The sequence below is a fragment of the Camelus bactrianus genome, chromosome 24 (genome assembly GCF_048773025.1).
Source record: "Camelus bactrianus isolate YW-2024 breed Bactrian camel chromosome 24, ASM4877302v1, whole genome shotgun sequence".
NCBI lineage: Eukaryota > Metazoa > Chordata > Mammalia > Artiodactyla > Camelidae > Camelus > Camelus bactrianus.
Window position 1 is genome coordinate 13980984 of NC_133562.1, and position 61055 is coordinate 14042038.

The 61055-nt window shown below is 39.4% G+C and overlaps 1 protein-coding gene across 2 annotated transcripts; it reads right to left on the reverse strand.

Moving 5' to 3' along the window:
* Positions 1 to 23343: 23343 nt before the first annotated feature.
* Positions 23344 to 59500, reverse strand: DSC3 (desmocollin 3). Of its 2 annotated transcripts, XM_074352196.1 has the most exons (17): positions 59019 to 59500; positions 52664 to 52748; positions 50927 to 51126; positions 49350 to 49469; positions 46533 to 46688; positions 45142 to 45286; positions 42722 to 42888; positions 41408 to 41542; positions 40851 to 41036; positions 36798 to 37057; positions 36543 to 36685; positions 35465 to 35689; positions 32947 to 33171; positions 30745 to 30866; positions 27366 to 27623; positions 25508 to 25550; positions 25389 to 25418 (listed from the first exon to the last, which is right to left on the reverse strand). In XM_074352196.1, exons 1-16 carry the CDS (start codon positions 59085 to 59087, stop codon positions 25524 to 25526), a joined length of 2523 nt encoding a protein of 840 aa, XP_074208297.1. In that variant the 5' UTR covers positions 59088 to 59500; the 3' UTR covers positions 25389 to 25418; positions 25508 to 25523. The 2 variants fall into 2 exon arrangements, with proteins under 2 accessions (XP_074208296.1, XP_074208297.1); XM_074352195.1 differs by lacking the exon at positions 25508 to 25550 and having other exon boundaries at positions 23344 to 25418.
* Between the last annotated feature and the right edge of the window lie 1555 nt (positions 59501 to 61055).

Genomic DNA, 61055 nt, shown 5'->3' on the forward strand with positions numbered 1-61055 from the left:
TCCCCTCACTGCTGTGAAAGAAATGAAACTTCAAAAGTTGAATTGAACCAAGTTATCCAGAGCCATTCTCACAATTTTATGGCTAAATATGAAGCAGAAGTTAGAAGTGCTGATTCTGAGGAATGTGATATGTGATCCATCTATAACATCGCAAAACAGAGGGAAGAACCGAAGATTAAATTGTAACTTAGATCACATTTTTTCAAAATATTCTTTTTTCAGAAACAAAAGCATAATCAGGCAATTTGTAGTCAGCTTTCTATTATAGGTACCAAATCATACTCTTGGAAAACTTGAAGGTAATCGACTTTTTATTCATTTTTAAATACCTGGAGCCATAACTTTAACCTACCTTATAAAACAAATGCGGCTTTTTATTTTCACATCAGGATATTTTTAAAAGGTTAGCGTGAAGTGCCTATAAATATGCAAAGATTTCAACAGCTAAGACAAACATCTCAGTAAATAACTTAATTGAGCTGTGAATATTTAGTGATTGAAATCCGATTACTTTCTGGCTTAATTTGTGTACTGCTTGACTGCTCTGCAGTTTCAGGCAATTTAACAATGTAGACAGTATATGGAGATGGAATGTTAAGTAGTGAGTGAGGCATTCAAAGTGAAAACATCGGCGTGGTGTTCATTTTTTTTAAGCATCTCACTGAGTGGGATGCAGCCTCGATTTAAAGGCTCCAAGTCGGCAGAATATATAAAAGTCATGGATGACACAGATTCCCTCCCCCCACATCTTTGGGTAATTAGTTTTACACTCTTGTTGAATTTTGGTGATCATTAGGCTCATGAGGATTAATAGCATAGCACACAAAATCACCTTCACCCCTGTAAAACCCAGCTCTCTGATGGTAGACAAGTAGGGTTAGTGAGCTTCTGCGATGACCTCATGCTTTCAGCAGACATTCAGCGCACAGGCTCTTCTGAGAGATTCCTTGTTATCCTAAAACCCAGCTAAATGGGTTCTGATATCTTACAGAGCTGTACACCCAGAGACAGTGAAATTTAAGAGGGATAAGTTAGGTCAGTAAAGAGCAAATTTGGACATTGTGTGCCAAACAAACTGGAGTTTTTCTTCCATGTCTTTTTAAAAGGACATTCCAGAATATTGCTTCTGTCATCAGTTTATTTTATTCTACATTCGAAATGAAGCCATCAGTCAGTCTCTCCCTCTCCACCCTCAGCTCTCTAGGCTCAACTGCTTGAATTAATGCAAGAATCCCAGTTTTTCTACATCAATCTCACTCCCCTATCCCGATTCCATTCTTCTCATGGAAGCCAAATGATCTCTTCAAAAACCAGTCGTGTTACTGTCATCTCAAAACCTGACTATGTCTCCTTGGGCCCAAAATCCTTACTATGAGCCGCAGGACTCTCCTGTTTGCACGGCTGCCCACCTCTTTATTTATACCAGCGTATCCATGTGTAACCAACATAACAGTATCAGTAAGATAACTCATCTCTCTTTTGTCATACTAAATAGTCAAAATCTGAATTGACAGGTCTCCATTCAGACCAGCCGCACATCTAGACCTCGACAGCCACACGCAGTGCTTGTGCTGGACGGCATAGTCCTAGAAAACCGAATCATTAGTGCCAATGAGAATATCAGATGAGGAGAAACAAAGGTCGTTAAATGAACTGTTTCCTCCACAGGCTAGAAAATAATTTTCTGGAGTCAAAAAAGTGCCTAAGAAGTAGAATCCTCCAAACTAATAAGTATGCATTTCTACGCTAAATTGCTTTATGTCAATATAAATTGCAATGAGCAATCTAGTAAATTCTAGTAACTCAGATTTAATAGTTGTTCCTTTCATGAGTGTTACCTTTTTGTTTCATAATTATGACATATTAGTGTTGTAACAAATTATGAAGTTTCAGTATAAGTACTACATATTAAATGTGTCTTTACCAACAAAGAAGTGTTTCATGAAAACCGTTTTTGGTATTTATAACTAAATTAAAGCAACAGTAAACACAATAGCAATTTCATAATTATTGTGATAAGCGTGGGATAATTGTAGGAGCTAATAACATCTATCCTTCAAATATTGTAACTTCACTATTAGAGGAACTTAAAATGGATTTAAACATGTTCTAATTTTTATTTTCAACCATTTAAAAAGACGGGAAACTGCTAAAATTGATGGCAGTGTGAGCAAAACTACATTCAATTAGTTCTGTCCTAAATTAGCTTATTGTCTGGTTGATTATACTTTTTCCGCTTTTATGTTACTGAGAACTATGCAATTGTTCAGTCATGAAAGACCATTTACATTCGGTGCTTTTAAATGGTCCTTTGGACTTACTAAATAAAATTCTGAACGCCGAGGTCTAAATTGCAGTGATCATTTAGCAAGTGACTGATGGTCATCTATGCCCAGAGTAGAAACATCTCTTTAAAGTAATCAGTGGTCACAGGCACAGCCAGAAATAGGAATTTAAGTAGAATATCACTTAAACTATCTACATCTCAAATGCAGAATTAACACGAGTCATTATTCCCTGAAATGAGGAGCTGCTGTTGGCAAATTACTAGGAAAGAGCCGTGTTAGGAGAGTTTGCCAAACCTTGCTTTCTCAGTACTAACATGTTTTAGCTGCAGCCTGGAGAGGCGATTTCTTGAGTTCTCGATCAATGCAAGGTTATCCCTGTCTGTGACTGAGATATAACTTCACATATCAAGTGGACGCCGTTTTCCCGAAAGCCACGTGACACTCCAAGCTGTGAGTGCTCTTCCCCCTCGTTATAAACACAGAATCCCATGAAACCATCTGTCCCGTGTGGTCCTGTCCTGAGTACAATTTCATTGTCACTCTTCCAACTGCTTCTGGTTTGATTTTAACATCTTTCCAAGCTTCCATTCAGTCTCTTAGATCTTCAGAGGCTGTTTCTAGATCCTTCCTGGAGGATCCCATCTCCCATCTTAATTCACACGTCCTTCCCAGGAATTATCTGAGCCTGAAACTTTCTGCTGCTGATCGTTCTTTCTTCTTTCAATAAGATTTTGTGACATTATGAAAAATCACACGCCCAAGGTCAGTATGTTCATCTACACATGTGTGAATAAACCTGCTAACTTGATAAACCAGGTATGCTGGTTTTCTTCAAATGTGCAGAAGAAATAAAAGGCCCAGCGTCTACAAAGCAATACTTCTCAACCCCAGCTGCACAGGAGGGTCACATGCAAGGACCTGGGTCCTCCCTCAGGGATTCTGATTTAAACGGCCTGGGGTGAGGTCCAAGCCTCTGTATTCCTAAAAGTAACTCTAATGTACATTCAAGAATAAAAACCCACCCTAAAGGGTCAGAGGAGCCTTAAGCAAGGAAGTCACTACCAGCTTAGACACCGTGGACAGAAAGTCCAGAGAACAGACGTTGCAAAGAGGACCTGCCCAGGAGGGAGGGCCGAGAGTAGCTGGTGAAGTGAAAACCAGGATGGGGAAGGCTGTCTCTGTTAAAGCTTAAAGGCCCTTTGTGAGTAATTTAGAATCAGAATTAAAAACAGAATTAGAAACAGAAAGATATTAAGGAGGTACTTAGTGGCTTAAACCGCCCGCAAAGTGTAAATTAAAATAATGAATCAAGCCAAAATCAATTAAAATGTTTTTTTTCATATGTTAAAGAGAGATAATAAACTGACTCTTAGAAAGATAGACGGTCAAAATTAATGTGTGAATGAGTTGAGTTGAAAAAAATCCCTTCTCTGGACCGTGTGGCTACCTCTACCTACTCGCCCCCTCCTCTTCCCTCCACAGTCCACCAGCATCGCTGAGAAATTGCTTCTTTGCCTCCAATTCACTCGTCCACTCACTGGGACTCTAAGGCCACATTCACCCAGGTCACCAGTGAGCTCTTGATTGGTAATTTCCATGGGTCTCTTTTAGTCATCTTGCAGGGACTCAAGCAGGTTTTGACGGAGTTAACCACTCTCTTAAAGTCCTCTCTCTTCCCCTGGCTTTTGTGACACTACCTTATTGAGTTTCCTCCTGAATCTTGGAAAATCTTACTATGTTTGCCTTTAGTGGTTGATCTGTCCCTTACCATCCCATTCTTACTGCTCTCGGGACTCTGTCTTTGGCCACATCCCATAAATCACACTTCACCCAGGCATTTTTATCAACTCTTATGGTTTCAGCTACTCTTAAGAGGATGGTGACATAAATATCTTTGTCTCCTGCCCAGACGTCCAGCCCAAGCTCTGGAACCTGCATGTTCTGTCCTGGCTTTCACAGGTCATTGCACTCAATATGCTCCAAACCGAATTCACGCCCTTTCTCCCAACTTTTATTACCACGTTCCCTCCGTCATTCTAGTCAGAATTAAGAAAGGATTCTTGACTTATTTTCGCTTCCCCCCCTTATGAAATATGTCGTCTTGCTCCACAAAATATGATCTAAAGACTGAAAGCTTTGGCACCGTCTGAGAGCTTATTAGAAGTGCGGAATCTCAGCCCTCACCCTAGACCTACTGAATCAGAATCTGAACGTTTTGCACGATCCTCTGTTTATTCTTCCCTACGGTGAAGTTCAAGAAGCACCGCTCTGCAATTGTTCACGCCTTAAAAACTCTCTAATTCAACTCCCGCTCTCCACCTCTGCTGCTACTGTCATGATCCAGGCCACGAGTTCTCAAAATCAGCTGCATATTTCAGCACTCAGGAAAGGTTTTCAAATACCCATGCCAGCTTCTACCCCTGGAGATTCTGCTGTAATTCATCTCGAGTGGAGTCCAGGAATCAGTCATTTTGAAAAATTCCCAGGTTGTTTTATTGGGGAGCCAACACCCGACAGCTGCTCATATAAGCCACTGTCACCCTTCAGTTAGATTATTCTAGTGTCTCCTAACCGGTCTCTCAGTCTTCAGTCTTCCTAATTGTCCTTATTCATAATAGAGTGGTCGTTCTCAAAATCCGTGTCTCAGTGGCTGATGTTGACTCCAGCATTAAGCACACACTCGGAGCTAGACAGTCCACACCATCTGTTCCCTATTGTTTATCCAGAGTCGTTTCTCACTAAACCCCCTCCTCCCCTCGTGCCCTTCTGCATCCCGATCATACTGACTTGTTCGCAGTTCACCAACTGGACCATGGTGTTTTGTGACTGTTCCTGCTCTTTTAACAGCTTTATTGAGGTATAGATGAGATACAAAGAGACGTACATATTTAATCTGTATAATTGGGTGAATGTGGACATCTTCCATCACCACAATGAAGAGACATATCCAGCACCTCCCAGAATTTCCTGTGCCCCTTTGTTTTTGTCTTGTGTGCATGTGTAGGGTGTGTGTGTGTGTGTGGTGAGAATGCTTAACATGAGAGCTCTCCTAACAAATTTTGAAGTGCACGATATTCTGTTGTTAACTATAGACACTAGATACTGTGTTGTACCGCAGATTTCTAGACCTGATTGACCTTGCATGACTGCATCTCTATACCCACTGAAAACCTCCTCATTTCCCCCAACCCCCAGCTCCCAGCAACCACTTTTGTATTCTCTGCTTCTATGAATTCACTGTTTTAGGTATGTCATATATGTGGAATCATGAGTATTTCTTTCTCTGTGACTGGCGTATGTCACTTAGCATAATGTCCTCAAGGTTCATCCATGTTGTCACTGATGGGGATTTCCTTCATTTATTAGGATTGACTAATATTCCATTGTGTGTATATGTATGGGTATATATATATACACACATACCACATTTTCTTTATTCATTCATCCACCAATGGACACTTGGATTGCTTCCATATCTTAGTTATTGTGAATAATGCTGCAGTAAAAATGCCTCTGTTCTTAATGCCTCCTCTACCTGTAATGGCTTTCCTGGCCCCCATACAGAGGATCTAGGCTTCGAATACTCAGTTTAAGTATCACATTCTCTGTTCCACCTGTCCTGACCCTCCCCTTTTTCCTAAGAAATGTGTCTGCTGTGCCCTCTTTACCCAAAGGAGACACCACTCATCAGTGGATGGACGCTATCAGGGATAGAATTTGGAGGACTTCAAAACCTAATCTGTACTAAAAGGAGGAACTGATGTGACATGAGAAAATTTTGGTATAATTTATTTATTAAATATTTACTGAGTAGCTCCTGTATGTTAGGCATACAGGACTTGAAGCCAATTCCTGATATTAAAGACGTTAACATGTGAAAAAAAATAAAACAAGCAAGCAGCAATGATACCTAATATTTACTTAATACTTGCTTCATGTTAGACAGTGTCTTTAACCCTCATATAAACTCTAGAAGGTAGACATGATTAAAATCTTTGCACCATAAATGAGAGCAGCAAGGTTTCATGATTTGCTCAAGGGTAGCCAGCTAACAGGTGGGGAAGGTGGGATTCAAACCAGGTATGGTCTAGCTCTCAAGACCCCGCTCTTAAGAACTGCCCTCTACTAATTCTTTACCCTCAAGGGATGATGGCCAAATGGCATCTGAGAGATGCCAACTGTTAGTGGTGTTAATAATCTTCCAGTGTTACAGTCAACCAAGAAAGCTAATTATTTGAAGATTTTTAAAATTCGCTCAGTCTTTTGATGCTGAAAATTTGGCACTTGGACACATCTGGTTAATTCACAGAACTTTTACTCTTCATCCAGATGGCTTGTCATTATAAGTGTCATAACATAACCATGGCAAAACTTGAGCTACTCAAGCTTTTGTAAATGGACCTCGGCACACTCTTTGCTCTTACAGAAGTATGATGCTGACTCGGATACACTGTCAGCTTTTGTGTGATGCCCTATAATTAAGTGAAAATGTATCACAAAGATACAAACCTAGAAAAGAGAAAGTTGGATTGATAAGAGATCTTAAAGCGCATTTCTCCCTGAAGAATCAAGAAAATGGAGAAATATCACTGGCGTTGCAATCACCTCTGTGGACTGAGGAACTGGTGGACAAATGCAAGCACCTTAATGCATGTGTTTCTGTTCAGACGTTCTCCAGATTAGACAAGGGTGTGGCCAGACCTTCTCCCAGCAGTAAGACCGTACATCACAGTATCATCTATCAGGGAACTCAGTCACCAGTATTTTTTGTTTTCATAGGCAGCCATGATCTGTAAACAAGATGAACTTTCTTGCTCTTTAGGCCATTTTAATAATCATAACGTCACATCTCATGTGAAAATGGAGTGGGAACACCTGCCTGTACTCAAACTCTATGGAGCTTACGTTAGCATCAATTTACCTGTTCTCTTACTTCTTTGGGGAAGGAACTGGCATTTCAGCTACTAGCCATTTATTTTACACTGACTAATTTTAAGCTTTGATTCGCATTCATCATAATTAGAATCAGATAATAGCGCTCTATGTGAGGCACCAGTAGCTTCCTTTAGAAAATCAAACGGGTTGTAATTAGGGCCTGATGTGATGTTTGGCAGAACCATGGAGCCTCTGGATCACTTTCTGCCTGTTCTTTGTGAAGAACCATCCACATGAAGCAGCTGGAGCTCCAAAAGGACATCTGACTGGTAAATTGACCTGAGTGATTCAAATTTGATTACATACTGGAAACACATTTAGTTCAAGTTCAGCACATAAATATATATCAGTTAGAATAAAGATCAGTTGCTCTTTTGTTATTCATTAATGAAACTTAATGACTTCAACAAAACATTAATGAAGAAAAAATATTGGCTTGCATAATTCATTTGGAAAAATTAATTAATTGTTATATTAAGGGCAGCCTGTTCCACAAAGTAATTACTGAGGCTTTGATGGAGAATTGCTTTATGTTATTTATTTAGCAAGCGGTTGTTTACCTTTTTCATTTTATATTGATTTGTTATGCACTTAGTTTTTTCTCCTACAGAAGAAAATTGAGTATGATTTAAAATGATGATTCTAACCATGTACTTATAATTGAGAAGGTGACTACATTATAACATGATGTTTACTAAATGCTACATGAAGTACAGAGATAAAAGGATTATCTAGTAGTAATCGCTACCCAGCCACCAGATTCCAACACAATATCTGACAAATAATATCCTTATTTAGTGAGTAACTAGAAGGCAGAAATAGGATAAAACAAACTTCAAGTTGGCATCAAAGCTTTGCTTTTGATTAGGCAAAGTCATGGTTTGTTAAGTATTTTAACACAGAGGTGCCAGAGATAAATATTTTAAAAGAAAATACAATATTTAATGTTTTCTAAAATGCAGTATCAAGGGCTATACGAATGAGTACTTAAACACAAAGCTGAGTCAACACTTCAGAATTCTCATTCTCTTTCAACTTTTGTTTTCTTCTATGACTTTGATCTACATACTAAACCTCATCATATCTATTTAAGTAAAATAGAAAGATTAACAGAAAAATTCTTGATTAGTATATATTGACTAATGACTTTAATTGGTTTGGCATGAGTACAGTTTTATTATTATTATTATTATTATTATTATTATTATTATTATTATTATTATTATTATTACTACTACTACTATTATTATTATTAAGATTAATCCTTAATGTGTTTATTAAATATCTTTTCACTAGCTACAACTCCGAAAGAGCAAGTAATTTTTTTTAAATGATAAACAAGCAATTAAAAGCTTCCCTTCTTTTAGAAGAAAATTATCTGCTGTGAATAAATGAAAGTGTTACTACATTGAATCGCTTCAAAGAGACTTTCATTCCATTACAGGGCAGATTATTTTGCAGGTAATGGCGAGACCACTTGCATAATAGCACTGTGTTTCATTAAGATAAAAAAAGATAAAACCCGAAGTATTTACATCCCAGAATAAATCAGCCCAGCTCTCTGCTGATCGGCTGTGCCTTTTTCATTACTATATGGATGTGATGAATATTTTTCAAAACCTAGTTTAGACAAACTGTTCAGAAAGAAATGAGTTCTCCTGATCAAACGAAAATTAAGGTGAAAATTGATGTCCTTCCTTCCTCCCCCGCCATGGAAATATTTAAGAATAAGAGACAATTATTTCTCAGAACTGTTAAGTCCTCTCAGGATTTGTCTCCTTCATACATTATGCAGCAACTATTTTAAACCCGGCCTCTCTCCGAGGGGCGAAAGATGGAGAAAATAAATGAAGGAATGCCACCGAATATCATTCGTCCTGGAGACAGAAGGCGCATGCATGCTGAGTCCCTTATTTCTCTTAGTCCGGAAAAGCAGATAGCTCAAACCATTTATTTCAACATTAGATTTCTCTCCGCTCTATTCATTTCTCAAGCAACCACCGGATGGCAGCATAGGACGATAAGTCAAAATTGATTCCTTAATTCAAAATCATCCACCAGAGGTTATTAATCAGATGTGAATCCTTTCATGCCTAATGCGTGGAACTGGTAGCAAATTCATTCATGGCAAGAATGTGTGTGATACTTGGTCCCACCGTGTGTGGTTGCAGTGACACCTCTCCGAGTAATTTCTCAGTTGAGCCCGGAAGAAACCAGAACAGAATCTGTCTTTCATGCTGCAGTATCTTGGTGGGTGTGAGCAATGCAAACATGAATTTGTAGTGGGAAACATGAGAGCTTCGAGAAAAATGTAGAAGAGCTGACCACGACAGCCTTAGAGTTTGCTTTTTAAAAATCAGTCCCAGATTTCCTGTCTCTGGTCCCATTTCCCTCTCTCATAAAGAAGAAAGTAAAATGTGCAGAAATCCATTAGGATTATATCAAGTTATTTGGGCTCATTAATACAAGATTTTTAATATCCCCTACTATCTTCTGCAGAACAGGATATAATTTATCTTCAGACTGGACAGACTAGCCAATGAGTTTTTGGTACTTTTTCCCCCCTGTGCCTGCTTCAGGATGCCTCAGAGGTCACATTGCTCCCTCCTACATTATTTCTGTTTCTCCTCCATCTGAGTGCCTCCACCCTCTATTTGGAAGCCTTTGTTTATCAAAGAAGCTCCATTCAGCTTTCTCGCATTTGCCCTCTGGGTACCACCCACCCAGGTGTCCCACCTGAGGCCTTCTCTTCTCAGCCTGGCCAGTCTTTTCTCCTGCTACCAAATTGCTCTCTGAGAGTGTAAACCTTAATTCTTTTATTAACTGAGACATAATTGACATATGACATGGTAATATCATGGGCAAAGTTTCAGTTGTACAACAAAATGATTCAATATTTGTATACATTGCAAAGATACTGGCTAATATCCATCACCACACAGAGGGACAATTTTTTTTCTCGTGATGATAACTTTTAAAAGGTACTTCTTAAAAGTTTAAAAACTGCAATATTTTTTAAAAAATCATTTAGATTTAGACCCCCCACATTCTATAATTTGTTACTTTACACGTATTTCCTATTTTCTCACACGCATACAATTACTTCAAATGCTGTTACTTGTCATGCTTAGAAATCCTCATTTAGAACAGCGTTTTCACTGGGATATTGTGCAATATCATTTACTAGGAAACATGTCGCAAAGAAACATCCATTTGAGGAATGACACATGTGCTTCCTTTTGAAAAGAAGAAATACACATTAACATATGAAGTGTCTGAGAAGTCCCACAGAAAAGAACTATTTCACCTTTTGTAAGTCCAGCTTTTAAAACCCTGCTATTACCTTGCGTTAAGAAATGCTGACTTCGAACATATAAATCAAAACATGAAGATTACACTTTGAAGTGCATAATATCTCTCACATACAAAACTGAAATTTTGACACCGCAAATACCGAAATTCCAGTGCACTTAGTTGTCAACCCAGAGTATCTGTTAACATTGAAAATACCATCAAATTCCAAAATTCCTGAGACAAAAGTTTTAAGCCTATTTTAAAAGTTTCTCATACAAATGTTGTAAATCATTCAGTTAATCTAAAATAAATCTTTTGTGTGAAAATTTTACGCTGTGAGACTCAACTTAGACCCATGAAAACGATCTAATTTATCGATAGATGTTGCCATCTAGTGGCCATTTCGTAAATCACAGTTTGAACTCAAACATTTGGCTGAAAGCTGTCATAGTAATTGTATTCAGAGACAGAATTTTAGAGTAGTTTATCACTAAACTCAGACTAATTTATAAGTTTAGAAATTTAATTTTTGTTGAGTATCTTCTTCAGGAAATCTTATATTTGATTTTCAATTCATTTATACAAATATCTAAATTTACTGGGTTCCCCTGACTATACACAGTAATTTACTATTTTAGGGGGTTGGATGTCAGGCTGATTTTGGCTTGACGCACTCATACATGTTTCCACCTAGAAGTTCACATGCATTTAATTTACAGATTTTCCGATCATGTCAAGTTAGTGATACTCACATTGCCTTTTGGAAGAAATAATACTTATTGTTCATAATGTATCAGTTTAAAGGCAAGAAACTAAAATTAAGCTTGTGGTCAGTTACCCAAGTGATGCACTGTGCCTCCTTTAAGGCCTAAAAATAATCACCATTTCATTTAGTTAACACATACGTTGTAAAGGTTTAGATATCTTCCTTCATTGCAGCTGAGTAGGAGGGAATGGAGAAAGAGAGTAGTTTTTACAGCTTACTTACTTGGAGGGAAATTCAAAAGTACTTGGGGGAATGTAAGCACCAAATATCAAGTAAGAGGGGGGAAAGTTAGATGTGTAACAAATTTAGGGCAATAAACAATGTTAACATGAACACAGACTGAAGTCTGAGATGGTTGCCCTAAGAGAGCAGTGAAGTAAGAGAGAACACAAGACAGGGTAGGGGCTGGCATTTTCAAAGTGGGTATTCTGCATCAGTGCCTCGCCAGTAGAATTTCAAATGTTCAAAGCTGGGCTAAAATGGTAGAGCTGTCACCATCTTATTTCAAATATTTTTAATCTTTGGAATTAAAAAAAAATTTATTCTTTGTAGTAAGAACATTTTAAATGAGCTCTGTCGTCTTAACAGATGTTTAAGTGTATAATACAGTATTGCTGACTGTCGGTATAATGTCACACAGCAGATTTCCAGAACCTTTTCATTTTTCACAACTGAAACTCTGTAGCCAGTGGGGACAGCAGCTCCCCCATTTCCCCTTCCCCTGGCTCCTGGCAACCACCATTCTCCTCTTTGCCTCTACAAATTTGACTATTTTACATACCTCATTTTAGTGGAATCAGGCAATACTTGTCTCTCTAACTGGATTAGGTCACCTAAAGTCCTCTAGTTTCATCCATGTTGTTGCATATTGAATATCTTCTTTTTTTTTAAAGACTGAATAATATTCCATTGAATGTATATAGTACATTTTCTTTATCCATCTGTCAGTGGAAACTTGGGTTGTTTCCCATCTTGACTACAGTGAATAGCAATGCAGTGAACATGAGAGTGTGACTAACTCTGTAATACCCTGATTTCAGTTGTTTTGGATAAATACCCAGAAGTAGGATTGCTAGATCATATCATAGTTCTGTTTTCAATTTTTTGAAGAACCTCCCCATAATGTTTTCCATAGCAGCTGCACCATTTTGCATTCTTACTAGCAATGGACAAGGATTCCAATTTTTCCACATCCTAGCTTGTTGCCCTTTGTTTTCTTGATAATACTCATGCTGACAAGTGTGGGGTGATATTTCATTGTGGTTTTGATTTGCATTTCCCTGATGATTAATGGTCTTGAGCATTTTTTTATGTACCTATTTCTTCTTTGGATAAATTGCTATTTAAGTCCTCAGTCTATATGTTAATCAAGTTATTAGTTTTTTTGTTACTGAGCTGTAGGAGATCCAAAGCTTTTTGGAGATTTTTACCCCTTAACAGATATGTCGTCTGTAAATGTTTTCTCCTCCTCCATAGGCTGTCTTTTCACTCTGTTGATATTATCCTTTGCTGTGAATCTTTGGAATTTTAAACTAAGATGTTTGAAAGCTATCAGACTCCCAGCTTGCCAACGGAAAAGTCACATGTTTTTTAATGAACATTCTAAAAATTCAGTACGACTAAATAAAGCAGGGAGAGGTGTTTTGAGTGGTTCTGGGTCAGTCTGAGTGACAGTTTTCAGGCCTTTGAATTCGACTCAAAGGCATTCTTGGCCCCATCAGACGAGAGACTGTAGCCACATATCCCTTCACCATCATTGCACCAGCTTCTGACCCCTCATTCCAATTACATTCCAGGAGTAGATGCAGGATCGTCAATGTCTGTATAGCAAATAGTAAGAAAGAGGAGTAGAAAACAGGACTGTGGTCGTTTACCAACTGAGACCCATCTCTGCTTAACGTGTACACAGTGTCCCTGCTGTAACGAGTATGCTTTAGGTTAAGTTTTTTTTTAATATCACAATTTGTTTAAGTTAAACGTGGTTGCAATTGTTATTTTTGCTTTCAACAAATTTATAGAGCTCAGTGGTAGAGTGAGTGCCTAACGTGCTTAAGGTCCTGAGTTGGATACCCGCTACCTCCACTAAAGATAAAAAAAAAAAAAACAAAAAAAACTAATTACCTCCCCACTAAAAATTTTTTTTAAATAAAAATAAATAATTTTTTTTTGAAATTTACAAGAGGAAAAGAAAACCCCTACGACCTAACGGAGAGTGCACTAGTAACATACAAAGATACAGATCTCGTCTTCAAGCAGCTAAGACACAAATTGAAGAAGCGTTCAAGGTCAGTCAATCAGTGTCACATGATAAGGTGCCGAATGTGTATGCTGATCTGATGTGTTGACTGTATTAATTTCAGTAGCCTTTTCTTAACCAGCGCTACCTAATGTCTTGCCACTGTAGTCTACATTTTTCCGTACTTTGATTTTATGACACCCACCTCTGCTTCCTCCCACTGTGCTCACTGTGGTTCTCCGCACACCGCGCTGTGTCAAGTACGTACCATGTCGGCACGTGAGCACACACTCACAGTTTCAAGTTATCTGGCTGGTCCCCCCTATTTTATACTCATATCTGGGAATTTTCCTCTCCTCCTATTTTTTTTTTCTTTTTGGCTCTCTTGAACATTTCTTTCCCACTGGGCCTCAGTAAAGCCTTTTTTCAATTTTAGTAGAGTCAACTGTAACATAAAATAACCTAAACCCTCAGTTTGAATGCTGTCCTTTGGCTTCCAGAGTTCTAGGTTTTTCCTGTTTTTTTTTTCTTTCTTTCTTTTTTACTTTCTCTAAATGCTATTATGGAATATATTTAATAAATGTCTGACCCTAGTTTTGGGTTTCAGGGTCACAATTTAGGATGTTTATCTATCATTTTTCTTGGCATGTTCTTACAGGCTGTCAAAGCCACAAAGCAGCTCATCTCTCTAATGTTTACCTTTGCTTCATTATGAAAATAATCCTTTAAAGTGCTGGCTGGTCAGTCATTCTCTCAAAATGACCCTTTTATTCTCAAAGGTTTTATTTGGACAAATTCTAAGCCCTGAAGCACTTCTTAGTTAATTGAAAGGTAATTGAAAGTAAAAACCAACTTTGAAACCTACCTGTGAGGATATCTCATAATTACAATGTTAACTGAGTTGATTGAATCAACACAATTTTGCAAATTGCCTTTGTAAAGACAATTCCTGTGTCCACATATGACATGTTCTCAGAAGGAAAAGAATCATTCCTTGAAAATGAAAAACATAAGAATCTCGAAAAAAAATTTTAACATGAAATCAATGCTACTAGATATTTTAAACTGTATTTTAAAAGAAACAAGTAATCCTTCTTTTAAATTGATAGCAATAATTTTATAACTTGAAATAAAATGTGATACTTGTAGTATATATTAAAGCATTTGAAATATAAAAATATTTACCAGCTCTGCAAGGAAACCAAACATAGCACCATAAAATATTTTGCATAAATATTACCCAAATCAGAAAAATTTTATAAATAATTACATGTGCAAACGCTATCACTGAGCCTGAATCATTAGGATTTAGTATCTTCCTCATAACACAATGGGGAATACAGCTCAATTTTGGGCCAGTAAACAATGTATCCTTGGATTTTTTTTTTCATTCCCTAGCCCATATGGCAAATGACATGCCAGGAAGTAGGGAGAAACATGGGAAAAAAATAGAATCATTTGGGTAGTTAAAAACTATAGAATTCAACATCAGCAAAATGGCAGACTAGGAAGGTCCAAACTCTCCTTCTTACATAAAAGCATCAACCAAACAACCACAAGCTATCGAAGCCAACTTTGTAAGAGCTCTGGAAGCAAAGGTTTGTGACACAGCAAACCCTTAAGCAAGAAAAAGCCATCTCCAAACTGGCAGGAGAGTTTTCAGTATTTTTATTTGCCATCACCCCAGCTCCTCCCTGGTGCAGTGGTGGTGTCTTGGTCTTAAGCAGCAGCAACCCGGTTCTCCTCACCTTTGGACCAGAGGGAGCAGAACAGACCCTATTTGCACGTTATGGTGTAGATCTGTTCTCATCTGGCTGGAGGATCCGAACGGCTGACTCGCTAGTCTCTGTCTCATGTAACCTGGAACGCAGGCAGGATACAGCGGCGAGCACTCTTCAAAAAAGCCACAAGGGGGATGCAAACTCGCAGACACCTGGAGTAAACGATTATAGGTAGAGACGTGCAATAGACTCTTTAAGGCCTGGAGGAGAATGTGGAGTAAGACACTGGGAAATCGGGACATTGAACAGCAGCTGCGTATGTGGGGATTTTAGGGCATCACGCGCATGCGCAGGCAAGACGCATGCTCAGAAGAGTCACGGGAAGACCTTAAGCTTTTGCCTTAGGCTGATCCGTGAAGGGCTGTCTCAACAAAAGCTAGTCTGTAAAGACTGGGAGAAATAGTTGTTCATTCTTTTCACCTTTTGTGCGTGTGTATGTGTATTTTTGTTTGTCAATGAGAGAAGACTTTACATCTGCTAAAATGGCTACAATCAAAAAGGCAGATAGTAAGCGTTGGCAGAGATGTGGTGAAATCAGAAACTTCATACACCATTTGTGGTCATGGAAAAGGGTACCACTGCTTTGGGAAATATTTTAACCATTCTGCAAAAATTTAAACAGAGAATCACCATGTGATCCAGCAATTTCAGTCCTAGCTACATACCCAGGAGAAATGAAAACATATGTCCACACAAAAATGTGTACCTGAATGTTCATAGCAGCATTATTCACAACAGCTAAAAAGTGGGAAAAAATCCAAATGCTCATCAGTGACGAATAAATAAATAAAAGGTGTGTATCCATACAATGAAATAGTTTTTCACCATAAAATAAATGAAATATTGATACATGCTACAGTGTATATAATCCTTGAAAATATTGTGCTAAGTGAAAGAAGCCAGTCACAAAAAACCCCACATATTATATGATTCTCCTGAAATAAAATGTCCAGAATAGACAAATCTGTAGAAACATAAACTAGTGTTTGCACAGGGGCTGGTGCTCAAAGGGGTTATAGCTAATGAGTATAGGGTTTCTTTTCGGGGTGAAAAAAATGTCTTTTAAATTGATTGTGGTGATGGTTGCACAACTTTGACTATAATGAAAATGATTCAATTAATTACACATTACAAATAAATGAAACGTATGGTATGTGAGTTAACGTCTCAATTAAGCTGTGAAAGTAAATAAATAAATTGATTGATTGGCAGATCGATAAATAAATAAGCAAATGCAGAAAACTCTGGTAGTAGAGATATAATGAAGTTTTTTAACCAGATTGATGCAAATACAGTAAGGAAAGAGGAATAAAATAACAAAAAAACAGATGGTACCAAAAAAAAAATCTGATAGCAAAATGGTAGACTGAAAACCAACTATATCAATATTTAATCAGTAAATCAAACATTAAAAGACTTTTCATTTATTATAAGAGAAGAGCAAGCTATGTGCTGTATGCAGGAAACACACTTCAAATAAAGGCACACATGCGATGAAAATAAAGGAAAGGGAAAGAGATACACTCTTAGAAAAATACTTAACAAAAGAAAACCGATATAGCTATATTACTATCAAACAAATTAGAATTTAAAGTGAAAAATATTACAAGTGATAAAAAGAAACATTTCATAATAATAAAAGCAGCAATTAAACAAAGATGAAAATTACAAATTGTATAAAATTGTCAAAAATTTTAAAAGACAGGTAAATCCATAATCATAATAGGAAGTATAGATAAGTAGAAAGTAACATACTTGGTTTCACTAATAATTGCCCATCATTTCTGACTAGAAGGTCATAGTAAAATTAGCAAAATACACAACTCAGCTTGGAAAAAAAAATCCCCAATGACTGTTCAAAATGCAGGGATTCTGGAACTGCTTAGATTTGGGGGGGAAGGAACAAGTCATCTCATCAACAGAGATATGAAAATGAATGCGGTCAATCTCTGCATGTTTTGCTAATATTATTTTAGGTAGAAAATGGAGAAGCAGGGGAAAAAGCCACTTACATTGGTCTCTATCCTGAAATCTTAACCTCATTAATTTTAAATTAGAATTTTAGGAAAATAGACCATAGCCCAAAACTGAGATTGTGACCTAGTGGTGGCCAGGTATGAAAAATAAATCAATTTTCTCATAGAAACCATCTCGAGTACATTTATCTGATTCATATTTGCTATAAGCAGCAACAGCAGCAGGAAGAAAGCACATAGAAACAGCTACCCACCACACGTGAAGTGCACTGAGCTTTTATGGTGTGTGAAATAAAGCATTTGGTTTTGAAAGAGAAGGGGGAAAGGGAAAAAGAAAACAATGGAAGTTAACTGCAAGCTCAGGTAGAGCTGACGTAATTAAGAACAGGTAAAATGGATTAATGATCACGGTGTCATATACTAGTCATCTCTGATGCCTTCCTAAAATTATCTAAACATTATCTGGGCATGTGGATGAGAAGTGTTGCCTGCCATTTCAGTAAACAAAGGATATTGCAACCATCAAGCCACTATAGCCGCCCCGACAGTGAGCTTTCGGAATTCGGGGTGGAAACAAAAGGGCTGCCCGCTGCCAAGCCCTCAGCCACCGCAGCCGCCCGTCACCCCCAAAGGTGCACTCAAAGGGGACTCAGGATGGGAAAGAACAGAATACTGGCCCTAAATGACTAAGGTGCATCTCAAAGGAATGATTTCAGTGAGCCCAGACTCTTGCATCTTCCCATACATAGAGAAGGGCTCAATTCCTTAACTTAGACGTCCGGTTCTCTTTCATTAACAGCAATCTTTCGATGTTTTGACTACCTGATCTTTGTTGCAAAAACTCCTATACATCCGGGCTCCTCCCTTACCTCTTCGGAGCAGTCCCTCAGAGCTATTTTGGGAGGCTGCCTCCCAGGCTTGAAGTCTTCAGAAAGACTGCTGAATAAAACATAATTCTCAGCTTTTAGGTTGTGCCTTTTTTGTTTTTCCCAGTTGACAGGCACATAAAATAAACTCAAAGATAAAACGAGCTCTGTAGTAAAACGGCTTGACAAGGGCCCTCATCTGTTTTTGTCATGCATGTCAGTAAAAGTAATCAAGGTCATTTTTAATTTATAATAAAAGTTAGGTAAGTTGCCAAATTTAATCTCCTTGAGATCTTCGCTCTAATCTGCTTAATTGTCATAAAGATGGTTCTGTATGTTTATTTGATAGGATCCTTGGAACATAAATATTTATGTCCTTTACCTTTCTTACTGGCTTGAAAGATGATAGGACTATTGGTGCAGAGATGAATAGAAAATCTAGACCATGCAATACAGAGAACACAGATCATGACATAATATGAGTGAGAACATGCAGGCTCTGTTTAAGAGGGATGTTTTTCAAGCACTGGAGCAAAAATGGATGGACTTAGGGTGGAGACAGAATATTCAAAGGTGATATAAGCTGGCTGGCGGGCAGACATCAGATATGAAATCAGACCAGACTTGTGGCTGTAAAGACATGTTAGGAGACAAATCGGTTTCCCATCGTTAGAAGAGGAACAAGCTGCCAGATGCTGACATGGGCAACTTAGGTTCCCCAAGACACATGCTGGTTCATGCCTTTTTCTATATTCTTTGTGATATTCCAAAGTCACTCACAAGAGCGCCTCCCCTGTGACATGTGAAGGACAGGATCTGGCAAGTGGTTAATGCAACTCTAAGACGGGGAGGCAGTAAATATAAGATAAAAAGAATAAAGAGAGAGAGAAAATGGGGGGGGGGGCAGGAAGGAGAAGAAGAAATGAGGAAGAGGAAGAAACTGAGAAGAGAACTTAAAAAAAAAAGGCAAAGAGAAAAGAAGAAGAGAAGAAGGAAGAAAACCCTTTATCAGCACTGACTCATCTCACCAGGGGAGCAGGAACTGTTGTCACAACTCAGGTCTCTCCCGAGCTCAAAGCCCTCCAGCGGGCTCCTACCTTATTCAAAGTAAGATCCCAAACCATTATTATAGCCACGGAGCCCACAGGATCTTCCCGAGGTGACACCCCCTCCCCGGCTCCTCCCACTCTGCCACTCAAGGTCAGCGGCACTCGCATCATGAAACAGACCCAGCGAAATCCTACAGCACGGCCTCTGTGTCAGCTGTTTCCTTTCCCCAGAGCGTTCTCTCCCCTCCCACGCCCCACATCCACCCGGGTTCCTCATTCACTTCTTTCAGGTTTTTGCTCAAATGTGACCTGAGTATTAGAACCTTCTGTTACCACTGTTAGTAAAATAAAAATCTTCCATATTTCTCTAGTCCCTTATTCTGCATAATTTTTTTCTTTACATCATTTAATGCTGCATGACATATTATACATGTTATCTGTACGTTTTGCTAATTATCTGTCTCCCTTCCCTTTTTGGGGTTTAATTGTCATGAGAACACAGACTTTGGCTATTTTATTCAATGCTGTATCTTTAGCTTCTAGAACTTTGCCTGGCATGTGATAGTCGAGCAAGAAATAATTGTGAATGACTTACTGACTGAGAGGGAAGGAAGGAAGGAGGGAAGGAAGGGAGGAAGGAAAGCAGGAAGGAAGGAAGGAAGGAAGGAAGGAAGGAAGGAAGGGGACTTGCTTTAGACAATAAACTGAAGTACAGTGAAATTAAAGTTTATCCAGATTACTTGGCAAGTTAAATACTTTCCCCATAATGGGCCAAACAATCTTTGTAGATATTTAGAACATAACTGCTTTCAAATTTTAAACTGTTGTTTACTTTGGGTATACATGTGTGTTTTTGTTTTCTTTTTTTGTACGTCTCTTTGGATCATTGTTGTGATGTCTTATTTTCAGCTCTCAAGATAATAATTTATTCTGTTGTTACACGTTTGGTATAAGTGTTGGTGTGTAGCTTCAAGATAAGAAATTAGTCTAATTGGCTGCCTGAGATAATTTGCTTAATTAGATTACCTGGAAATCTGGTCAGAAAACAGTCTAGAGGAGCTTACAGCCTTTTCAAATATCAGCAAATGTAGTTTTTATAAAAAATGAAAAGCCATCCTGGATCTAAAGCTCTTAGGATGAGAAACCCTTCCTTCGGATCCCCAATTTCTTGAAGGAGCGTAAACTCTGAAATTCAGGCACAACCCATGAATAGATGAGTAACAGAGAACCTTAATTTTAGTCTGATAAAATTTAACATTTTTAAAATTTTTGCCAGTCAGCTTAATAGGAAGTGAGGGGAGTGTCAAGATAAAAACAAAAAGTTATGAAAAAACATTGACACTTTCTACATCTGAATTTGTGATCGTGGATGTTATTTGTGTCCTAGGCTGACACATTTATAACACAGAATTCCTTCTTTTTTTAAATTTATTTATTCATTATTTTTAATGGAGGTACTGGGGATTGAACCCAGGAACTCCTGCATGCTAAGCACACACTCTGCCACTGAGCTCTACCCTCCCCCGCATAATTCCTTCTAAATGATATATGATCTTTCTGAATCGAGAGGGTGAGGTGAATAAGGCTTCCTCTTGAAGAAAACAGTATTTTGAGAGTTGGACTGAGGGAAGTAGTCGTATTTAACTCTGAGGACTGTTCCCAGAGTGGATCAGATACATCCAGTATCACCAAGTTAGAATCATAGAGCAAAAGTGGGACTAAACCAGCGTGATCCTAATAAAATTCACACCACTCTTTTTCCTCTGTACTTTGGTTATCTTCTCCTATGCTTAATATACTTAAGCCATTTTCTTGCATTGCCCCACATAAACTTCTATTATATATCTGCTTTAACTTGTCTATGATGATTTCATATTGAGAAAAAAATACAGAAATTTCAGTGTATCAGGAATCTCTGTGAAATTTCACTTCAGCTTGAAACCCGTCACATCATGTCAGAGAAATCTGCAGTGTCTGAGCCAGAACGCCGACGTCTCAGCACGATGCTGTGATGGAACCAGCGACGTGGTCAGCTCCGCAGACAGACTTGCCTCTATGCAGGAAGTCAGTCTACTAGGGGTAACATGGAAACCCGCCCTTTAGTTTAAAAATATATAAACACATATCACACAGCATGTATTTACCTTACGTATTTGAAAAGAAAACAATAAAATCAATTTTGAAAATATGTGGGAACTTAGGAATATTCAGGTTTCTTCTAGAATAGGATTACATCTATTTGCTTGCCCCTAAGTGAAATACTAGCTTATAATAGCCCAAGGGCATGTTTCCCCCCCCCCGTGGCTGAACTGTGCACAGGACACAGAGAAGACGTAGGTTGCAGGTGCTTCTGCCAGTGGTTAGCTTCTTTGAAACTGTCTTCTGAAGATCTTTCCACATTTGACATCATACATGATAGCAGTGCTTCTCTGGTGCTGCCCACGTGTTTGTGCGGCCCCAGCTGCCTTCCGGCTGGGCTCAAACCCAGGAGAGTTCTGGGTGACTGAAGGTTGTGTCCCCCACTCTCAAGCAGATACTTGAAAATAAGCCATGGACACTGGGAGCCAGAGGCAATGGCAGAACACCAAGCCTCTCCTACCTTGAGGCCTCGTGGAAATTACCTCGCCCCCAAGAAAGGCTGAAACCAGTCTTTCTTGAAGGGATGTATATTGGTTTGTTTTTTTTAACGTGATGAAAAGCACATGACATGAGATGTACCCTCAACAAAATGTTTACGTGTATAATATTGTTAACTGTAAGCCCAATGTTGAGCACAGATCTCTAGAACTTTCATCTTGCCTAACTGAAACTCTATACCCATTTCCCCCTTTCCCCCCAGCTTCTGGTAACCGCCATTCTACTTTCTGTTTCTGCAATTTTGGCTACTTTTCATACTTTATGTAAGTACAGTTGTGCAGTATTTGTCCTTCTGTGCCTGGCTTATTTCATTTAGCACAATGTTCTCCAGATTCATCCATGTTGTAGCATATGGTGTGGTTCCCTTCTTCTTTGTGACTGAATGGTGTAGCTGCTGTGAAAAATAGTATGGATGTTCCTCCAAAAAGTTTAAAAAACAGCTACTATATGAGCTAAAAGACTTGAAATCAGGATCTTGAAGAGGCATCTGCATTCTCGTGTTCATTGCATTATTCACAGCAGCCAAGAGGTGGGAACACCTAACTGCCCATGATGGGTGCATGGACAAAGAGAAGATGGCGCACACCCTCAAAGGAAGGGTGCTTCTTGCCTTTTGTTTCGTGATCTCCAGTTCCTTGTTCGTTTGAATAGTAGGTAAGAACCTGAGTTTACTTCTCCAGAAGTTCCAGAAATAGATCTCCTTCTATTTCTCTATTACTCAATTTCTTTTTCAAGTCATTATTGAGGAGGCAGAAAAATAAACCTCAGTCTTTTGGAGGTTTAGCTTCACTTCCCTTTTCTGGGGTTGAGTGTGTGTCTCAGTCACTCTGACAGAGACCCAGGGACACCAAGTAGGGAGAGTGTCTGCCGGCTGGTCGTCATTCCACATGGGTGGTCACCAAGGCAGTTTCTACGCTTACTTCACAGTCACCTGAGTGCTTGAGACCTGAAATCTCTAGGTGTTAATTCTATGGCACATTGACAGAGCATCTAAGAAACACCAAAGGACTTAGTTGCATAAATGGGATGATGGTTGGAGAATTTTTAAAAAACTATCAGAAAGAAAAACATGTTATAGAATTTTTGTATTGTGAGCACAGATTTTGGGGGGGGGGGGAAATAAGTGTTTTTTTCCTCCCCTCCTCTTTTTTTTCCCTAGATAAGCATAAACTTTTCCCTAAACAGAGATTAGATACTGTGATACTGTTTTGTATTATATTCAACTACATTTTCACTGCCTGTATACCTAACACTTATAAGTCTTTTACTATGTACAGGCAATGTTCTGAATGCTTTAAATATGTTAACTCATTTAATCAACCCCCCAACCCCATAAGGTTGGTATTGTTATTTTGATTTTAAAGATAAAACTAAGACTTGGAGAGGGGATAAATAGCCTCTTTAAACACAACAAAGATAGTACTGAAGATCTGTTTCCATGCCAGTCTTAAGCACAATTTTGCAACATGATCACCTTGGAATAATGTCATCTCTAAAAATAGCAAAGACAAGAAATCAAATTAGCATTGTTTTATTACATCCTATATCTGTAAATCTTGTTTTATACATCAAATTTTTGCTTACTTTAACCTGCCATGTTTCTCTAAAAGCAAAGTAACTTCTTATAATAACAAAATTAAAGCTTTGTTTAAAATATTGCAAAACCAACCTCACTGCGTTTTAGACAGATAGTAGTGGCTTCCTTATAAAAATAAGAAAAAATAATCTGTACATTTATAGAAAAGTTCAAAGACTGGGGAAGAAAAATAAAAGCTTCCAAAAGATATTTTCTTTCACACTAAAATAACATCATTTTTCACCTTACACATAAGGAAAGAAGAATATGTTAAAAATGTTTGCACTAAAAATAAGAAGCTTTAAAAGGAAAATTACTCTTTAAAATGTCTACGTCTAAAATGCTAAATTTCAGGGGCAAATTAGAAAACAGAAAATGGAGCATCAAATAAAAAACTTTAAGCACACATCTGATTGAAGACCTCCCATCGCAGTGCCCAGAGGGCTGCGTAAGGGACACTGCGTTCCCCGGATCGCCTTGTTCGTTGGTCCTGCACAGCCAGTTCAGGCCCATCCCAGCAATGCCTTCAGACTCAGCATGCAGTCAGCTCTCCTCTCTTCTCCATTCCACGCTCCAAAGAAGGTGAGGCAGGGACAAAGGGTTGGTGACACTTCACCAAAATTGAGTGGCAGCCACCCCTGGCCTGAGAAAAGAAGAAAAAGGGAAGGCCTGGCCTAGGACAAGTGAAGAAGCAAACAAGGTGACTTTTATTCCCACTGGCATCCCTTTGGTGGCCTCTCTCTTTGTCCTTGAAGGCCCAGGTTTTCATGCTGCTCTCTGTGCAAATACCCAACTCGGGCTTGCCCTCTCCCAAAGTCCCCTATGTCCCCAAACGACCACATAGTCTTTTTCTTTCATGAATTCAAAATTCTTAATTCTTCTATTATTTTAAAAATCCTCATAAGAAAACAAACTCATATAAAATTAATTCATACTGAAGGGTGATTGGCCGCACAGCACAACTTTTGGTCTAAACTTTCTTAGTGTAGTTTTCACAATGTGGCTATGCTTTTTCTTTTTCTTTCTTTCTTTCTGGTTTTTGTTTTTTGTTTTTTGTTTTGTTTTTTTTTTTTTTTTTTTGCTTTGTTTTGTTCTAGGAGGGTAATTAGGTTTATTTATTTACTTATTTTTTTTTTTAATGGAGGTACTGGGGATTGAACCCAAGATCTGGTGCATGCTAAGCATGCGCTCTACCACTGAGCTATACCCTCCCACGTGGCTATGCATTTTTGAGACCTTACTAGGGCAACTGAGTAGAGAGAACTTCTCTTTGTGATCTAGTTGCTACCCAAAAGGAAAATAAAATTCCAGTAGTCCTCAGAGCAAATAACTAGGTGCTACCGATTTTTTTAGAGCTAAAAAATCCAGCATAATTTCCCATGATCTTAGCATTCCATTTTTATCTACATCTGGAACAAGAACAGAATTTCTAGCCCAGATAGCCGTTCAGCTATATTCAATCAAGTACAGCTACTATTAGTTGGACTAATATTTGGGAAAATATCTGTAAAGGAGAGGAGGTCCTTTATAGACCTTAATTCCAGTGCTATAGCATGAGATTTGCTGGTTGTCTATTTACTCATCAGTAAAGGAGGCAAAATCTGTTTTAACATTTTAAACTTCTTGAAAAGATAAGTAACAAATTGCTTTAAAATTACTAATTGGTACATAGCATAATTTGAAAATTTAGGAAAATTCATATATATTCATATTCATATGTATCTATAGAGAGAGGTATAAATTGAATTTTGCAATATCCCTTTTGGAAACCTCCAGGATGTCTGAGAAAGACGTGTCTGATAGTAGCAGTGTGACATTATCTCTTTGTGCAGGTTTCTGCTAACGCAGTGAATTTGGCTTCCAAATTATTTAAAAAGTCAAGGCCATCTTCTTCCTGTTTTTCACTGCAGCAGCCCACAGAGCCAGCTGGAGACCCGCGTCCTTCATAGTTGTACGTAAGGACGTAATCTTGAGACGGCATGCGGTCTTCATCCTGATTACACAGATGCAATTTCTGTAAAATAAAAAAAAATAAAAAAAGAATTGTATTACTGTTTTAAACACACTTAAACAGATGAACATAAAATATATTTTTTTATTTACCTTTTATGTTTAATTTTTAACCAGTGTGTCCTCTAATGGATTCCTACATACAAAAAATGCACAGGGTTGGTCTCTGTCACAGCCATACCGCAAAGTCAGTATATCTTACATTTCTAGTAATCCATTCAAATAAAAAAAAATGATGTCTACACATGTTATATTTAAGTACATTTAAATCACTATTAAATTCTTATCCCTATATTTTATATCTGGAGGTCAGGCTAGTTCACAAAATGGTGACAACATGCATTGTGGTTAGATATTTGAACTTGGATGGTGAAACAGTCCTGATTTTGAGACAGAGCTTGGCTTTACATACTGGCTACAAGACTTTGAGCAAGTTACTAGACATATTTAAATCTCTGTTTCCTCATTTCTAAAACAGGAATACAAACAATGACTACCTCACAGAATCATTATTAAATGATGCAATAATAGCACTTGAAAAATACCCTTATTACGTTCAGCACATGAAACATGGTCAATAAATGTCTACTACGATCTCAATTATATGCAGATATAAAGTGGGTAAGGATTAAAATATTGTCTTCAGAATCAAGTTTCCAAGAGAGCCACACATGGCAAAATTAAAAGATGCACAAAAAAAGTCAGTGAAATTTAAAATACTCAGGATGACCCACATTGCAAAAACCCACATTGCAAAAGCATTGGGATGGAGGCCATGCATTTAGCCACACTTATCCTTGCTGTTTGTCACTGGCCTGTCTGCCAACTTGTCCAACTCCTGAACCTCCCCACTTTCTTACCTGTGTTCCCGTTCCCTCCCCAAACCAGTGCTTCTTTCCTTGGCTTATGTTATCCGGTGTCTTTCTTCATGACCATTTAGCCTCACATCCCATGACTTGCTGATGTGCACAATGAAGAACACTTTACCTAAGACTGCTTCTTAAGCTTTGCTCCTGCTCAACCTGATCTTACATGAACACTGACTGTCTAGAAACAGAAAAGTATTAACACTTGAATTTGATTTAAAAAAAAATGCTATGGACCTATGGTAACCTACAGCCGTGTCACAGAATGTTGCCCACTTGCTGTCCATCAAAGGGCTTCAGGGCTTCTGGACCAGTGTTTGTGTTACGTGGTACTCATGCTCTCTGATAAAAGAAGTGAAAACTTAGTACCGGAAAGAACATATAATCCCGTGGCTTTCTAATCAGGCTGCACATTTGAATGACCTGAGAGGCTTTGAAAAAACTAAAAGCCAAACCAATTAAATCAGAATTTTTCAAGGTGAAGTGCGGGCATTAGTATTTTTTTAAAGCTCCCCAGGGAATTTAGATGCCCTGCCAGGACTGAAAACCCCTTATTGAATCCTTTTTTCTTTCACACCCTTGCTTTCCTCTGAATTAGAAAACACTTTATATTTGCATGGTGTTTTTCACATGAAAAATAGTTCCTGCAGGTCATATTTTTTAATGTTCATCATAGAATTGTATACAGATGCTTTGTTTTCACAGAGAAATGCAGATTGGACTGGGGGAGTTTTGTAATTGTGAAGGATGAGATTTGTTTTTCATGTTCTTCTGTATTAAAAGAGTTCATCAGATAAACACACACCTAAAAATGAAATGTAGCTTCAGTGAGGGACAGTAGAACCTCTGATTTTCACGAGATTTTAGAAATTAAGAGAAATATGACAGATTAAATAAAGTCTCTCTGCTGTTAGATAACATAACAAAATCAAAGAGCAGAGGCAAAAATAACCAGAGATTGAGAAAGAAAGGATACATTGAAGAATATGGTAAATCAGTTTTGAAAATACATGTTAATCTCAATTTCCTAGGGTCCTCCACTTGGACATTTAAATGATAGAGTCAAAACACTCAGGGAAACTCACTTCACCGAGACGGGACTGAGTGAAACTGTGCCACTCTGAGTAAGTATGTCTGGAGTTGTCCGTCTCCACGGGGCCTCCCCTGCAGGACTCCAGGGTGTGATGCTGCCCGGCCCCCCGGCACGACTCCAAGGTCTGGTGGCCTCCTTTTATCATCTCAATGGTCTCCTGGCCTCCGTTTTTGACTCCTGATCCTATAGTACCACACAAGCCTTGGCTAGAGTTGTTGACTGTCTGGGTCATAAACCCATTGGCAGAACACTGAAATGAAATAAAGTAAGACGATTCACATTGGGAAGAAATGGATTCCAAGTAAAGTCAATGGAAGGCAAAGGAGACAGTTCCTTTATTCAACCTTTTATTCATCCATTCATTCAACAGACATTTATCATTTTCCAATTAGGTGCCCAGTCTAGGGAGGCAAAAATAAAGACATGGTCTCTCAGTGGCCCTGGAAGCCCTTATTCCAAAGAGGCAGAAAATAGACAATTACTTTAAGAATGTGATTCCTCTGATATATAGATGAACACAAAAGGCAACAGAAATGGAGGAGGAGCATTAAAATTCAAACCCAGGGAGAGTAAGCAGAGCAAACTGGGCAAACGCTGAGCTGAGGGAGTCCTGCTGAGAAATGGAAGGAAGAAGGCACTGCCTGCAGGGGGGGCCGGGGGCAGAAGACACACAAGGTCCTTGGGGGAGCCCACCTTCAGCGTGTTGAGAATGGCTGCCACAGCGAGTCCAGAGACAGAGAGAGCGAAGGAGCTGGAGAAGTTATAACAGACAGGAGGACCTGAAGAGCCATATGCCATGCTAAACATTTTAGACTACCTTGAAGACTATGGGGACTCAAAGAAGGGTGTTTAATAACAGGAAAGGGATGTATTTTTTAAAAAATCATTCTAGGTACTAATGTGAAAGACAGGTAAGAAAGAGACAAGTTTAGTGTCATGGAAATCAGGGAGGTCATTGAATCATTTTAGGTGACAAAACGAAAAGGATCTAAGCCAGTCTTGGCAATAATGTGTAAAAGAAGGGGATAGAGTCCATGGAGAGCTTACTGGTGGTGAGGTGGATAAGGCAGCAAAGGGAGGAGTCAGGAATTATTCTGATGTGTTTTGCTTGTGCAACTAGATAGTGTAATTCACTGAAACAGGAGAGAAGGACACACTTGTGGGTGGGAGGAGGGTGAGCCCTTTGATTGTGGATGTGGTCACTCTGAGAAACGTGTGGATATCCAAAGTGAGCATATGAATATGTGGTCTGGAGCTCAGGTGAGAGAGCAGAGCTGGAGCTGGAATTCTGGGAGAGGGGAGCTGAAGCCATGGGAATAAATGATATCACACAGGGAAAATCGTGGACTGAAAGAAAAGAAGGCTAAGATTAGACTGACAAAAAAAAATCATGTTTTAAAGAGGAGGATAAAGGAATTGGAGCTGTGAGAGAATTAATCTGGAATAGCCACTGAGATAATAAGGAACCAACGAGGCGTGACTCTGAAGCCAAACCAAGAGAGGATTACAGTAGGGGGGTCAATGATGTAGGAAAAAATCAAAGAACCGGTTCAGACAAAGTAAGCAGCACTTGGTAAAAAAGTGGCCGGTGGTGATCTTTATCACAAGAATTTCCACGAAGAGCTGAAGGTACAGAAAGTAATGTCATAGGGAAATCGAGTAAAAATCTTTCTCTCGAAAAGTTCAGTTTCAAAGAAAAAGAGAGCTGGAGGGAAGCAGAGGAGGACAAGGAGTCAGGAGAATGTTTTTAAGCGGAAAAGACGTGACTGAACATTAACTCAGTGCTGGAACTTCGCACCAGGAGAGAAGGTTAGTGACAGCAGTAACCCCAGCGTGACGGTTCCAGTTACAAGCCAGCTCTTTCACGCCGAGACCCCGCTGTAACCGGGCACCGTTGTGCCATCTTCTAATTTATTTTTGTTTAACATGCAGAGTCTCTATCAAAGCAAAGATCTGCAAGTGCAGATGATTTGCTGGATCTGTAATATATCTACACAAGTTATACACACTGTCTCGCTGCCTTAGGAAAGAATACCAGAAAAGAGAACTGAAAAGTAGCCATTTGGTGGCACTGCTGCCCCACATTTTTTGCTTAGGTTGTCGCGACCGTAAAATTCTATTACCCTCCCCACCCCACCCCCCAAAAAAACCAAAAGAAAACAAACAAAAAATTCCTGATCATCCAATCTCCTTGATGGTGTATTTGTGTCATTATAAATGCAAGTTCAGGAGCATATGTCTAAGCTAATGAAAGGAGAACTGAAAATAAAGTTAAAATCAAGGCTGAGCCCACAGTGCTATTTCACATTCTCTCTGGTCTCTGTTCCTTCCTGCCTGCCTCCAGGTGCCTTCCCAGGTTTATTTTCACAGGGCATCAACCACCCCCCCCCATGTCAATATTTCCAGATTTACTTTTCCAAGTCCTGATTTTTCACCCAAATCCTAACCCCATCTGAATGCCTTTGACTTAAACTCAGATCCAAAACTAACATCATCACCTTTACTCACTACAGTAAAATGAGTTTACCCATTCACTGTGACATTTTGTTGCATTTTTGTAAAAAAATACACCTAAAATTATATTCTGGTAAAAGTTAATAATTTTAAGTCCTTTTGTGGAGTGTTCCTAACAGAGAACAGGTAAATAGGTATATGTCATGGTGACGTGGCCAGTCATTGCCACCGGCTCTAGCATCAAATGGCAAAGAAGAAATATAAAGTACAGTTCAACCATTCCATCCTCAGATATAAAATAAGAACCTAGTGTGAGTCAAACACTGTTAAGGGGACTGAGTCTACTTTCTGAATGGAGAGATAATTACAGGGTTCCACATGCGGACACGGCCTACGTAGATGGACTACGATTTTTGCCTGATGGTGGGGAGGAAGTGAAAAAGACAGTCGATAAGAAAAGCACCTTCACCCTGAGACAGAGAAAAGGCTTGATGCAAAGTCACTGCCCCTGGCTGTGGCTTCTGTCACACTGACTCCACTTTCTGTTTTGTTACTTAAAAGTAAACAATTTTATCATTCATCCATTTAAAATATGTCTTATCCATCCGTGTTTTAATATTCCAATCACCGTTATCCTAATAGAGTTATCTCATGTGACTCTACCAAGAGATCCGAGTCCTTCATCCTCCCCGTTCCTAACGCCTTCCTGTGCTCGCTGGTCACCCTGCAGGATCAGCATCACCCCACTCGCACTCTGCCACTTCCGTGCACAAAAGCCTCGACTGGCTCTCCCTGACCGAGAGAATCTGACCAAGTTAAAAATATAAATTAACTCCTAAATTTTGAAATAACTTCATAAGGATGAGTTAAACAAATGATACTCAGAGATAAATATTCATTAAAGAAAAATTACTCACCACCTTGTCATCTCCAGGTGCTTCTGTGTTGGATATAATTAAGTTTTGCTGTGCCACATCTTCAGGAAAACCCTTTCTTTTTTTGGCACTAAAAACTCCACATACTAAAGTTAGCAATACAGCTGAGTTAAAACAGAAACAAAAACAAAGTTTAACACGCATAAAATGAAATAGTCATCTTTTATGTCTTATTACCTAAGGTGCACAAGAGGAAACTGAAGTCATTAAGCACAGTATACCATGAATTACCTTGCTCTTTCTAAATTAACAGGCCATGATTTAGCTTAGATTTTAAAATTTAAAATGATTATATGTGTATTTTGATTATAGCCCTCTTTAGGAGTTTGAATTCTGCCCATCATTTTAAAGTATTTCGAATCATGAATTAAACAGTTATTTAAAAAAAAAATCCATGGCATTCATTTACGACAAAGCCTTTAAAGAGATTTATTGATTCTTGAAAGAGTGGCTTGCCTACATGAAAATGTAACAGAACATACTTTATTTCTCAGAATAGATTTATCTCCTAGTATCTTTATTCAACCTACTTTGTGTTTTGCCTATTGAGAATTTTCATTCCACATCATAATTGTGGGAGGTTGAAATATGTGATAATAAAATTAATAGCAACAATGGGTTTTTACAGTGTTCTACAAGGTTTTACGATGTTCTACAAGCCCCACTGTGAAACTAAAGCCCCAAATCCAGCCCATTGTGTCCTGAGCTGTGTTTTTTTTATATTTTAAATGATTAAAAAATAAAAAGAGTAAGTTTATTACATGTAAAAATTATATGAAATTCAAATTTTAGTGTCATAAATAAAGCTCTCATGGAACACAGGCATGCTCATGGTTTAAATATTCTCTATGGCTGCTTTCTTGCTAGAAGGGCAGATTTGCTCAGTTACAACTGAAACCATATGGCTTGCAAAGTTTAAAATATATAGTAACTGGCCCTTTATAGAAAAAGTGCGCCAACCGCTGGCAGCTCTGTGCAGCCGCTTGTTACCTTTCTGGTTCCCTCTATTACCCCTCCCCTCATCCACTGCTCCGTAGCCACACGGGTGCCCCGCCATCCTTGACTTCTCCAGACATTGCCTCACTTCAGGGCCTTTGAATGCCTTTCCCCTCTTCCAAAAAGCATCCAAGATAACTTCTCAGTTAGGCTGGCCTAAGTGTCTATGGAAAACTGCAGTCACCAGCACCCATCCCCACACTCACCCACACGCACTCTGTAGCACTACAGACCCTAATTATTTTGCTCAATTTTTCCCCTCTACAGCATTTAATTTATTAATTAGTTTACTGTCACAAGGCAAACTGTTTGTTTTTGCCTGCTCTGTTCATTGGTGAATCCCAAGCATCTAGATAGTTTCTGACTTATAGCAGGTGTTCAATATGTATTTATTTGTTGAGTTGATGAAAAATAAGAAACACTTATTAGAAATCTCCCATGTGCTGTTTTAAGCTCTGCATTGTATTAACTCAGTGAATCTTCAGGGCTACCCTATACTACAGTTATCCCCTGGTATCGATGAGGAAGCTGAAGCCGGTGAAAGAACTTGCCCCAGGTCACATGGCTTACAAATAATAGAGCTGGGGGTCCAGACCCAGGCAGTCTGGTCCCAGAGTCTTGCTCTGAACCACTACTCCTACAATAGAGATAATATAGGCTGACGGATTGGAAGGAAATAAAAGGAGAAAAAAAAATATGGTGCCAGGACTACACAGCTGGCGAGGAGGAGGTTAGCAGAATGTAATGCTGGCCAAGAGACACCCAAGAAGAGATATTACTGGGAGCTGAACATTTCCCGTGAGTCTGGCTGAAAAGTGAGAAGACGCGAAATGAAAGTGGCTTTTGGTGGACGTGCCGATGGCAGAGGTTTCAGAATGTTTGATTTAGCCCTAAAAGAGATAGTGTATTAGGACCAAGCAATAAATGCTGTATGTGGACAAATTTGGCACATTCCAAGGAATTTTCAACAGTTCTGTACAAGTATGAAGTCTTTTATCTCTAAAAGGATCTTGCTCCCTTCCTTTCACAAAAAATACTCAATCAGAGCTCAGACAATAACAACACAAAAAGAATTTGTAAGGGGGACGCACACCTGATGGGTGACCGCACAAGATTTCTTTTTAAAGATCTCTTCCTGCACTCAGATACTTGGCTTATGTTTTAAGTTTAGTAAGTAAAAGGACTTACAAAAAAGTAATGCTATGCCCAGAAGTATCGCAAGGATCGCCCATTTGCCGAGCGTCACGCCTGCGCTCCGGGCAGTTGCACGGCATTGGCTTGGCTGAGTACAGTCACAGAGATTCACTCTCAAGATTTTGGTTGCAGATTGACCCGCTCTATCTTTTACAGTAACAGGGACATAATATTCTTGAAATTCAGCATTTTTCTGATATGAGAGACGGGCGGCCGTATCTGAAAGAAAATCAAAGATTTACATTTTTTAATGAACGTTAACATTTAATATTCCCTTAACGCTTGTTCCACAACACTTGTTTATCAAGGTATTATTCTCAAGCAACCACCTGCCACGTGAAAATGAATAAAAGGGGATGACGATCTCCCACTTTTTCAAGCACTAATATATGTTGCCTGTTGTAACTTTTTAGAAGAGCGGCTTAAAGAAGTAATTTGGCATTGGACTGACCCAGCAGCATTTCAACATTATTTATTGTTCCCTTATCTCTTCCCTCATCTACAAACTAATGATGCTAGACTGGCTCTTGACATACACTTCAAGCATTTCCCTACATGCCTGCTCACGGTACGCACAGAGAATTAACACCAATAGTTACACACAAAAGATGTTTTACGTTCATATTCTCTATCCATTTACCTTCTCGTACCTGTCCGTTATCCTTATTATAAGGTAATTTTTCAAAGCACAATTGACCTTTGATTATTAACGCCTTCCCTGTGGAAGTAATCTCTAAACCAGAAAGCTAATTAACATCACCCAGGCTAGCTGCAGGCTTACGTAAACACAGACATATCTATATCATAACCATACACATTTTTATCAACTGTGATAATTCCCCAATGGTCTTGTGACCTAATTTCAATGAGTTTATCATCAATTGACCAAAAGCTCCACACACTTTCAATGGCAATTACAACCTTTTGAGTTTTGCAATAATTGAAATGACAGAGTAGAATTATGCACCTCCTGGAAGTCATCTGTAAACGCTAAGCCTTTTTCTTTCTTTTTTTAAATTGAACTATAGTTGATTTACAACGGTCCATTAGTTTCTGGTGTACAGCAAAGTTATTCAGACATATACCTATACATTATTTTTCAGATTCTTTTCCATTATAGTTTATTACAAGATATTGACTGTAGTTCCTTGTGCTGTACAGTAAGATCTCATCATTTGTCTCTTAACTGCACTGTTAGAAATGTTAAGAACCTCAAAGATTTTTGGCTGCACCTCATACCCAGAGCTGCCCAGAGGAATGTGAATTACCACGAAGGTTTGTTTGGAACTTTTCAGGATTATAATGTGTCTAAAGTAAAATGCTTCAGATCCCTCTCCTCCGTCAAGACCATAAGCTGAGCCATAGGCATGTCTCACTCATTCAGACAGTGCGGCAGCCTCTGCCTTTCCTTGCCCTTCCATTCCACCCTCTTCAAATTGTCCCCCTACTTGTTACCAACGTCACTTTTTTAGAGGCATAAACTTGGGACAGCACTGCCCTGCTTACACACTCCCGATGTGCACCTGCTCTCACCTACTGAACAGAATTCGGTCTCCACAGCTGGTACATACGGCCCTTCACCCCAAGGTTCTTCCTCCCACCCAATCTCTCGGCCTTCCTACTAACACCGTCTAAACTCTAACAACACTGATTTACTTTTTTCCGCTAATATTTGCCTTCTTTTGTGTATATTTGTTAATCAATTATTGATTAAACAAACATTTATTTAGCAGTTTGTATCTACAACACACTGGGCGAGGTGCTGGAAATACACAGAAGGATTATGAATGTCCTGAGAAACCCATGTATTAGAGGAGAAAAGTAAACAGATAATAATACAACACATAGACTACACAGAGATACAACAGGTAGATAGTAGGTCCATAAATATTATGAATTAATACCAAGCTAAGGAGTGGGGAGGCGTTCTAGGCAGAAGGAACAGCATGTGCAAAAGCCCAGTTGTATGAAAGAGCAAGACATAGTAACAGAGCAGCTGTGACGTGTGGCTGTCACATGGAAAACCACACCCCCCGCACCGCTATTGTAGGAGGCCAGACTGAAGGCTTCAATGCCAAGCCTCTGTCCGTATCCCACCATGTTTCCTTCCAGAATATTATGCAGTGCTTATCCCACACACCCAGAGTCCTCACTTCCAGAGTTTGCTTACACTAAAATTTAAGCTACCCATCTTCTGTTCTTTCTTCATCTCACGAAGTGACTTCGAAAACATAGCAAAAGCAATTTGTTTCAATGATAAGCTGCCCAATAGTTCAATAGGATCTTTTTGTCTTTGTCGTAAACGTAAATTTTGCCATCATAAAAATTATGACTTCTTTCATTTTATGTACCATATATACCACAGGCCCCCTATGATATTTGCGAAAGTTAAAGATAGTCTTCTAAAGTAGGTTAATGAGAATCAGTTTTACATTATGCTTCATGTGCATAAAGCAGCAAATCCATCCTCAGTGATTTCAGAGCATGTAAATCATTATTTTTGATGAAATACCGTTAACTCTGGTGAGGGTCCATATTCTGTTGACTGCCAGAGAAGTGTCTGCCAAGGTGAAATAAAAAGGAGCCCCATTGATAGGCTCGTCAGGATCAACGGCTGAAATGTCAGTGTACTCCATCTTTGGTTTGCAAACTACTAGATAATTTTGAAGTATTTCTGGTGGGTTATCATTCACATCTTCAATGTTAACTGCAAGTGTTCCGGTACATGATCTGCCATCTAGGAGGAAAGGAGAGAACTTTGGTGTAGTTCATAGTCTCTTTTACAGTTTCTTAAGAAAACAAAATCAACTAGATTCTCTATATGATGTATGGGTTTTTTATTTAAAAAAACTCTGATAATTAGAGGAAATGGTAAATAAAAGCACAGATGGATACACCTGCCCATAGACCTTTTACCAGAACGATTACCAAAAAATAAAAATAAATGTCTAAATTTCAAGCTGTTTCTTTGGGTTCCTTTTGGTGCAGCCGTTAAGGAAAAGTCAAGTGACTACAGAAAAGCTTTTCTAATCCTGGCACACATTTAAACCACCTGGGCAGATTTTTAAAATATATGATACCCAGGCTCCCCAGCCAGGGATTCTGATTCACTTGGTCTAAGGTAGTGTCTACACCTTGATTTTTTCTAAAGGGTCCCAAATTATTTTAATATGAAGTCATGGTTGAGAAACTCTCAGCTACTTTAAGAAATAGAATTCAAGGAAAGGATCTTTTTAACTCCACAGTCAGCTGAGCTATTTAACAGCTCAATTTAAATTGGCATAAAGAGATCTAGAAGAGCCTGGTGAGACCATTTCATCTAGTCCCAGACTTAAACTTCACCTCTGTCCTCTGACATGGAGCTCTATGAGCATTTAAGGTCTCGCCATGCTAGGGATATAAAACTAAATAAGGTGTGGTTCCTTGTCACCAAGCAGTTTTCATCTTGTCTGAATGATTAGAGAAATCAAAACAATCTTTAATTTCTAAAAAGTCCATGTAGTTATCAGAAGAATAATTCTGCACAAGAACAACTGCAGTTTATTCTCTTAATTCTTTAATAACATACCAGGTTAAAACTTGTATTTTACCTTGATCTATTGCCAAGACTGTAATATTATACAAGTCATTTCTGGGAGTTGCAGCCTCCCTGTCCAAGGTTTTGGAAGTTTGGATTGACCCTGAAATTTCATTAATGGTGATCCACCCTTTAGGATCATGCAATATCTTGTACCTGTTCATAAAAAGTAAAAATAGTTTTTAGCACTATAAAATATATTGAAATAAATTACAGTCTCAATTATTACAAATACATTGTTAGTATGTGGTTATAAATTTCTTTTTACCTTATACCATTGCTGGTTCTATTTTCGGGGTCACGTGCCTTATAGCCATTCATCTTTGACCCCACTGCGGAGTTTTCTTTAATCTGTACATATTGGACTGCAGGGCTGCATTCAGGCCCCTCATCCTGATCCTTCACGTGAACTGTGACCAAGGCCCTGTTCATGGTTGTCACTCTGAGGGCAACATCTCTACTAAATGGAACTTCATTGTTTACTCCAATTTCCAGGACCACTTTCTGGTTTTCTTCATAATTCAGTGGCTTTAAAAAAAAAAAAAAGGACAAATATATCAATATCTGTGTAAAATACGTTTGATATTTTAAATAGCACGTGAATTTTGTCAATATGAACAGTGCTGCATTTAGCTGACGTTGACTTTTAACCACTGCTAAAGAGAGAGATGATTCTTCATTAAGACTTTTAACAAGAGTGGTCTAAAAGTTTCTGCAGGTGGTTTTATGGAGTGGTGAAAAGCAGCTCCTGAAATGTTTGTATAGTTTATTCTTACTAAGGACAATTATTCTGAACCTGAAGATAGTGGAAAAACATGACAGTGTCCCTTACGGCACTAACAGACCACCCGAGGGTCTTCTGATGCTCGGAGAACGTGACTTTGACTTACTATTTACCATTAATGACAGCCCAGACATTTTACAGCTCTCATAAAATTAGATGTTGACTTAAAACTGAAAAGGTGCAATGACTTTATTTTCTCTCTGATAGAAAAGATATTTCAAATGTTTGTTTTAATTGTCCTATAAAGCACATAACTGAGAATCTTTATTTCAGCTTTTCCTCCTATCAAAATCCATACAGGTTCTCATTTCTTCTTAGGAATCTGCTTTGTCTTTTTGCTGATTCTCCCAATGATGAGTTAAGTCAAACTTTTCCCTGGGTTTACTCTCTATTTTTAGGAAAACTATATTTTTGACAATTTGAGAATTATACTTTGGCATTTTCTGTAGTTTATCCAATGAAACTCTCACAGTGCAAATGCAGAGGAGTAAAAAAAAAATTGATGTGCTTAATGATACTATTATTATCACCATCCCCATTTTACAGAGCAGGGAAGTGGAGAAAAGGAGGTAAATTGGTTTTCCCAAGACCAGAAGAGACTCATTTGAGCGGGAGTTTGAAGCCACTTGGCCTGGTTCGAGTCCATTTTCCTACCACAATATAATCCTCCTGCTTAATTGGTTCACCAGCCTCCAAAAACTTTTAAGTCAATTCTTTGATGACAGTTGATCTTTATACAGCAAACGAAGCCAAACCCATAAAAAACGGTTTTACACCGTACTACAAAGCCAAAGCACTTTCTCTTTGCTTCTCTTTCTGCTTATCAAAATCATCACTGGCTGAACATTGAACAAAATCAAACCTGATGAGTAAAATTTTTGTTTTAAACCTGCCTCCACATCTAGGTATTATCAAGCTGAGTTACTAATACCACAAAAAGTCCAAGAAGAAGTTGAGAAAATTTCTGAATCTTCGAATCAACAAAATGTACGTGAACCTGTTTTTAGTTCTTTTATTAATATCCCAGAAACTGGGGCATCAGTGGAGAAAAAAGATGAATATCTGTTCATTTGTTGCTAATGAACACTATCTCACAAATTGCATGTGTTGCTACGGTCATGCTGGGAGTCAGAGCATCTGCTGGCAATGAGAAACGGACGGAAATTTAAGAACCAGCTGCTGCCCTGGAGTTGCAGTTATCTGATCTAGAGTCATTTGCTAAGAGCCCTAGAGATTCTTTAGGTAATTTTTTTGAGGTTCAAGCTGGATATTGCCTCAGTGGCTTAAAACTCTCCAAGATTAGAAAGCTGGTGGGACAAAATCAATGATTAATGAAAAAAATATGAATTCTCTTCAACCACAGGGTACCATCTTGTTTCATCAATTGAAAAAAAATTGTTTAAAAATATCCCATATTTGCAATAAGATGCTAACAGCTCCCTAGAAAATGTATTGTGGTGAAGATGGAACTGAGGCCCCTCGAATGCTGAGAATGAAGGCTGTGTCTTCCTCACTCACGCCCAGGCATGCTACTGCTGCTGCTGAAGGGGAAAGAAAAGACTGAGATGGAAAGATTCCCCAGGACTCAGCTGAAGACTAGGTCAGCTCACACTCTACAGTTTCAGGAGAGTTATCTGTGGAAAATTAGAACATTTTTCCCAAGAACATGGTATGACTTCTAAAAATATAATACTAATATCCTATAGCTTACCGACTGCTTGCATTTTCGTTATCGTCCTTGAATAGCTACTAAGGAGGCAGAGAGAAGTACTATTTATATTTTACACATAATACAGAGGCTAACGTTCCAAGATCACATAGCTATTCAAAACAATTTAAGTGCGGAGGGTATAGCTCAGTGGTAGAGCGCGTGCTTAGCATGCACAAGGTCCTGGAAGGTCCTGGGTTCAATCCCCAGTACCGCCATTAAAAAATAAATAAAAAATAAACCTAATTACTTCTGCTCCCCAAAACCAAACCAAACCAAACCAAAACAACAACAATGAAACAATTTAACACAGTGCTTAAGAGCAGATACTTGGAATCAAAGACATAGACTCAAATCCTGTCTCTACTACGTCCCAGCTGTGGACCTTGGGTACATTTCTTAATGCCTCTGAGCCTAAGTTTTCTCTTCTATACAATGCACACACAGTAAGAGCTCTACACTATAGGTTTTAGTAATCTCTCAAGCTGTCACACAGGCAAATGAAGGGTATAACACTTTTTGTTAAAGGGCAATAATATGCAATAGGAGATACTAACTAAAGAGACAATGTTTGAAAGCTCTGTTCAGCTAAACCATCAGTTTAACCTACTGATTATTTAACACTTTAGGGTACTAAAGAATGAATAAAGTGCCCTTCTATCCTGAACATAATCCTGACTAACAAGAAAGAACCAGAGCATTGAAAGAGGACTCCTTTAAAGCAATCAATGCATGGATTTCATTCTTTAACCAGTAAGGAGGTTAGTCATCATCAGGTATGTAGCCCACATGACAGGAAGATGGATTTCAATTACCCTGATTGTATAGTGTTCATTTTAAAATTAAAGATACTTTACTTAGATTAGAAATAACTTAAAGATGTAACTTAACTATGCAGACACAAACCTTTACCACGGAAAAGGACAGATACCTTTAAAGACCAGTGTGGCTACCAAAGGAGCTCTCGGATGCATTCAGGTTTTCTAAGGGTTTGCATAAAACATGGAAAGGAAGACCTACATGGCAAGTGCACATTTCATTGTCCAGTATGTTAGGGACTATTATGAATGAATGGCTTAAAGAGAGAGAGAAGGTAAGATTAGCAACAGAGCTGATAATGAGAGAGGAAAGAGATAATTTAAAAAAGTAAACTGAGAGAAGTGGAAATGAATTGAAGTTTTAAAGGGAGAAGACCTCTCTGTACACCTGAAGCCATGGCTCTATCAAGCCAAGTAACCCAAGTAGGGAAAAGAGGAGACGTAAGGGGAAGAGGACCCCTCGAAACTATATTTCATCCTCAATACCACCTTTAAAAGAATCAGAGCCAGGAATATATGAGACAGGGAGAGAATGAGAAGAAAAATGAGCTTCTAAACTATAGCATGTAAGGAATAGTTAAAAGAATTGGGAATATTTGTCCTAGAGAAGGTAAATCTCAAATGGACATAACAGCCTTTTCAAAGGATCAAACCTGTTCTGCACAGCAGCAGAGATAAAACCTGATCCAAAGACACGCATTACAAGGAGAATAATTTAGGCACAGTAGAGGTAAGGCCCTCTGAGAATCAGAGCTCTCCAGACATGGAATAGGCTGCTAATGGAGATATGGAGGTCTTTCCTTATAATCGAGAATATTCAACCATACACTAGGTAACTAATAACTAGTAACAAAATTACAGAAAAAAGGCAAGCATTAAAGCAGAGCAGTTGGACAAAATAGAGTAAGTTCTCTTCCAAACTGTAAAGTCTATGATCTGAAACTATTTAGCTGATTAAAGCATTAGTTGATTAAAACTTGTCACATTGTCAATTGCTCATCATTACTGTACCTTGACAACACATAGGACACCTTCATTAGTTTCTTTGTCTGTACTGATTTTGAAATGTCCATTTTCATTGCCCTTTAAAATAGTAAAATTGGCTCTCCAGTTGGCAGTGTTAATTAAATCCTTATCATCTATAGGCATTCGTAAAATCTCCACATCGACTGTATTTTCCTCTACTGATGCTTCGTACTGAAACAGAAAGAACTCATTAGAAACTTACTTTATAAAGAAAGTAAAATGTTTCTTCCACTCCAAAAATACTTGCTTTTACAGTTTTTGCCTAGATTATTTTTAAACTGTAAGTCACAAAGAGCATCATTTTATTAAGGATTATCTTTTAAGTGAATAAAGAACTTTGTTACAAATGAAAACTAATGTTACGGCCTTCAACAAAAAGGAGGTAATATTAATACTAACATGAATAAATAAAAGAGAATTTTATGTCAGATATTTCATTGATAAACTGAAATTGATACTTCAAAGTATGATAAATATTTTATTAATCAGATTGAATAAATAAAAAATGACAATAGAGATAGATTTTGATGTTATCTGCTTACAGCATTTTGTCTGAAAGTGGGTAAATTGTCATTTGAATCTTTCACAGTTATGATGCAAGTTGCTGTATTCATCAGTCCAAAAAATTGACCATCCATGTCTTGGACTTTCATTATCAATGAGTACTTGTCTTTAACCTGAAAACAAAGCATATATTTAATTCATTTTGAAAACCTTTGTTTAGCTTTATAAAGGAAAACTCAATTGTATACACTTTAATTTGTGTGTCTCTATGCTTTTATTTGATTTCTCTATTTGCATATGGCCAAAGAATTTGGTAGACAGGGAGAAAGCTGAAAAAGTAGGCAGAGGTTAAATTACAAAGACCTATACTAAGAATGTAGATTTAGCAGGTAATAGGGAAAAGTTTTATGGGAGTTGTATGGGGAACACAAAATAGGAACATCTAGGTTTTAGAAAAAGTATTTGGAGTGAGCTGAGCTGGAATTCAAAGAAACCAGTTAAAGGCTCCAGAAATAGTACAAAACTGAGGCATTAGCAATGAGGATGAAAAGGAAGGGTGAGAGGAAAGTTTTCTGTAAGTTAGAATGGAGTCTGACTTGCTAACAGGTGGCACGCACAAGTTAATAGAGAAAGAGGGGGTTGAGAATGCTGCTCTCACGTGTCCCACTTGGAGAGACAGGCCAACACAGGTGCCGGGGTATCACTGACCCCCACAGGAAGCGAGTGCTTCTCTGAGGAAGTGAACACCAGCAAGGTGGGCAAGGAGGGGTGAAACGAGTGAGTTCTGCCTGGCATATACTGAATTGCATGTTCCTGTGAGAAATCTAAAGACAGAGGTCCAGAAGGCAGCTGGATGGATGGCCCTTATACTGAAGGGGAGCTCATGGCCAGAAATACAGTCTGGGAGTCAGCAGTACATAGACGGCGGTTGAAACTACGGCGAGAATCAGATGTTCTGGGAAAGGTTAAGGATGAGCAGAGGTGGGGATGTAAGGAACAGCATTTCAAGCATGGAGAAAGTAAGCAGACTAAGCGAAGGACATGAGAATTAAGCTGGAATACTGAGCTGGGACCAACCAGTCATATACAAGAGGTGAAATAATATTCAATAGTATCAACTTTCGTAAGCAATATCTTTTTTTCTAACGCCTTCTAAACACCAATTCATCTGTATTTCAATTCCTCGTGGTTTCTCTTACAGGAGGAAATATAAATTATTTAAAAACAGGCAACATTGTCTTATGCGTAAGTAAAATGAGAAACTTTTAATTCATAGGATAGCAAATTATACTAAACTGGGGGTGGTGGGTTCAACCCCAGTTAAACAATATTGTACAGACTGTGAAAGTTACCTCTCGGTCCAAATAAGGAGACACGGTGGTGATTACGCCCGTGCTGGGATGCACAGAAAAGAGCCCAGGTGATCTTGGCGTCTGCTCCACAATGCTGTACTTCAGACGCGTGTGCATTGTGTCTGGTTCGTCTCTGTCCGTGGCACAAACCACTCCCACTGTTGTCCCTACATGTTTCAAAAAGAGTCTTAATTTCCAGAATTGCAAAATACGTTTGGGTGTATCTACAATTTTCAAAAGATGTATTTCTTACCAGAGGTATTCCATCTTTACATTGTACTGGTGAAGATGGCTATAAATTTATAATATGAAACACTCTGATGCTGAGAATCAAGCTCACAGCTTAAAATATTTGATAGTAAATTTACTAAAAACTTATTTAATTGGCATCCAAGAATAATTTCAACACGTATTCCCATATATTGGAATAACTAACCCGGCTGGAGGTATAAACCATGTCTCCTAAGTAAATCAGATTTTTTTAATTAAACTTGTGATTAATAGCTAAATTAAGGGTGATTTGGGGTACAGTTGGATAAATGATCAAGTTGACCTTTCACATCCCAGTCTGTCCTTTCTATGCATTTTGCTATTTCTTGATTTGCCTCAGGCTCTTGCAACAGATTGGTATCCACGCCCCACTCTCCCTGGTCCCACTTAATTTTATTTCATACTGTCTACCATTCAGAGAGAACTTAAGTCAGCTCTTTTCTTCAGTGGGAGCTTTTGGTATTTTTTCATCAGTATGGAAAGTAAGAATATTGCTCTGGCAAAGGATTTCAGGTATCATCAAGTATATACGGGTGGTATTTTTATAGCATAAGGATGGTGTTCCAATGCCCGTGAAATTATACTGCATAGCTCCACTGTGCCTACAGCCCTGTAAGTGAGGCTGGCCTGAGGAGCATCACAAGGCATTGCACTTTCTTCCTGCAATTTTATTGACAGGAAGACGTAAACACTATTTTAATTCTCTGGGTACAGAACTCCTTTACTTACCACATAAAATCTTGACTTGCAAATTCCTTCCCATGAGTACTGTATTTCAATATTAGTTGGGGAGCCTTTGCCCAAACCCTCTGTGTGTGAGGTAAGGCGAACTCAAGGAACCGCTTACTAGCTCAGGGTGTCACAGCCTTAACTGGTCTGAGCCTACTGATGTGAGATGCTTAACATTTCTTGGGTTAATCTGAGCATCAAAGTGTTCGTCCTTGAGTCTTCTCTGTTACTACCAAAGAGAGCAGAATCCTTAAGGTCTAAAACCAGTCATCCTCTTTGAAAATAGAGAAATGTAACAAAGGTCATAGATTTGTGAGGTCTAAAACATTATAGGTCATCTAATGTAATTAACTCATTTTACAGGTCAGAGAACACAGAGGGACTTTCATGAGTTCCCACAGTGAAATAGTAACAGAGCCTGAATCAGAAACTGGGTCTCCCAAACTCCAAACAAACTATTTTTATTTTTTTAATTGTACCATGTGAGTAACAAAAAGGTTAACATCTACGACATTAAATTATCAAAGTAAAATATAAAAGGAAATAGCAGTCATAATAATCCAGGGAAGATCTAAGTAACTACTGGAAACTTTAATCAGTGAATTAGCAAAGTCATCCTTTATGACTGAGTCCACTTCCCTTCACTTTGATTGAGAGTAGCCATTCCCCATATTGCAAGTCTCAGGTGACAATCAAGAATGCCAACTAATGGGGGAGGGTATAGCTCAAGTGGCAAAGCACATGCTTAGCATGCATGAGGTCCTGGGTTCAATCCCCAGTACCTCCTCTAAGAATAAATAAACCGAATTAACCTCCTTCCACACACACACACACAAAATATGCCAACTAAACTGAAACACTCTGGTTTTCCACAGGTGAGCGCAAGTGTTTAGGGTGAAGGACATACGATGCAAGTTTCTTTAACTCATCCCAGCATTCTTTCTAAACTGGAAGTGGTATGGTAGTAGTTTTAAGCGAAGAGACAACATAGATAAGAGCTTAAGAAATTGTATCCTCAGTGGATGTCATTCAACACCTTCCTAAATAAAATCTAATAAAAATTTCTATACTGATTTTAGTTTTGTCGTACACTCTACCCTGCACGTCCTCTCTTGGAGCCAGGAATAATGATGACCCCACATAGTGATGAAATGAAATAAAGTCTTCAAATACGGTACAAAGCTTGAATAACTGCTGTCTGCCTTTATAATTCATGGGCATCATATTGGCAACACCACAAACTCCTTAATATCATGTAAATTACACATTGATTGGATTTGGTAGGATTAAATGTAATCTGCTATGTAGATATTGGTCCAATGTCATCTCAGGATGCTCTGGCTTTGAGTGAAAACTCAATGTCTCAAACAATGTATATAAACATGTAACACAGCACATTTTACTCTTAAAAGTTGTCTTACCAAGTCTACTGCTTTCCGGAACTTCAAAATTATAAATGGCCTCTGTGAAAATAGGGCGGTTGTCATTTTCGTCCTCCACTCTGATGGGCAGCGGAAGAGGTAAGTCAGCTGAATACCCATCGGGAGTTGACGCATAGGCAATCAGCTGTAAAACAGTGAAAAGCAAGTTCAACAGTCTTTATGTAAAGAATCTAGCGAGAAAGAACACAGTGCTTTATCTGCAAATCTTCTCTGCAAATCTTTTCAGTAGGAACTCACTTCAAAACTTCCAGTCAGTGCTTCTTTAGTTATCAAAGCATCAAATGCAGAAACACTTTAACTACAGTTAAGAGCATCCAGTGTTTCGCAGAAGTGGCTACACTTCAAATCAAACCTCAGTCAGAGCACAGCAAGCCAGGGGCTACTCAGGCTATTGGAATAAGGAATTAAATGTGAATGTAGAGATTGGGATTACAGTTCTCATCTTCCCCATAATCAGAATGTTATACTGGGGAGAACAATTAAACTCATTGCAACTGGAAAAATCCCTACCACATGATCTAAATAAAATGTCACTACCAACCCCCTTTATTGTTTTACCTTGTAGGTCACATCTCTGTAAGTGGTTTTCTAACAATATGCATTTAACAATTTCCCAGTTGCCAGCTAACCAAAGGCAATGTAACGTCAAATAGATTGTATTTCTATTCAGCATGTGATTACACCAGAGTTGAAAATTTTCTAGCCAGAAGCACAGAAATGTCACATGGTGGACATCAGTCACGTTTAATACCCAGCATCTCCTCTCTCTTCTTGTAGGAAGAGAAGCCCTCTTGCCTATAGGGAATCAGTCCCCCTGCACCACAGGGATGACTGCATGACCCCAGAGCATTTACCATATTCCACTGAAAATTGTCTGAATTATTATGCTGAAAATTATTTGAATTATCCCCCTTTGATGTAAGCTTATCCATATCAGAATGCTGGCTTATTTGGGTTTGGTCTCCCGCTTTTACTTCCTTATCTAGTTCTCAGATGGCGTCAGATGATCATACATGTTTAAGGAGGGGAAAAAAACCACAGCAGAAGTGAGAAGAGGACCCTTCCAGTTAGCTGTGGCCATGTCCTGGAGAGAGGAAACAGTCCCATGACCAGACAGAGAGAGTCTCATAAGCAAAGCAACTCCTGGAAATTTGCTGGAACTTATATTCAAATACAATTAAATTTCTTTTCTTCTTTTCAGGCTTACCTAACAAAAGTTGAGATACAGAGCAGATCAAGTATTCCAAAATCTAGTTCCTTTGACTTTAAGATACCCTCTAAGAAGAGAGTGCAGAAGACAGAAAAGGGGAGATGGAATAGCAGAGGAAACATAATTATTTAAAGTCATGTGTATCAATAAAAACTCCTACATCAAAAACATCATATTCTTCACGATCCACAGGCCGAGTACAAAACAGATTTCCAGTGTCTTTTTCTATGAAAAACAAATTTAAAGGTTCTTGGTCAACTCCAGGTCCACTTATTGAATAGAAGATGGTATAGTGCTGCGCAGCGTCAGATTGAACCTAAACGGAAAAGAAGAAAGTAAAAAAAATTTCATTACATGCTTTTAAAATATAGCTTATGTGCCTATATTTTTTTATTTTAAAGAGATGACTTCAATAATGTAATAATCACTTCTGCCACTTCAACACACAAAACAGTAATGAACATTTGGCCAAAGGTGTTTTTTTTTTTTTTTTTTAACTGCTCAAATTTAATGAAAACAATGTTCAGTGTAAGTAGTAACCAAAGAAACCCTAATTAAAAACAAAAAGACATAGTTTCCCATCCACTGACTTGGCAAAGATAGAAAAGAACAGTAATGCCTATTGTGGGCAGGGGCGAGGCAAACAGAGACTCTCACGTACTAACGAAAGGAACGCCTATTAGAATGTTCCTCTGGGAGGAGAATCAACAAAAATTAAAGGGATGAGCTATGGAAATAAACAGGGGAGACTCTTCCTGGCAAAGGAACCTGGAAGTGCAAAGGGACCAGACCTGGGCTGTACCTGGAGTGTTCAAGGAGCAAGAAGGTCATTGTGGTTGGAGTAGCAAGAGCCAGGGGAAAACAACACAGGCGATGAGGAGGAAGGCTACATCATGTGAGTTGATGCCAAGGATGCTTTTGCTTGGAGTCAGACAGGGAGCCATTGGAGAATTTAGACAAGAGCAATACCTGCTTTATTTTGCAGCTGGATAATTCTTGGTGTTCTGTTAAGATTAGACTTGGGTGGCTGGGTAAGGGAAGAAGCGGGAACACTAGAAAGTAAGTGCAAGAATTCAGGGGAAGGATGATGGTTTGTTAGACCAGCATGGCAGCAGTAGGGGTGGTGGGAAGTCGTTATGTTCTGGATCCGTCATTTGAAGATACAGCCAACAGGATTCACCAGCGGGCTGGATACTTGGGGCACAGACGGAAGGCACCACGCCAGAGGGTGCAGTCCCCCCACGGTCCATTCTGCTCCTCTTCCTTAGCGTTAGAACTTACAGCTTAGCACACGATTGCCCAGAAGAAAGACATTGCTCAGTCTCCCGTGCCATTAGGTGTGGCCACAAGAAAAGGTCGGGTCATTGAGATGTGAATGCAAGTGATCCACACGAGACCCAGTCTGTGCTCTAGAACGAGGAGGGGTGTGTTCCCTCATCTAGACACAACGACGAGCCATCTTGAACCTGCAAGGATGGCCATGCTCAAAAAGGAAGAAGCCTGTGTCCCTGGTGATTTCACAAATTAGAATCTCTTTCCCAGATCACACCTTGACATGAGAGGACTGAATCTCTATCATGCTTTAGCCGCTGTAGTTTGAGATCTTGGTAAAATTCAGCTAATACCCTGATCTGATAATAATACCAAAATTAAAAATTTAACTATAAAGAATGGATGGACATATTAAATTGGGGCTCAACATCTATCTCCTTCTACTGTGTCCTCTCATAGTGTAGATGCTAGAAAGATTCAAATAAACACAAACCCAAAACTCTCTCTTTTGCAGGGTCTCTTGAAACGAGAGTCCTGAATTTAAATACGGACAAGGAGGCGTGCTTGCGTGAGATTTGGAAGCCATAAGTGAGGTAGGTGCCTCATTTTTGCTGCTTCTGCTGCCTTTGCTAGCATCCTGTGATGCATCTTTTTGCTTTTATTTTTATCTACAGCAGCAGACGTTTGAGTAGTTTTTTCGCTTGTTTGTTTTGTTTTGTTTTTACAAACTTTGTGGATGTTGAGAGACAGAGTGGGTCAGTCATGTTGCTGACTCTGACTGGAGCAGTTCAGATCGTTCTGGAGCTGCATTTGGTGGAGCAGCTTCCCGTCTGCGGTGGTTTCTTGCCCATGGCGCCTTCCTGACCATGGCAGTGGCACCCCAGGATGGCTCTAGAATTATTGGCTTCCCCAACATGGAGAAAGAAGTATGTCCCTTCTTGCAGGTTGCACGGGGATTCACTTCTGAAAATTCAACCCAAAGTTTGCTTCTTCAGCCTTCCCAACAATTCTAAAAAGTGTTTTAATACACTGTAGTAAATTCTTATCTGTTACTTCTTTAAAAAGAAGTGTGCTTTCCACAACTAAAACCTTATCAAACGCCCCAACAATTGAAGGGATGGAGCGGGCATTAACTGAGATGGGAGGATATTTTGGGCAGAATACCCAAACATTTGATTTGTATTTGTTAAGTCTGAAATGTCTGCCAAAATTCCAAGTGGAAATATTCATTAGACAGTTTGGGTGGGAAATAGGATGTCTTAAGTCTCCAATGCATGCATAGTGCTTCAAGCTATGAGGCTGGGTGAGATCGCTGAGAAAGTGAATATAGATAAACAAGAGACAAGGTTTGTAGCCGAGCCCCCGGAGCTCTCTAGAGTTTAGAGACTGAGGGGTCAGGGTGGTGGGCATGGTGGGGACGTGGGGATGAGGAAGAACCAGCTGCTAAATGAATGAATAAACTAACAAAGATCACCTAATGGCTGCAGAGTCTTTCTCACATTATTATTAGTTGTTTAGTGATTTTCCATTTTTTCTCATTATTAGTTTTTTTAGTAATTTTCTCATTTTACTTGCTTTTATTATACTTTATGAGTATCTTTAATCATCTGTGTACTTTTAAATGTTTAAAGAGTGATTAAACCTGAACAAAACAGACTCTTGGACTTAAAGCACTCCCAACAGGAAGGAAGAGTTTAAAACCTACTTGTTGAAGGAACAAAGGGAAAGGGCCCAGGGAATTCTCTTGCATGGAGCAGGGAATCGGTGCCCATCGCCTCTTGGAGCGCCTGAGAACAGTTTCATTAGTATGTCTTTTCCTCAGGACCTGAATGGAGAGAAAGAAAATTAAAAATAAACAAAAGCGTCACAGCCTACTTCATTGTCAAATAGTAGACGGCCCAAAAACCTAACGCCTCCCTGAAGGCTCAGTCTCAGGAATTCCACGTTGAATCTAAAGACCAGATAACAAGCTCTTTGTTTGCATTAGAAGGGTAAGAAAGAGTGTGCCCAGATTTTAAAGTTTTCATGAACCAAAGAATTTCATTGTGTATACCTTCCTTTCCAACATTACCCATACTTTCAGGTTAGGAAAATCACCACTGTACTCTTAGTTCTTCCTGTTCTGTCCCCAAAAAAGATTAAAAAAAACACATCCTCTTTGTAAAAATCTATAGACAGCACTTACTTGTTATTTGTGCTAAAACCTCATACTCTCAGGTCAACCAGAGTGAGACCAATGCACATTCTTTGTTGCCTTAACACTCTAACTGCACTGTCCAATGTGGTAGCTACAAGCCATATATGACTGTTTGATTTTAAACTAATTAGAATTAAATAAAATATCAATTCCATCCCTCAGTTGCACTAGCCACATGCCCAGTGCTCGGTAGCCATTAATACTGGGTAGCCATTAATACTGGGCAACCATATCACACAGTGCAGATTACAGAACATTTCCATCACCGCAGAAAGTTCTCTTGGAGCTTCTAGTCATTTCCACTTTATTCCATGGTGTAGCAAGAAGACATTGTATCTCCTGAGAATCAATAAATAATTGTATGAAACATTTATTAAAATGCTAAAGTCATGTAAGTTAACTTTATCGTTAGTACCCTTAACATCGATGAGTTGTAATCCAGCCTAAACCTTTGTTTTTGTGAATACTTTCATAACGGCGTTCCTCATAACGAGGACTCCAGCAGCGCAGCGAATGATCAGGGAGCGATGGCCAGTACCATTCACGTGTATACACGCGCCACGATTTCCATCCTATTTCAATATCAGGATCACTGTGGCACTTGGAATCTACCTCTTATTCACTGGGAGTTACTGCACTTCATATTAATTTAGCCTATTGACTATGGGTCAGGCGTAACGGAGGCTATAAGCACGAAAGGGTTGGATCATGCCCTTAAGCAGCTACAGGTAAATTGTTTGCACAAATAAAATTCTGAACGCTGCAACAGAGGCGTAACCAAACTGACACTGATACAAAAGTAATTAGTTAGACTTTAGAGATGGAAGAAGCCTTCCCAGAGGAGGTGCCACTAGATTTAACGAAGCCAGTGTTTAACCAGTGAGGGAAAGAGAGACGGGGAGAGGAGGGAGAGAAAGGGGCGGGAGCGGGGAGGGGGCAAGGGAGGAGAGAAGGGAAAGCAGAAAACAAAAGGGAAGGGGAAAGAAGACGAAGATTATTTTTCCTTTTGTCCTCTTTGCAATTTGTAATGGAAGCACTTAACAAAAAGAAAAACATGCCTGGAAGTATCAATGTACTTTGTATACCTTCTTCTGACGTTCCAGGAGCACAGTAATCTCTTTCTGTGTCTGTTTCTTGGTGTCAGAAAGCCGTATGGTGAATGATCTTTTCTCATCAGACAACAGAACAGTGCTGGCTGTGTAAATGGACCCGTCATCTTGAACTCTGAAGTCAGGGTCACTGGAGTGGATGACATCTGCAGACCTGAGGCATTCTTTCAAATTAACTGCAAGTAAAAATTTCCAAGTCGTAAAGTAGAAACACACGCAAAAAGGAAAACAAAACAAAACAGGTGTTAAAATAATTTATACAATCAATCAAATTTATGAAGTAGAATGAAATCAATCACTTTGCATTTACCAATATCTTAACCAGTCTCTCTGCATGTATTTTTAAATGATAATTCTTTCAGTTAAAAAATAATAATTCTTGATTGTATTCTTGTATTAAATAAGGTGTTCTAACTCTTTATATGCTTCTAAAAGGCTTATGAAAATGATCTTCTTATTAAAGAGGTGTGCCTGTTACAATCCTGACAAAGATGCACTGGACACCCCCACACATACCTGAATAAACACACAAAACTTTCCCTTAACAATGAAGACAGATACACCTGTCTTCAGCCAGAAGTTATACACGAGTCCAAAGAGAGACACAGTGTGTGAGTCTGGCAGTCAGTGAAGGAAGACCAGTGTTTTGGCATTGGCACTCTCCTAGTACGCTCTGCCTCCGACCCCCACCTGCCAGGGACCCAGAATTCTCCTCCGGACCCTGTTCCCAGCTTTCTGGGGCTCCCCACTGAAATTCCACGTGGGGGTCTTCTTTCCCAGGAAATTTTCCCAAGTAAAAAGTAGTAAAATATAAGTATCACAGGAGTGATTCACTGCTGTATCAAAAGGATGGAATCCATCTCATTCTTCAGCTATCTGTTTTATCAGAAACCAAACTGATACATTAATATTCACTTAAGTAATAACCTAATGCCCACTTAAGTAATTTCATCTCAAAGGATCCATATGTTACCCACGTACAGTGTTTTCACTTTGATCCAAATCCATCATAAATGGAGACATTAAGTCAAAAAGAAGAGAAAGTCTTTAGCAGTGAGGACATAACTCTCTCCTCTTCACATTTTTAGCAGAGTGATAACCTCTGGTCTCTTTCCCAGACTTCTCTTTCCATCCTTTTCTTTCTTCTTTCCCAGGAATGGGAGGGATACTTTGTTGAAAAAGTAAAATTGATACCCCTGGGACAAACTATCTCTGAAAAAAAAATCATAATGTGTTCCTCCAATATTCCCTGTTCCACAGAGAAGGGGCCACCCGCCCAGCTGTTGGGAAAGTTGGAGGTGCCCCAGCTTCTCCGGGTGCGCATGGCTGATGAAGCTTAGTTTAGAAGAGAGTGGAGCATCTCACTATTTTCCCAGTGCAGCTGTAGCCCTGAAAGAAACACTGCTGCGATGCTCTCAGCACCTTATCTGTGACTCTCAATGCCCAGAGTCCTAGGGGAATGAAAGACAGTATTCTACAGGGAATTCTTTATGTAATTTTTAAACTGTTAAAACATAAATGACTAGAACATCTGCATTAGAATCAACCACAGAATTCTATAGAGTTATTAAAAAAACATATATTTAAAATTATCTTGATTTGTATCTAATTATAAATAGATTCAGGCTAATTCCAAAGACTGGATAACATGCTCTTTCCAGCATAGGTAAACTAAATTTTTGTTTTAAAAAGCACTGTTTCAAAATTTCTCACCTCGGCCAACCAACTTGTCTGCCTCTAGTTGGGAAGGTATATTAAATTTCACCTTTTTGCAGGCTTCACAAGCTAAACTGAAGACCTAGGGGGGAAATGGTCATATTAATACAATGTAGAACAGAGGACAAAGTTTCAGATATGCAAGATAAATAAGTTTTATAGATTTATTGGCTAGCATGGTACCTGAAGTTAAGAATACTGTATTGTATACTTAAAATTTTAAAAGGATTTGAACAGCCAGTACCCAGAGAAGTTACACAGATGGCCAACAAGCAGAAGGAAGGATGCCCACCATCATTAAGCATTAGGGAAATGCCAACCTGTAGCACAATGAGAGACCCAGTAGGAGAGCCAAAATAAACAAGACAGAACATAACATGTATTGATGATGATCTGGAGAAGGCAGAACCCCCATGCATTGCTGGTAGAAATGTGAAATGGTACAACTTTGGCACACAGTTTGGCGGTTTCTTAAAACGTTAAACATAAACTTAACATATAATCCAGCAATTCCACTCCTGCCCACGAGAAATGAAAACCCGTGTCCACACCAAAACTTGTCTATTCCTCTCCCTTAAACATTTTTGTACTGTTTGTCCATTTTTAATTATTTTTCACTTGTAGGTCTATGTGGGTTGCTTTTTCCCTCTTCTTGTGGTACCTTTTTGATAAACAGTGCTTCAGTTTTGAAGTAGTCAAATTTATTAATCATTTCCTTTAGTTTTTTAAGGTAGTCAATGTTTTAAATCATTTCTTCTGGTCTATACTTTTATGTATTGAGAACTTTCCCTCTGCCCTGTCATAAATGTATTATCCAACATTTTCTTCTAAAAATTATAAAGTTACTTCCAACTTTTAAGTCTTTTACCCATCTGGAATGGTATTTTGTGTGTGATTCACTGTAGCTATTTAATCTTTTGCCATATGGGTGATTATGTTAAAATACAATAATAGATTTGAAAGTATAGACAACCTGCTACGATTGAGCAAGGAAAAAATAGAGAAGGCACAGATAAAACAATATTAGGAATAAAAAGAGCCACAGTTATGGAAAGGACAGATATTTTAAAAACAGATAATGTTAATATATTATTCCACTTAATTTGAAAAGGGGCAAAATAAGCAATTTTCTACAAAAATAACTGTTGACTCAAGGAGGTATACAAAATCAAAATAGGCTTATAACCATTAAGGATATTGAATTAGAAGCCAAATGTCTCCAAACACACACACCCTCATATCCATCAAGCCCAGACATGTGATAGGTAAATTCTTCCATAATTATATGAAACAGATCATCTCTGCCTTACATAAAGTGTTTCAAAGAACAGAAGAAACTGCAACTCCTTAATTCATTTTATGAGGATGTGAGGATCGTATGAAGTTGAAAAGTAATAGGCTGATCTCACTGATGGAGATATATTTGAAATATTGAAATAAGTAGCAGCAAACCAAATCAATAATGTATTTCAAGACATATCATGTTCAAGGCTAAGGTTTATGCCAGGAATAAAAAGACGGTTTCACACTAGAAAATCTATTCTTGTATTTTAACATCATAATATATTGAGAGAGAAAAACTATATGTTCACTTCAAAATAAGTGGGAAATTATATTTATTGCTATAAAAATTATTAGCAAACTAGGAGTACAAGGGAATGGACTTTCTTTACATAATGAAGTGTACTTAACAAAAATTAAAGAAAGAAACAAATTCATAATTAACGCTGAGGTGGTAAAAGCATTCTCCTTAAAGTCAGAAACAAATCCACGACGGCCACTATAGCTGCTTGTGTCCAGCATTCTGCTGGAGGTCCTAACAAGCACAGAAATCAGACAAATAAAAAAAATACATAAAAGCAAAAATGAACGAGGTTAAGAATTTAAAGGAAATAAATCTAACTGCCATTTGCCAGCTACAGATTAGCTACGTGAAAGACCCCACACTACCTGGAACTCATCTTTTGCCATATGGATAGCCAGCTGATCCAGAACCATCACCAAATAGCTCTTCCTTTCTTAGCTAATAATGATAACGCTGTGCTTTTGTTGAGCTTCTCTATTGCTTGTTTATTACGATTATTTTCAAAGTCCCTATATACCTCTCCCCAGTTCCATTTTCTTCCCATCCCTCAACCCCTCTAAGCTCAGGTAACCACTAATGGATTCATTTTGTTAATCATTTACTTCCCCATTTCTGCTTAATTTTATCCCACGTATACAGATCCACAAAGAAGATTGGTTTCTTTTGCCAATTTGGGGCTTTAAATGTATGTAGTCGTATGCGAATGGTATGCAACTTGCTTTCTTTGCTCAGATTATGTTTGTGAAATGTATCCATGCTCAATATATAGCAGTAGCTCATTCACCTTCATTGCTGTGTGAAGATAGAAAGAATGCACAATTAATTCATTAATATGAGGGATGGATATTGAAAGGGATGATATTCATATACAGATTTCAGTCATGCTATGCTTCTTGAATTATAAAGAAACTTGATACTATGTTTATGGGGATTGGATGCATTACTAAAAATAAAGCAAAAATTATAAAGCTACCATTAGATTAGTAAGATGAACTAATGACTTTTAAAGTTATTTTTAAAATAATTTTTGTATAGATGACTGCCCAGTAAAAAGAAATTACAGCATAAAAAAACATTTTTTTAATATTAATGAGTTATGGATTGACTGTTTGAGTTATAAAATAATCTCTTTTAATGAAGAACCCTCCAGGACAACTTGAAATATCTGATTTATAAGACCTAGTGTTGCAAGCAACTTTAAATTAAAATGTAACAAATTAAATTTTTTTAAATGATAATATAAAGTGTTATCTATTATAGTCAGGGAAAAATTAGTTGCTTTGTTTCTTTTTACAGGACCATCCAAATTTTATTAATTGTATGATAGAACCCTTATCATGCAAATCATTAAATCCTGATAGAACTATCTAATGCCAAAGGGAGACTGAAACCTAAAAGCATACTTGCAAGTGTTTCACGTTTGTGCAGTGGTTCAGTTTTAGAGTGAGTACCCAAAATAGGCTTTCTAAAATGACACCTTTTTCAAGACAGGAAAAATAAGCCAAAGAACAGAAATTTATTGAATATCTGAAAAATAAAGGCGATCCTTTTGACTGAGCAAAATGATTATGGAATTTTCAATTCATCATTTCTCCCATGAAGACTTCAAGATGGAGATCTTACCTTCCAAGTTCTTACCACCTCGAATTGTAAGATTTACCTCTCTGTATTCTCAGCAATTTGATGATTCTACTGAATTGCTTTCTAAGCAAGCTCTGTAAGATGGAATTCTAGTTCGACAGAATTCTAGTTCTATGGAAAGTACGATTAGCTGCAGGTCACCAGGAATACCATATATGGAATGGCAACTGCCACAGGGATTACAACAGGACCAAAAAATGTGCAGGGCTTACATGTATTTAGTGACTCAGAAGGTGCTGCAGGGTCTAGCTGTACCTCAATATGCGCACCAATAACCCCTTTGAAGAAGGTAGGTGATAGATGATACGCTGATACGAACATGCTCCAACTCTGACTTCCTTAAGCTCATGATTTTGAAATAAACTAGTTCTCATTTATTTCCTTTATTTGTCCTAGGCATTTTTTTTTCACTGATGCAAAAGATAATAGGAATTATTGTACTCGTTTTTATTTTAAAAAGGTGAATATGTCAAATGTTATCATGAACAATAACAAAAAAAGCCTGGTAAAGGAGCCACATTATTCTCAGGATTTAATGCTGTAAAATCTGAGCAGATAGAATGCCCATTTGTCAACATAGATTATGGGCACAATGCCACATACTCCAAGGGGAAAAGCAAGTTATGCTATAAAGGAAAATGCTACTTCAAGTCCTTTTGAAGAGCCCTTTTAGCAAAATGATAGATTAACCCTGTTCAAGTACACACCATTTATAACATGTAATAGATTACATAATATAGTTCCCACAGTGGATTTGATATGGAGAACAATATTAAACTCACACATAAAATGGTCTCATTATTTGTAACAGGGCAGAAGACATCTGAGCAACTGAACTCGTACAAGTTTGTTTCCACCATTCCTAACAATTTCTGTGACATTAAGAGGAGAAACATTTTAAGAGACACTCAGTGCTTTCAACAATCATGGCATAGTGCTGTTACTTTCTTTCTCCCCCCGCCCCTTGCTTTGTATATGTGAGTGGGAGGATGATTAGGAATTGTAGTTAATTAGCAGTTTAGAGTGTACTGAGGATAGAAGGGTGGGGAAAGGAGGCAGATTCAGAAGGAGAAAAGTGCAGAAGGGAAGATCCCACAACCTACGAGGCAGCTCAGTGGGAAGGCTAGCATGTTAAAAGTCTCAGTTCTGTGTTAAAGACTCGCTTTGAAGAGCTCTTGCTTCCAACAAGGAATTGTCTTTGAGAGATCCATCAAGGCATCCATAAAATGAAAACTGCATTTCTAAAATGTGATGCCGTTAATATTATACTGAAGCGTGGAGAGTCATGAGAGTCAAAAGGAAGTACAGACATAGGATGGTCAACAGAAGTTTTTATTTACCCATCTGGAGAGAAATTGAAGGTGTCTGCAAACTAGAGATTGTGGATGAAAGAAATTGTTCTCTATATGCCCTCTCTAGTGTTCAAGTCTCCAGTTAGACCGTTTAATCTAAACTTTAGAAAATTCTGTTTAAAATTTAAAATAATCCTAAAGGAGTAAACCATACGCTAGAGTTGATGCTCTCTATTTAGATACACAGGCACCTTCTTGCCTTGCCACGCCCCAGCACCCCCACCCCCACTGCCTGCCATCCATCCGGACAGCTCCTCGAACCCCACGCCCTCCCCTCCAGCGAACACTCGGGAAATCTTGGGAACACAGCACCTCCGCAGTTGCTTCTCCCCGTTCCCGAATTCCTTTCGCAGGGAAAACGCAAAACACTAAATTCACGCTTTTAAAACGTATTAGCTGGAAACGCTTTCAAATATATCACAAAAAGAACACACTTTGGGAGCAGTTCCCATTTGTAAATAGTCATTTCATCAGCTCAGACATTTTGTGACGGGTCGACGCGCTCAGTTGTACAATCCCTTGGCCATAAATATATCTTAGATCCTAACTACCAATCCATTGTTCACAACGCGCTGTTTCAAAGAGAGGACAAAGCTTGCAAGCATTCGCCCTGTTTGAGGGCGGAGGAGCAGCAAGAATCCGTAGTCAAGGACGACCTGCTCCCAGGCTGGACTGCTCCTCTCTCCTCCGGACCCCACGCGCATCTTTGGTAGCAGGTAGGCCGCGGGTCTGCGGCTCCTTTCCACAGCACAGCCGGAATGCAGCCCTGGTCTCGCCTGAAGCGCCCGCGCGCGTAATCGCACCGTCAGAGTTCCCGATTTTTTGCTATATTTTCCCAAGTTCTCCGAGGATCGTCCCTAACTTCCTATCCGGGTGGATCTGGTCCTGGGTCGCCGGTTTCCCAGGCTCCACAGGCCCCAGGTTGGGCTCTGGGCTTGCGCAGTCCTCCCTGGAGCGGGACAAAGTTCCACCCAACCCCACGCCTACCCTAGCACTCCTCCCAGCCTGGATTCTCTCTCCTCTACACCACCCCGCTCCTCCATCACACCATCGACCCCAAACCCCAGCCCTAATCCAGCAGGCCACCCCCTCGCGCCCCGGGCACACTCCGCCCCCGCCCAGGTGGCTCGCGGGGGTGGACCGCCCGGGTGAGCCGCCGAATGTCCTTTAGCCCAGGCAAAGCCTGGAAGCCGTTTCTCAACGGTAAGCACGCCAGGATCCAGGGGCCCCGCTCCAGCCCCTCCACTTACCAACCTCCCCATCCCAGGTGACCCTGCGGTGGAGGCCGCACCTAGAACCGCATTTCACGTCTCAGGTTTTTGCTCACTCAGGATCCTCAAATACCTAAACGAATACTCTTCTTCCTTCTCCACCCAAACCCGTCCCAACCACCATCACCGGCCCCTGGAGCGAGGAAAAGAGTGCAGACCCCCGCCCCGACCCACCCGCTACGGCGCCTGAGAGAGCGCAGCGAGGCGGGAGCGCGACCCGTAAAACAAACAATCGAACATCTCCCCAAATCCTCGGTCCCGAACCTCCCACCAGGACTCGTTTCCTACCCTAATCCACTCACCCACACACCCACCCACCCGCCGCCGGGGCGCGAATCTGGCTCGTCCCTGCCCCGCCGGACTGAGCTGAGCCGCAGATGTCACCTTTCGGTCCTTCATTTCGCCCCTACCGCTAGCCCCGCGGTACCAGAGCAGATCCATCCTCTGCCCCATCCCGGCTCCTGGTGACTGGCTGCGCCCCACCCCTCCCGGGCCCCACTCACCACGAGGGTCAGCAGCAGCTGCCTGCAGAGGGCTCCGCGCAGGGAGCTCCGGGGCCCGGCGGCGGCCATCGGGGCGCTGGGCGGGGAGAAGGATGCGGGCGCCAGGCGGGATGCGAGAGGCCAGCGCCCGCCGAGGTGCAGCGGCGTCCGGGTGCGCTTCTCTCCGCTGCTCGTCTCTAAGTGGCCCGGGCTTCTTCCAGGCTTGCCTGCCCGGGAGCGTGTTCGCTCCTGAGACGGGATTGGACTCCGAAGAGGCTGAGCCGCCCCTCCTAGTTATTTCTCAAGTTTTATCACCGCGGGAGCCGCTGGGGAGCTGCCCGAGCCTGCCCCTCGGCTCCGCGGCGGCCGCGCCGGGTGCTCGATCGCGGGAAAGCGATCCAAGCACCCCACTTCTGCCTGCTCTCCCACGCCCCTCGGCTGCCCCGCCTTCACCAGCGCGGCCCTAGTCCCGGGGCGTCCTCCTCGCAGACGCTGCTCGTTCCCACTGCAGAACCCAAAACCGCCGGCAGGGATCCCTGCCCCAACACGGGCGCTCCTAGGTGCCAGGAACACCCTTGTCATTGGACCAGCGGATCCTCCCTCCTGATCAAACGCTGGGCAAAGCCTCCTGGTTAATGCAAAATATATGTCTTCTTTCCAAATCTGACTCACACGATAAGAAAAAGGATGGAGGAGAAATTATCCCAAGTGGCATGAATAAGCTGACACTTAGTGTACCAGAAATTAAAAGCAAATAAAGGAAATTCTGATAGTTCACCATTTTCGCGCACCCAAAATCTGAGGTATTACACTCAGAGCTTTCATTTCTTGCCGATTTTGTGGCCTTATTTGAACCTCCTAAGAAAGGATTTATTCTTATACGTAAATTATTGATTTTAGTAATTACGTAGGAATTGTACTAAGATGCAATTTTTCAGTTTGTGGTAAAGGAAAAATCTACCATACAGAACCTTCGACTCTAAAATGAGGCGTCTAAATTCACTATCATTCAACAAACGTTTATCAGGGCCCAGAGGCGTGCAGGCACTGGGGTTGGAAGAAAGGAAACACAAAAACCCAGTCCCTGCTCAAAGCAATTCAAAGTCTAGGGTGGAATAAAGGCAACCACCACAGCCCCATCTGCTGAACTTTTTAATAGAGAGGTAACTTACAACACTAGGGCCCATTCCTTTATTTCTCTCTAGACTGAGTTTTCGTCCTCCAAACCTCCACCCACTGGAGTCAGGATGGACTACTCCCTAGATATGAACTGCTGCTCCTCAAAGTCTATGCACAAGTTCCATGGTCCAGACACTCAAGTCTAGATTAATCAGAGAGGGCACTGTGGCCTTCATTCTTCCCACCCTGGTCACCCAAATATGTTCCTTGTCTAAGCCATGTGTTTACCTAAAGTCAGGGACTTCCCTGAACTCACAGGACTAAGTTCTCAGGACTCGGACACTGAGCTCAGCTTCCCAGTCCCATGTCTGAGGCTTCCAAGGCTCCCATGCACCCATCAGAGCTCCTGTCTCACCTCTGGAGGCCTCTGTATGGAAGAATTCTTCCAACCCCAATGACCTCAAGAAGGAGCCTCTCAAAAGTGTTTTCTGGCCCCAATCAGCCTTTAGAAAGAAGCTGAAGATAGCTCTCATCAGAAGGCAAAACCGGCTAACACCTTGACTTTGGACCCTCAGCCTCCAGAATTAAATAATACTTGAGATAAGAACCAACAGAGAACAGGGGAAGGGTAGGAAGATGTTTCGGGCAAAGGCAGCCATAGCACGGCAGAGCCCTGGAGAGCATTGTGAGGGCGTCCCACAGCAAAGAAACAGAAAGGAGTTTCTTCAGAACCACTGGATGGAAGAAGTTCTGTGGCTGAGAATAGGTTAGGAAGTCAATCTCATGACAAACCAGGCTGAGGAGTTAAATGTCATCCCGAAAGAGATGGAGAACCAGCCACTCAGTCTGTAAAATTCTCATGTTTGATAAGTTAATGAACTCATTAACTTTATTAATGAACCTGTTTATGCCATGGTATAGCTTTTCCTTAATATTTAG

Coding starts and splice junctions, on each gene's coding strand:
- DSC3 (XM_074352195.1), bottom strand. CDS start 59,087: ATGGCCGCCGCCGGGCCCCGGAGCTCCCTGCGCGGAGCCCTCTGCAGG. Junction 41,543..42,721: donor CTCCTTATTTGGACCGAGAG/GTAACTTTCACA, acceptor CTTTGTTTTCAG/GTTAAAGACAAGTACTCATT. Junction 35,690..36,542: donor AGTCTTGGCAATAGATCAAG/GTAAAATACAAG, acceptor CTTTCCTCCTAG/ATGGCAGATCATGTACCGGA.